The 50,482-nt window shown below is 29.4% G+C and overlaps 3 protein-coding genes across 4 annotated transcripts; all 3 read left to right on the top strand.

Moving 5' to 3' along the window:
- Positions 1-13,991: 13,991 nt before the first annotated feature.
- On the top strand, positions 13,992-15,240 carry LOC118031351 (transcription factor bHLH162). 2 transcript variants are annotated; one of them, XM_035035732.2, is made up of 3 exons: positions 13,992-14,273; positions 14,415-14,779; positions 14,918-15,240. In XM_035035732.2, exons 1-3 carry the CDS (start codon positions 14,154-14,156, stop codon positions 14,967-14,969), a joined length of 537 nt encoding a protein of 178 aa, XP_034891623.1. In that variant the 5' UTR covers positions 13,992-14,153; the 3' UTR covers positions 14,970-15,240. The 2 variants fall into 2 exon arrangements, with proteins under 2 accessions (XP_034891623.1, XP_034891622.1); XM_035035731.2 differs by having other exon boundaries at positions 13,996-14,273; positions 14,415-14,762.
- Positions 15,241-24,398: 9,158 nt separating this feature from the next.
- Positions 24,399-28,171, top strand: LOC118031352 (eukaryotic translation initiation factor 3 subunit D). Its single transcript, XM_035035734.2, has 2 exons — positions 24,399-26,267; positions 26,874-28,171. Exon 1 carries the CDS (start codon positions 24,553-24,555, stop codon positions 26,263-26,265), a length of 1,713 nt encoding a protein of 570 aa, XP_034891625.1. The 5' UTR covers positions 24,399-24,552; the 3' UTR covers positions 26,266-26,267; positions 26,874-28,171.
- A 6,166-nt stretch (positions 28,172-34,337) lies between these two features.
- Positions 34,338-36,311, top strand: LOC118031353 (non-classical arabinogalactan protein 30). Its single transcript, XM_035035735.2, has 2 exons — positions 34,338-34,840; positions 35,854-36,311. The coding sequence occupies exons 1-2, from the start codon at positions 34,405-34,407 to the stop codon at positions 36,156-36,158; spliced, it is 741 nt and encodes a 246-aa protein (XP_034891626.1). The 5' UTR covers positions 34,338-34,404; the 3' UTR covers positions 36,159-36,311.
- Positions 36,312-50,482: the final 14,171 nt, after the last annotated feature.

Below are 50,482 nucleotides of genomic sequence, written 5' to 3' on the forward strand. Positions count from 1 at the left end.
ATAAATTGATTAAAAAAAACAAAATCCAACTGCAAAACCTTTCCTAACCTCAATCTACTTTTTCTAGTGTCATTAATGCTTTAAAACACTTCATTGACACTTACTTTATCAAAAGGAACACATTAAAACCAAATTTGGCATTTTTTTAACAAAATATTGGCAACTATAATAACCTAATTTTGACTTTTTTTTTCAAAATATTTTCCAAAAATTCAAAAAACAATTAAAAAAAAAGGTGTTTTAATTCATTTCATTCATTCACATGCCCATTTTGTAATTGTCAACTATTTTTCTCTAGTTGAATCTAATTCAAAGAAATATGTTTTTGATGCATTCACGTGCATTTTATAATTCTTAGTTTCTTATTGAATTGGCGTCCACATTTAAAAAAAAAAAGAAAATATATATAAAACAAAAGAAAATAAAATATCAAAATAGAGAGTAAAAAAAAAGGGGGGGTTAACATGCAAAACAAGAAAAATTAGGGTCAAAGTAAGATTAAGTTGCTTGTGGACTAACTAAAATGAAGATGACAAGATTTATGAGTTATAAATAGTTAAGTAAAAGAGATAATAAAATGAAGTTGAAATCTGGGAGGCTACTATACAAAAAAAAAAAAAAATTATTCATTATCTCTTCCACCAAAATACTAACAAAAACCTTAGCCATCATAGGACAAAGCCACCATGAATTGCTTTGAGAGAATATAAACTGAAATGTGAAGAGATAAACCCTAGAAGAACATTATTCATACTTTCATATCTTTGTCTTATAAAAAAAACCCTAGCCTTATCTTTCTCTCTAAAACCAAAATTTCCCCCACTTGATTTCTCTCACCTCCAACCTCTATTTCCAACTAAACCACCATCATTATCTTTATCTCAAAGCCTTATACAAAAGCTCTAGATTAATTAAACCCAACAACCTCTGCATCATAATCAATCAAAAGAGAGAGAAAATATCCTTCAAACTTCTCTCTTCGATTTCTCAACTACTTCTAAAGGTCCTTTTCAAACACTAAACATATTATAAATGATTTTTTTATTATTATTATTATTTATGGTTGGTTTGGATGTGTAATGTGATGAAATTTATAAGATTGAACAAACCTTGAGATTGATTGCATATATGTGTGAACACTTGAATTTGTTGGTGAATTTTTTGCAAGATGTGTTTTATGGATCAATGTACATTGTGAATGTATTCAATGTGTTTACAAGTCCTTTTGTTTTTATGCGTCTAGGACAAATCTTTCAAAGTTTATATCTTGCTAATATTTAATATTCTTGGTCATTCCTCTATGTTTTTTATACATGAGTTTGCTTTAAAAGGATAATGTTCACTATATGTGTGTGTCTGTGTGTGTGTTTTCATTAGATTTTATAACTTTTTATAAAACCCATGTTAAAGGTACAACACATATTAAAAGGCTAGTTGGGCTAACATTCTAAACCTAAAAAAAACTAATCCTTGTTTTCTTACAAATCATGTAAAAAATGTCTTGTTATCCACTCTTAGTATTTAGGGTAAATGGACTCAACATGGGTGATTATCTTATATATTAAAAGGAATAACACATTCTTTTGATTTTAAATGGAAAACAAGTCTTAGAAATATCTAAGTCCAATATTCACCAAATAATTGAAAGTATTGACCCTTTTAATAAGTTCTCACATATGTATGTTGATAATCGGTTACTCACTTGCTATGAATGTACATACACGAGTCATAGCATAGGTATGTACAAGCATTAATGAAGGGCAACACCTGAAAAGATGAATCATAAGAAAATAATTGTTAAATAACATACATTATAGACAAATAAACCTCGAAATGTTATTTATCAAAAACTTATTCCTTAGAGGACCTTTATGTCACCAAATCTTATTCCTAGGATTCAGGCTAGGTTCAATGAACCTAACTTAAGCTCAATGGTTATTCATTTACATGACTTAATATGTTACTAGTCACATGTCATGATGAAGAGTAACTAGTTATACCAACCCATATAATGATTAGGCTTAGACTAATCGTTTAGGTTTAAGTCATTGCATTAGACCTATTATCATCTATAAATAGACTATTGGTAGATTAAGCAAATTGATTGTTAGGATAGAAGACAAGAGTACAACGCAACTTACCTCATGTTAAATGTTTTAAGGTGATAATATTTTCTCTTTAGCATAACTAGTCCCTTAGCTTAAGAAATCTACAGAACAATTAGGGTTTTTGAGTGATCATAATACTAGATGATAACTTTCTTTTAGCATAAAACTTCCCTCCTTAAAACAAAAAAGGTTTAGGAAAGATGGCATGGTTGACATGATTTTGGGAAAGACAACAACCATTTCTTTCTCTCGCCTTCACTATTTTCTAATGAATTTCTCTCTCTTCTCTCAAACTCAGGGACTAAGATGTAAAAAAAAAGTCCGATCAAAACACAAAAGTTTCAAACCAAAAGGAATGAGAATGAAATTTGCAAAATGCTAGAGAAAAATACTATTTAAATAGTTTCCTATAAACAGTTTTTGAAAAGAAAATCTTTGTTTTTACCTCATTGTAAATTTTAACCCCCATGTTTTTATTTTTAGTAAGCAATAAAATTGAATTTTTTCTTGCAAAATTGAGCATCACCCCAATATCAAGATATTTTTCTAATGTCGTGATAATCCTATTAAAATAAATTATCGAGTCCAGGTCCCAATCAACAAAATATAAAAAGATGAAATTGAAAAAAAATCAATGACTAGAGTTGAGAAAAATAAAAGGAAAAAAAGTGGAAATACAATTAAAATCCATAATATTTCCTCTCACAGTGATACAATAAAAACACCACAACATTTGTTTTTTGTTTGTAATTTCTCCATGTGGTTGATAAACATTAGAACTTTTAATAATTCATTCACAACATTATATTATATACTATTAACCTACACTTACAGTCATTGTAAACCACACTATAATGAAATGGTGATTTTTAACAAACGTAGTCTATGAAGTTTTTGATTTTCACAGATTTTATCCTTGTAGTTTTATATATTTTTTTATTTTAGTCCTTAAACTTCATTTCATCATGTTTTAGTTTTTACGTTTTAGACATGAGAGAGAAAATCATAAAAAAAAATAAAAAAGAAAGAAGAGAGAGATTTGGATTTGCCACATTTCGTTTATAAAAAAAACCAAGCTTGGTATTAGTGAGTTTGTCTATAAAAAGAAAGTTTTATGAAAGTATTTTGGAATTTTAGTCTTGCCAACAAAAAAAAGTAAATTGTGCCTGAAAAAAGTTTATTTTAAAAACTTTATATTAAAAAACCATGCTACTGATTAAAACAATCATTTTCAAATAAAAATTGTATAAATAAGAGGGCAGACTTTTACCTTAATAAATGCATTATTTAGAAATTTAAATAATTAAAATTCTTTCAAATATTTTTTAATAGATGCGAGATTAAATAAAAATTGATTTTGACAAGGGACCTAGTGGGCATAAAAATCTACTGTTATCTATTTTTATTTTATCAAAAGGTAACTTAATAATTTTTAATTGATTTTTATCATGACCTGGAGTAATTTATATGTATTTCTTCGACGATACCCTAGACTGGGTATTTCAACTTCTGACAGTTACAGCTAAGAAAGTATATTAATATACGAGGAGCCAACACAGACAGCATTATTTTGGAAGAGACCTCTTTACAGAAGGACTCCGCTGCTGCAAGATGAGACGACTCAAGCTTGGGTTTTTGGCAGAAAGAAGATGGAGCTTTGCGAGCGTGTCAGATTATTCCTCATAGTTATCCTCTGGCTTATAAAGATATCATTTTCATCATTATTGGGAGTCAGTTGTATCACCAATTATAGAAAAAAACTGCTTTTTTTTTTTTGTTTTTGATAACTATAAGTATTCAAACCATTATAAGTAACTCAGTTAATTTTTTAGAGTTTCGAAGTTAACCATTATAAGAATGCGTTTGGGAACACCGCGTTCCCACTAAATTTAAAATAATTTTGTTTTAAAAAATTAAGTGTGGTTTTTACTTTTTAGATCGTTTTGATGTGCTGATGTTAAAAATAATTTTTAAAAAATAAAAAAATATCATTGACATGCATTTCGGTACGAAAAAACTATTTAAAAAACAACTGCTTATCACACTGTCAAACACATTTAAGTAAATTTTTAATAATTTTAAAATTTATAATAATTTAAAATAGTAATATTTTATAGCGACAAACTAGAGAATCTCACATGTTAAACTATATTTTTTAAAATTAATTAAAAAAAAATTAAAAAAGCTAGGACAGGTTCATGTTCGTGTAGAGTGTGATGTGCAATTATGAATTCTGACTGTCTCAGGGTCCAATGACCGACAATTTTTTCAATTTTTTGTCAAAACTGCTCGTTAAATGACAGGCTTAAATGGGTCTTAGTTTTTACTTTTTACACTTCAGCATCGACTGACACCCACCCTTGGAGCAAGCTTTCTCCTCCACTGAATTGGAATAAGAAAAAGTGAAATCTGTTCTCAAAAGATTACAAGTCCTTGTCTCAGTATATTGCGAGTCCAGGCTTTTATCAAAACGCCCAAATTATAGCAGGGAGAAGAAGAGAGGCAGGGATTGGCCTCAGCATAGGAAAAGGACACCAAAAAAAAAAAAAAAAAAAAAAAATTCACATTATGCCCACCAAGTTTGAACAGTAAAAGTCTCATCTATAGTTCAATCTTAACGAGCGATCGACTCTGCATTTCAACACGTATTTGAAGCCTGGTTCTCAAGTTTTTTGCTGTCTTTTTCACCTATAATTGGGTTTTTTTGGAAGCCTTTTCTCTCTCTCGATAATAACGTACCTTAATTTGCTTTGAAACTCGAATATTGAGCCATAGCATTGAGTTCCTGCCGCAGTTATTGGCGCTATTTGTTTTTATATTTTATAATTATTTTTTAAAAAATTAAATTTTACTTTGTAAAGCAAAAAAAAAAAAAGATTTACTTGGTAGGACACATCAATTTTCGCTGCTCAACCGCAAGATTGAAAAGGCAATATTTTGCTACTTCTCATGAGTATTTTTAAAAAACAGGAGAGCATGGGTTCACTGTTCAATGAACAGTGAAATCATGTTCTATTGTCGCACTATTCACTAAAGCCTTTTTTCTCTCCGTAATAATGTACCTTAATTTGCTTAAAGTGAAACTCGAATATAGAGCCATAGCATTGAGTTCCTGCTGAAGTTATTGGCACTATTTGTTATAAAATATTTTTTTAAAAAAAAAATTAATGTTTTTAGATATTTTGATGCATTAATATTAAAAATAATTTTTTAAAAATAAAAAAAATATTATTTTAATATATTTTTAAATAAAAACAAATTAAAAGACAATGAGAATTATATTTTCAATCCCAGTAATCGTATGGTTACAGAAAAACACGCCTGGGAGTTTGATACACCAAATTTAATGCCGTACTGAGAAGCCTGGGAGCCCAAGAGCCATTTGGTTTGTTGAAGATAAAAAAAAACTGTTTTAAAATAGCATCCACCATCCAGGGACTCCGTATGTCAATATATATTAAAAGAAAATAAAAATGGTAGGAAAATTATTGTACCTCCATACTTATTATAATATACTCTAGTGGGATTTTTACTGTGTATTTATCACTGTGTAATTTTTTTTTTATTTGGTCCTCCAACTTTGTTTTTAAACAATTAAGTTCTATTTTGGTCCCACGTGATTTCGATTCCTCAAAATGGTTTTAATTCCATCTATGTTTTGTTTTTATTTTTTATATAGATAAACTATATTTTTGTCCTCATTCTTCTTTTCCTAAACTTTTTTTGTTATTACCATATTAAACTTTTTAGATGATATTTTTAATATGTATAACCTAAAGAATGATAAACTATATTTTTGTCCTAAAAAATATTCAAATTAGAGTCAAGTGATGTTTTTTTCTTTTCCTAAACTTTTTTTGTTATTACCATGTTGGAGCAAGGTCAAATTGATATTTAACTAAATAAAAAAAATAACAAAAAAGACGTGCATATGTTGTGCACCTAAAAGCACGTGCGAAGGCTGTCGTGCCTGTTGGGCAAGGCATGCAGCACCTCCCAACATTTGACCGTATTGGTTATTGATATTTCAACTTCAGTTCTTATTCTTTTGATTTCTCATTTTTTATCTTGGTTTTTTTGTAGAACTTTTATTTGTTTTCAATTTCATTTTCCAATATCACTTTATCAAATATTAGATTCTTCAATTTAGTCCTCATTCTTTAGGTTTTAAATTTTTCTCCTTGGCCTTTTTGTAAACGTTTTATTAATTTTCAATTTCACTCAACAAAAAAAAAAGACAATGAAAAAAAGGTTAAAAGAACTTGATCTGAGCTATCCCAAATTGTGAAACAACTTAATACTAAAAAAACAAAACTGAAAAAAATTTAAAAAATACCCCTGGTTAAACCAGGTTAAATTGCAAACTTCAAATCATGGATATAAGATTGGAATAATCTCATAAAAAAAAACGTTGAAAGAAAAATTCTTAATAAATCAAATGAGAACATGATAAGTAAGAAAAAAAAAAGTGAAGCTTAATATCTAGAAAATAAAATGTTGAAGGTTGAAAATTAAGATAAAAATTTAGTTTTAGAAATGTAAAAAAAAAACATGATCCAAGCACACCCAGTTCAAAATGCAAAATCTATGATCTAGTTCTGATACCAGAGCGACCACGTTCAAAAGATAATTGAATAAAATCATGAAGATTAATTATTGAACAACTTAATGATGAAGGATGAAAATAAAATAAAAATCAAATTTAATTTAAAAAAGCAAAGGAAAAAAATATGAGTACACCCGCAAACCATGTGACCATGAAAATCATGAAATCCCATGTGACCATGAAAATCATGAAATCTTTGAACCATGTTTAGTCAATAAGTTTAATTTCCAGCAAATTTAATTTTGAATGATGAAATCATGAAAAAAAATTATCAATTTCAAAAACTTGTCAAAGGAGAAAAGATAGTATTAAAAAAATAAGGATAAAATTTAATAAAAATAAAAATTAACGAAGGATAAAATTGTAAAAAAAAAAACAAAACTAAAGAATAATTGAGATAACCCAATAGAAAAGAAAGGGGGGGGGGGAGTAAGAAGATCAATTTCCAATAAATCAAATGTTGAATAATGAAATTGAAATAATTTAATTTTTTTTAAAAAAGGACAAATACAGTTAATTCACATTAACCTTTGAAACCAATGACTCTTATCATGAACCTGGAACTAACTTTATAGCAACAACAAAAAATATGAGTTAACCCGCAAATCACATAATCATATGCACATGATCTAGATAACCTAATAGAAATTAAAGAAAAAAAAAGATAAAAAGACTAATTTCAGATAATTTAAATGTTGACAAATGAAATTGAAATAAATAAATTTAAAAAGGACCCGAGCCAAAAAAAAAAAAGTAACCCACGTTAACCTTTTAAATTGGTAACTTCGACCATAAACACGAGACTACTTTCATAAAAGGAAAATGTTAAAAAATATTAAAGCAAAACTCTAAAAAAAAGGGTTAAAAATTAAAAAAAAAATTCTTTTAAAAAAAAAAACTAAATCAACTCATAAAAACCTTCTAAACCTGGTTTCATCTCTAAAACTTGTAACTTGTGAGATCTTAAATCAAGTTCAATCAAGAAGGTTAATACCTAACTAATTTAATCTTAAGGATAAAATTGTAAAAAAAAAATATCAATTTAAAAAACATTCCAAAAGAAAAAAATATAAATAAAAAGATTAGGAATCAATTTTGATCACAAACAACTTTTTATATCAATCTTATTCTCAAATAATTTGATTTTTTTTAATGAATTTCTTTTTTTCAGAATTACATGATAGAAAAAATTAATTTTCTTATAAAACATTGTCATTTATTGTTAAAAAAAAAAGAATATATTTTGATGGAGCAATAATGAAAAACCTTAATTAAAAGCTTTTGAATATTAAAAATAAAATTGATATTAAAATTATATGGAGTTACATTTAAAACTACTTGTAAAATTAAAAGTTAGGAGGAATATGTTTGAGGTTTCCAATAGTTAGTAATGATTAAAAAAAATGAACAACAAATTAGTAAAAATTTTATGCAAATTAACATATCTAGTCTCGAGTCATGTGTAAAGTTATTTTTTTTAATTTAATTAGATGCAAATATATTTTTAACCAAAATGATATTTATACTCTATTAGAAAAAATTCCAACTATTTCAAATAAGAAGAAAAATATATTTCTTCAATCTAAACTCTATTTTCTTATTAATGATTCTCTTGATTGTTTTAAGAAAAAAAAATATTTTTAAAGTGCAAGCTCCCTTTCAAAAAAATAAAATCCATCATGGTCTTAAGAGTAAATTAAACAAATATTAAAATAAAGTCTTAGTATTTTGTATATGATTAAAGAAAAAAGTAAAATGATAAAGATGATAAAATTATATAAGAGATTTATTAAAAATCTTAAAAAAAAACATAAATTTTTATGTTAATTGAATATTCATGAGCCTTTTTTTTCATATCAAGTACATAATAATTTATAAAATAAAAGTTAACTTTCCCATAAAAATCTGTAATTTTATTTAAAAAAACATGACAAAATTGAATTTGCTCAAGGCCTAGCACCAATTTAACAAATAAAGGGTCGGATGTGCATGGGCCTACAAGACAAGGCCCACACGGATGATCTTTTTTTTTTTTTTTGAAGGATAGACAACATTTTATTTGCCCTTTTTAATTGCAAAATAAATAAATAAACTATGCATTGTCTAATAACCATATTCGACCATTGAAAAGGTGTAAAAAATTGGGCCAACGTTTTTTTAACTTTAAAGATCTATTTTTTAACTCATTTTAATCCAAAAACACATAATAAATATCCTTAGCACCTAAATAAATCAATTCATTAACTCAAAATACCCCTAAATTTATCCAAAAATACAAAATTCAACCAAGAAAAATACTTCTAAAACCCGATTTGTTTTTTTAGGCAAAATGACCAACTAAAAACATTTCAATAGAACTTTTCTTAACTAATGAAACTCTTGCACAATAAGGTTGGTCTTTTTTTTTTTTTTTATCAAATATGGTCAACTAATAAATTTAATCATGACAATAATTATGTATCCTACTAGCAGTAAAATACAATAAAAATTATAAAATAGCTAAATTTTGAAAAAAAGTAAATAATTTGTATGAAAAATACATTTTTTTTTTCTAATTATGTATTTTTAAAAAAACATTTGAGAAATTGGAGCTAAAAAATAAATTATGACAAAGAAAAATCAAACTAACAAGACCATTAAATATCCCACAAGGAGCTTAAAAATTTTAAAAATCATGTACAATTATATATGTGGATCTTTTAATATTTCTTGTCCAAATAATCATTGATACTTCATCTTATTTATTGATGACCATTTATATTTATGCATCTCTATCCTCGAGAGTAAGGAAACAAATAATGTTTTATGATTATGTTGTACCTTTAAAGGTTGAATTTAATGTTGTACTTATAAATGATTTAAATTCAATTATACAAGCCATGATGTCAAAAATTTTACTTTATGGAATAATACCATGCATGAAGAAAGAAATGGAATTTATATATAAAAACTTAGTTTAGAACCTTATTAAATTATTAAAAGGATTTGGAGCCATTGACGGCTAATAGGTTTACAAAATCAAGAAATATGCTTCTGGTAATATTAAGTGATATAAAGCTAGAATTATAACTCTGGGTTATCATGAAACCTTCTCTTCATTCTCTAACAATGATTCAATTAAAATCATAATGGCATTAATAGTTTGTTTTAATTTATAGTTACATCACATAGATGAGAAAAAAAATATTTTTAAATGAAGATTTATATAAAGAGATATACATAAATCAACTTAAAAATTCTTATGGTGAAAATAGTTATCTAGTTTTTAAACTAAAGAAATTCATTTATAGACTAGAACAAGTCTTTTGATAATAATATATTGATGTATCATATGATTTTATTGAGAACATTCTTTATCAATGTATATATGCTTTAAGATTAGTAAGAGTAAATATATTTTTCTTGTTCTATATGTTGATGACATTTCACTTGCAAGTAGTTATTTGAGTTTACTATATGAGACAAAACAATTTCTTTCTTAAAACTTTGATAGGAAAGATTTGGGTGAAGCCTATTGTGTAATTGATATGGATATTCATAAAGACATGTCTTAATGAATATTAGGATTGTCTTAAAAGTCCTATATAAAAAAGGATTAAGAAAAATTTGGGATGAAAAACTATATATCTTTAACAATATAAATTTAATTAGAATCAATGTATAATAATATACATTAAAAAAAGAGCATGCGAATAACATTCTTTATTCATCTGTACTAAGAACTCTAATTGGCTACACATTTTGATATTATTCCCAAGTATTAGTGTGGTGTTTTGTGCATATAAAATATTATTTATTATATCTATAAGATATATAAAGTTATACCCAAATGACTTATTAGAAGTTTATTTTCTTATAAATTTTTTATTTTGAAGATTTAATATTTATAATACATGAAAGAAAGTACTTGATTATTAGGTATAATTTATGATTTATATATTATATTCTTGGTTTAAGTATGAGTATTTTCACTCACTAGCATTTTGAACTTTATAAAGGAATTATCACTTTTTAGATGATATCATATAGGTCAAAAGGAAGAATATAAAAAATATTTTTTAAAGTGGTTTAAAGTGGTCTATATGCCTAGTCATGTTTTACATCTAATACTATGTGTAATTATATATTTTATTTTGTATAAAATTCATTAGTGACTTTTAAAAACTTAGAGCTCATTTGAATCTAGTGGTGGGCTACACACACAATTATATATATACACACTCTTTATATATATAAATAGTTGAGAAGATGTAACCTTTATTTAAAAAATAAAATAAAATAGAGACATGCTAGTTTATTGGCCTGCATTATGCTTCGAGTCAAATTAAATTTTTCTTAAATGTAAAAGAAATATTTAGGTATTGCTAATGTATTTTCTAGTTGAAAAAACTTTTAAACCACTTAAGAATTAACTTAATATGACTTCATCGACTTGGCATATTCAAAAACAATCTTGATGACTAGTAAAAACATAGTTAGACTAAAAAATTCAAGATGATACTTTTAAAAAATTAAGACGACAACACATTAGTGATTTAGGTTAACTCAAATTAACCTGTCAAATTCATGATCTATATTATAAAATTATGATAACCCCATAGAAAATAAATCAAAATAAATTATGAAATCTAATTCACAATCAACTCAGCATTAAATAATAAAATTGAAAAAATAAATCAATTAAAAATATAATAATAAATGATAAAAAAAAATAACTAAATAAAAGATGTAAAGTAGAAAACTCTAAACAGAACGTTGAATTGCGGATTCATCTGATTTCAGTTTTTTTAATTTTTTCTATAAATTCAATAGTTAATAGAAGAAAAGGTATTTTCATCATTAGTTTGTTTTTGTCCCAATGGAAGAACAAATATCGGGCATTCAGCAACAACATGGGAGCTTACCTCCCTCATCTATAAACTTCATCTATAGCGTCAAGTACCAAAAAGACTACTCTTTTTATATATTTTTGTTTCATTGGGAGGTACAAATATACTTCATTAAACTCTGGTGGGGGATGGCATCTCAAACTTTGAAATCTTTTATTTTTATTTTAAAATTCCCAAGGTTTTGGATAAAAAAAATAATTATTTATATATTTTATTCCCCTCCCCAATCCTAAACTAGGAGGTAAACCCTATGAAACTTGAATCTAATTTTAATAAAATAAAATCGTGAGGACAGGTAAGCAGTCTTGCTTATATGTACGGGACCACTCCCCCTTTAATTATTGTCGTGAAACATGTCTGAACATGCAATGCACTGGTGCAATCTTTAGAGGCTTGACCCTCGTCAATCACGTGTTTCGTATCATAAAATCGGCCAAATATCAACAAGAACTAGCAAAATAGTTGGTCTCCTATATATGGATGCAAATTAATTTACTCTTTAAGCCTTGATTACATAATAATTCTCATTAATTTTAAGGGAGAGGATGTGGAAAAAAAACTAAAAATATATGATCAAACCTTTTTTTTAATTGTTTTTAGTTTTGATACTCAATTTACAATCAGAAACATCTCTTGACCATTAAAATCAATAATAATTATAATAATAATAATGTGTGTACATTATAATAATAATAATGTCTTGACCATCTTGAAATGATTTTGTATAGCCAACCTAATTTGATCCATGAAGTTATTTAGCTTCATTACACTAACCAGATTTTAATAACATTGTATTTGAAGTGTTTATTTAGTATTGTAGTTGTGGTTGTTATTCAAAGTGTTTTTCGCTTAAAAATACATTAAAATAAATTTTTTATTTTTTAAAAATTATTTTTAAAATCAGCACATCAAATAATCCAAAAACATAAAAAAATTAATTTTTAATTAATTATTTTTAAATACAGATTGGCACGAGTTTTCAAACAGGACATAAATCTGTCCACTACTTTATTTTCTCCTTTTTGGGCTTTCTTCTTTGTTATTATCTGCTGATATTTCGTGATAGAATAAACTAATGATTAAAGCAAGAAGCTTGCATTAATTAGTAAACAATTGTTCGGCAATTTTATTTTTATTTTTTTCAGAAAACAATTGGGCCATGCTCCTGTTCATGTTTTTCTTCCTCTTAAGATAGAGTACAAAGGGAATGGATCAATATGATCCATGATGATATGGGAGAGTGGGAGAGAAAAATTAACTTAACATCCCCTACAAAAGGTAAAGATTTAAATAAAATAAAAAAAGAGAGTGGGGAGGTATTAACTTATAAGAAAATTGTGAAAGGAGAGAACAAAGTTTGGAGGTTTTTACAAAAGAATTTTGCATTCAAAAGAAAAGAAAAGCAAAAACTCTTTCAAACTCTCAAAGAGATTAAACACTGAAATTAAGGTATATTTAAGGTGTGAATTATGAGTATAGTTCATGCTCTAATAAAATATGATTATGTTTAAAGTAATATTACAAGTTTCACGGAATACGTGTTTTGCATGGAATGGGTTTTGACCAATAGCGTTCCAACGTTTTAAATTGAATTTTGATAACTCTCTTATTTATATATAAAAAAAATTAATTTTAGCATAAGATAGTAGGAATTAGTATGTGTTTATTCATAAATCATGTAAGGGTAAATATTACAAGCTTCACGCGCGCGCGTGTGAAAGGAGAGTTTATAGTTATTATTAACATAAATGAGAATTTAACCTCAAAGTGCGTTAGAAGAGAAGAAAACACATGTCATTAAAACCTAGATAAAAAAGAAAATTATCAAAATACTTACCAAATTTAATTTTAGGTATTGGTTAGGTAGCTGATCAATTAAAGGGTATTTAAAATATGATAATAATTATTTTTTAAAATGTTTTTTCTTAAAAATATATCAAAATAATATTTTTTTTAAAAAAATTACTTTTAATATTAATACATTAAAACATCTAGAATTATAAAAAAATAATAATTTTTTTAAAAAATAATCAATCCCTGTTTGAAACAAAATAGCACCAAACTGAAACATATTCAATGAACACGGACGGTTCTAGAGGAATCCATGAAAATTCAGAGTCAGAGGTTTCACACCAAGCCATGACAGAACTAATGTCACAGCACCAAATGTTAATCAAAGAGACTAAATTTATTAAAATGTGTTATAATATGGTTGTATATATATAGCCGGAATTGATACAGGGTGAAAAGACGTCGCGTCATTCATGGAGACCCCCGTATGTATGGAAATCAAAGCAGCCCCACCATTTCTATCTCTGAATTCACTAAACTTTTCAGAATAGCCCCACCATCATATTGCTATATATTTTGCTTTTTTACCTTTGCTTTCTAGTATGTATCATAAAAGCCTGCTTGATCCAATTAAACAACGACAAGCTAGCATCTCTAATTACATGGTAGAGAGATCCATATCTGTATAGTAGTGCAGTCTTCTTCTTTTTTTTTTTTTTTTGGAGGTGGGTACTAGCTACTGCCGCTGCAAGTACATTAATGGAGAACAACCCTAGCTCATCAAGAACTGACAGAAAAACCATAGAAAGAAATAGAAGAATTCAAATGAAGGCACTCTACTCCCAGCTCAATTCTCTTGTACCCCATCAAAGCTCAAGGGTTTCCATCCCTCCCTCAATATTGCTCTCACGTTATTGCTGTACATTGCCTAACATGAAAGCCCTTTTTGTGACGATCTTTCTCTGATCTTTGCTTCTGTTTTGTGTTTTTCTCTCTTCTCTCTTTTTATGGTGGTCGCAGGAACCAGTACTGTCACTGCCTGATCAACTAGATGAGGCTGCAAGTTACATAAAAAGGTTGCAGACTAACTTGGAGAGGATGAAGGAAAAGAAAGACAATTTAATGGGAACGGAAAGGACAAATTATGCAAGCATGAGTAGCTGTAATGGAACAACTACTGGGCTAAGATCACCACAAATTGAGGTTCGCGAAACGGGTTCCACTTTAGAGGTTGTTTTGATAACTGGCCTGGATAGTCAGTTCATGTTCAATGAGACCATTCGTGTGCTTCATGAAGAAGGAGCTGAGATTATTAATGCCAGTTTCTCTGTTGTGGAAGATACTGTATTCCATACAATACATTCTAAGGTGGTAGTAGCAGATAGGTGATAGCTTCTAATTAATTTTACTGGAAATTTATGTTAATTCTGTGATTATTGAAGAATATTATTGTGAGTTTATATTATCTTTAAATTCTGGAGTTTTTCTTGAACCTTATCATTCCCTTTAAATGAATTGTTCAGGTTGGAGATTCTGCCCCCAGTAATGGAGTTGCAAGGATATCCCAGAGGCTAAACAAGTTTGTCCAAGATGATAATGCGTTTTAAAGTGTAGCGTGAGATTTGCTGGCTTAAGTTGAAGAACACAGGGAGACCTCATTACTTGTACAACAGAAGTAATATTACCAATTATGTTTACATGTATGTGTGTGTGTGTGTGTGTGAGAGAGAGAGAGAGTGTGTGTGTTTTCCTAGCCAGAAGACTTGCTTATGCATGTCCAAACGCATCTTAGCAATATATTTAAGATTTATAGTTCTTGTTCCTAGCTATCAATCTGGGCTTTTCATGCTAATTCATGTTGGATAGAACTAATTGATATATAGATTAGATACATCTACACTGTATATTAATCTAGTACACCATCGAAACTCAAGCAGATCGACTGCTAGAAAAAAATTGATCAATCTAGAGTCATGGTGCAGATACAAAATCCCACGAGCAATCCCTGGGATAATATCAAAGCGTCTGTTCCAATCCAATACTGATCTTCTTCTTGTATCTAGGCAGATTTTGGAGCATCTTTGTGACGTTGTGTCATTCATAGAGTGGTATATATATGTATTTTCAACTCAATGGTGAAAAGGCAGGATAAAGCCTTGCAGGAGGAAAGTATTTATAAACCAACTCTTGTTCTTCTCCCTCAACACAAAATCCAAGAAGTTTCACAAGATTAATTCCTGTGTTGAAGCCTTGTATTCCTTGTCCTGAACTATTCGATAATCTTTTGACAGCAATATCAGGTAGCTGGCCCAGAAATCATCACATAATATTAATCCATAGTAATACTTAAAAGAATGCAACTGCTAGCAGCTAAAGATTTAATATACTTTGGGATGTTCGTAATATTTCCACGAGTGTTGGACCCTATAAACTGAGCCAAAACCACCTTAGCTGGGCTGAGATTACTAGTTGCAGCAGATATAATTAATGGCTAGATCAAAAAATGGGTAATTCTGCAGATTGCCGGCCTTTCTTCATGCTCATTCGCCTTCAAAGTGTCAAAAACCATCTCAATCCAATAGCTTTTGTTAAATGAATTATAGAATATAGTTTATATTATTCTCTAACACACCTCCTCACATAAAAAAGTTTTTGGGCTTGAAATTTGCACAGATTTATTTTGTCATATACTTAATTTTTATCAAATAAATGAGAGATAATGTGAGATTTAAACTCATGATCCACTTGGTCAGCAAAGCTCTAATACCATGTCAAAGAATCATCTCAATTCAATAGCTTAAACTATTAGATAAAATTATAGGATATGATTTATATTATTTTCTAACTTAGAAGCCATTTATGTGTTAGTGTTGCTCAAAGACTCGGTACTAACAATGAAAACTTCTTGCAAGAAGTTATACACCAGTCATTCTATTGCAGCAGCAGGCATACAAAATATTCAAACGATGAGAGCTTAATTTCCAAACCCTTAGTTTTTATCTTCTTCCTTCTCCATGAGCAAGCAAACATGAGAATGAGAATGGTTGTTCCATAAGATCTGATGTCAACTCTGTGTTAATAAGAAACCCGACTTATATTCTGAACAGTAACCTCGCAAACCTCACGAGGACGATGAGAATTCTGTCATTATATTTCAAGTCAATATTATGGAATAAATTAATTATTGAAACCCTTCCAGGAAGGGAACAAATCAGAGGAATCTCAGTGTTTTAATAAATAAAGGGGTGGCAGGTAGCTTGGATTGTTTTCTTCGCAAACATAATATTCTCAGTCTTCTGGTAAATAAAGTGGGGTAGCTAGCTTGGATTCTTTTCTTAGCAAATATAATATTTTCTGGGGCGTTTGTTGAATAGAAACAGCATTTGCAATAATTATTTAGGTCGTGAAAAACATGTCTCTCCTAAAAAGACACTTAGCGGAAGACCAATTGATTCAATGTTTTACGTCATCAGGGTGACGATTGAGATGTCTATGTTATAGCATCATCTATGTCATATAAATGGTCATGTTCGTAACTTTAACGGTATAGTTTAATTGGTTATATTTTAGATTTAATTTTTAAAAATTATTAGTTTGAGTTTTATAAATTTTAGTAATACTGAAACTTATATAATCATTAATTTCAGAATCTAATAAAATTAATTAAAATATACACAAGTTAATTCAAATATTTATATTAATAAATAAATAAATAATGCTCGGTCGCTTTAACTTCAAAATTCTCAATAGGAAGCTCTGAATTTTCTACGTTCACACAGAAAACCATCTCTCTAGACTGGCTGACTGGCTGGCCACCTATTAATTAAGAACAGCTTAACGTTTTATTTTGTTTTGGATTCAGAACTGCTGTCTTGCCATCTACATGGAGATCTTGAGCCTCATTGCTTGGTATATCTGTGCCAAAAAACAAAAAAAAAAAAAACAAAAAAACTGTACATATTGGATCAAATATTATGAGTATTGAAATCTTAACCTCGAAACTAATTGAGCTGTTTGTGGGCTTCGGTAGAGAAAAAAACTTACAATCCCACCTATCAATGTTCGGCTTTCTTAACCCGAGCCTGTTTTTTATTTATGTTTTTTATTGTGTTTAAGTGTATTTTTTAAAAATATTTTTTTAATATATTAATATTACAAAAAAAATCTAATATATTTTCTAATAAAAATAATTTTTAAAAAACATATCGGAACACATGATCAGTCTTTCATGTTTGTCCAATTCTACCACGTATCGTTTTGTCCTTATTATATGATTGCATTCTTATCCTACCTCATATAGTTCCATTTGTAAATAGCCTTTTTTTCCATTTTCTCTCTGTATCTCTCTCTCTCTCTCTCTCTCTCTGTTTTTTTCCTTCTTCGATTTTCTGTGCTATATTTTTATGTTCATCGGGAAGGATGATTCAAACAATGAACCCTATAGCCCTCTCCAATTTAGAATTAGCATTATCCGACCTTACTCTGCCCTCTTCTTCACACTCTTCCTTTAGGAATCTAAGTTTCCTTTCATTCCTTTGAACGTGGATTTGATTTTGTCTGATCTGATCGCTGCCAATCTTGAGAGGTTTATCGGGAACCCAAATGTTCCGTTCGTCTCCTTCACCTTCCAAGCTCTCTTCCTCGAAATTCGAGACTAGTGCAAGCATCAGTTCTTCCTTTATAGAGTCTCCTGGGCTTTCCTATGAACAGCTTGTTAAAAACTTTGAGTCCGTCCTTGATTGCTTAATGATGCCTTTGAATGCTTCCATAATCGTTGTAAAAGAAATAAGTCCAACTCTAAATGTTATCTGCGCCCGATTAATAAAAAAAAAAATCGAGATTAAACTTATAATTACTTATTTATTAAAACTCTAAAATCATATAAAAAAAATCAATTTAATTCTTTGCTTTTTAAATTCAAATGCATGTTTTCCAATCCGATCTTTCTGCCATTGTTGTGCAAGTTTTAAGAGCTTTGTTTTCATGTCTCATCAAATATCACTCAATCGCCTCAAACTCGAAATGTTATCTGCCCAATAATTCTTAGAGTGGTGTGATTACTCCATGCAAAGAAGCCCTTGAAGGTGTTCTTTGATTCCCTTAACATCTATTATTGATCGATTTCTTGAAAACCTACCATTTCACCATCGCTCAACTCTCTCCGAACTTTTCACGTTCATTTCTTTGGGTTGCCTTCTTTTGACACCATATTGATCGACCATATTCCCTTTAGATTATTGACCATTTTTACTTCCAGACTTGGTCAATTTTACATTCATCACCTGGAAGGTCGATGGCCCTATAGCCCTATGGTTATTGTGTAAACTCGAGTCTTAGTTGATAACGCATGTCGAATTCACTCGACTCAATGGACCACCTGGCTAATTTCTTCACATAAATTGATTTTACACACAGAATACACTAGTTTTTGTTATCCCTCTTCTTCCCTGATTAATACTACACTTATAGCTTAACCTTTTATTTTTAACCCAAACCAAACAAAACCTAAAATACAAAAAATATTATATAAAATTATGTTCTCTTCTTTTCCTCTATTTAACTTGGTCAACGAGCCCAAACTTATTACAAAGAAAACTGAAAAGAGCAAGCAAAATTGCCGTATATATATAATCGTGCCCTCAGCTTTTACTATAAATTATAATATTTATTTTTTTTTTAATTTGGACATGCATTGAACTTTTTTTTCTTTAATTGTATCCTTTTGCGAGTTGTTTAGGATGTTTTTGTGGGTTGTTAGTATCTTATCTTCTTGTTTCTAGAGATTTAAAGCTTTTATTATATTTTAAAACTTGATTAAGATCAATGAGATGTAGTTTTAAATTGTAGTAAAAAAATACAATTAAAAGATAAATGACCAATTAAAAAAGAAAACAACTACTTGGCCAATTTTAAATTTGCTCAAAAGCACACTTTTTGGTCCACCTATTTTCTTTTTGCTTTTTTTTATAGTCCCTTTAAATTTTAAAATTCTAGTTTTGACTCAAAACTTTATTTTATTCATTTTCAGTCTTCGAGTTTGAGAGATAAAAAGAATGTTGTCGAAAAATAGCTAAAGAAAGAGAAAGTTATTAGTGGTGTCAATGACTTTTATTTGATGAGATAAGTTTTATTAAGGTGTTTTTGAGCCTTCATCTCGCTGGAAAAATAGATAAAGTTGTGAAATGATTGTTTTTGCTTTAATTTTGTATTTTTTGGATCAATTTAAAGGTGTTTTAAGTTGATAAATTGGTTTATTGAGATTTTAAGAATATTTATTAGATTTTTTTAGTTGAAAATAAATTAACAAATGATTTTTTGGTCCAAAAAAGTTAGCCATCTGGTCAAGCAAATGATGTGTCGCTACTTGAACCATCTCCATTATTGTTTAAGGAAAAAAAAAAAGATAGGGTGAATGACATTGAAAGTCTTAAAAGCACTTAAAATGACTAAATTAAGTGCTAAGTTAAACATATAATACTTTAAGAAATTTAATCATTTAACACTTTAAATTGTCGAAGTTGCACAAAGTAAATAAAATAGAGATTAAAAGAGAGACACCAAATTTATAGCAATTCATAAAATTATCTACTCCACTCCTTAAACCACTATTCAAGTATTCATTAATATCTCAAGTTCTTTTGTGGGTGAGATGTTACTAATACAATAATCTATTTTGTGAGTTAAAGAATCTTTCACTCATAATTTTTTCAAGGATAAGAACTTAATCTCATAACCAAATCTTTCCCTAATTAGTTTAACTGTCACTTACATTTTCACAATATATATATCTTTCACATGGATTTTTTCACACCTTACAATAAAAAAAAATTACAATAAATTAAACTGAAGTCTTTATGAAAATGTAACTTAGTTCAAGAATGTGGAAGAGAGGTTCGATGCAAATAAAGTTTAAAGCTTTAAAATGATTATAAGAAAAATAAAAGTACTTTAAATTAAAAAATTTGCAACAATCAAGTTAGTTTCACATAAAGTGAATAAGTGGTATTTATAGAAAAACAAAATAAGCATTTAGTCGTTACTCACCCATTTAAAATTGGAGTACAATATTTTGAATTTTTAATATATCCTTTCATTATATTAGAAACATATAAATGCATTGTTTTGAGTGTAAAACAAGTTAAACATTAAATTTAAAATAAGTTAATTTTTTAGTATAAAATAAATTAAGTACAACTCTTTTTAAATTACTATTTTATCACTTGTTAAAAATGAACAAAAAATTTAGTGTAATCAAAATACAAGAAATCATTTGATCAAGTTTATGATATTCATTTAAAAAGAATTTGAATAATAATACCCCTATATTGATAAAATATTTTCTCATGGATTTTTTTTCACTATGTATAATTTGACAATAAAATTATTTTTTGATGAAAAATTATTTTTATGATGCCAAATTAAATTTTATAAAGACTTGATTACTTAATAATTAACTTAGAAATCTTCAAGTTAAATTTGCATCCAAATGTTAATTTTGCTCCATTTGATATAATAGGAAAATCCTCCCAATAAACTATTGTTCTCATCAAAATTATTAAATCATAGGTGTTAGAAACTTTTGAGCTAACAAACATCTTGTCAACCCCTTGAGTATTAATAATAAAAAATAGGATTAGGCACGTAGACCTGGCCTTACAAGCACATACACTAGGTCATCTTTCTACTAAGGGTGTGTTTGGTATTACGGTAGCTTTTGTGGTTGTGGTTTGAAAAAAGTTGTTTTATAAAAAGTATTTTTAGTTGAGGTTGGTTTGAAAAAATAGGTGTTTGGTTAAAACTGTGGTTGAAGAGATCGAAGAAAAAGTAGTTTAATGTGTTTGGTTAAAAAAAAATGCTTTTCAAATTGAGGTTATAAAATAATTAAAATATATATATATATTAATATTAATAATTTTAATTTAAATATTGTAAATTTAACTACTGTTATTACATCATGAAATTAATATTGATATCAAATATTTTTTATTATTTTATTACACTATGTGCAATGTCATCACATACGAAATCTATCCAACAAGGACTATATTTTTCATGGTTTCTTAAGCGCGCAACAACAAAAATTGAATCTTTTGTTACGTCATCAAGTGATCTCCTTTTAATTTTTGAATAGAACACAATTAAAATAAAAATAAAAACTGAATTTTTTTTAACTTGGCAATTAATTGAATTGCGATCAAATTTCACAAATGCTACGTCATTATAATTTTTAAAAAAACAAAAAAAATTTAAACTCATTTTCATGGTTTTTCAAAAAAAAAAAAAAAATTGTTCACGTGAACAGTGCGCAGTGGAGCAATGAATAACTTGTCAGAACTTAGCCATCAAATTATGAGTTCTACCAGCAAAACACATCTTTTTTCCTTTAACCAAAACACCTGGTAGTGTGGTTGCGGGGAACCTGCCAAGCGCATAAGCCTCATCTACTTTCTTGGTTTTTTTTTATGTTTTTTTTTTAATTATTTTTTTTAGTTTTGATTGAAATGTACTATAAAGAAATACTTCAGATGATATTTCAATTATTATTTAATTTTATCATGGTTTTTAAATAATATTATATGTTTTTATAGGAATGTTAAGAATTTCATTTTCAATTATTATGCACGGAATATACAATAAATAAATAAATAATTTTCTCATGAATATTCAATAAAAATGAAATTTTTGTTTTTAATAGATTTTTTTACATGATTTTATTGCATTTCTTAATATATTTTATTTCCTTCAATCACATAGAAAATATAGACATATATTTTAATATTTTTTAAAACTTATTATTAAGTTCATGATAGTTTTTTTTGTTTTTAAAAAATAATATTTACAATTAAAAAATATGCTTTCGTTGAAACTACCGGAGATATATTAATAAAGAAATGAAGTTTAGATTGAAGAGATGTTTTTTCTGCTTTATTTCGAATGGTTGAAATTTTTAATAAATTTTTATTTTAATTATAGTTTCCTTTTATTAAATATATGCTCTTGGTGAAAAAAAATACGGCTGTTTTTAAAAATATTTGGAATTTGTTATGATGATATTATGGATCTCTTTATGAATAATTATGTATTGGTCTAATAAGAAAAAAAATTTAAAAATAAGTTTTTTTTATTAATATTGAATGATAATAATTTTATTTTCTTGATTTTTTAATAGTTTATTTTATATAATTTTTTAAAATATATTGTTCATAATGTTTTCATATAGTTGATGAGAAATGATTCATTCATATTTTTTTTTATTTTGTAATTGAAGCTTGATTTTATGATCATAATGAGCTTTTGCTTAAGAAAAACTCTTCATTAAAAAAAAATGTTTTCATTGAAAAATAAAGTGTGTGAATAAAGAAAACTTAGATTTTTATTAAAATATATGTTTTTTTCTTTTTATTTCAAATTATTATAGTTTTTCTGATTTGTTTTTATTGTTGTTGCTTTTTATTCAATTAGTTATGTTACTAATAAAAATAATTATTGTTAAAACAAAAACAAATCAAATGGATTAGAAAAGATAATTTCCACAAAAAATACATGTTTTTTATATGATATTATTCATTATCTTTCTTGTAAATATCTATTTTTATAATAATTTAATTAAATAAAAAAATAAATTTCAAAAAATAAAATTATTAAACACGATCAAAGTATTGAACTAGGTTATAGGTTAGGCAAATTTACCAAATTTAAAAGAAAAGATAGATGATTTGTTAAAAAATAAAATTATATCAATAAACTTATTTTCTCAAGAATTCATTAAATATAAATTTTCCCTTTAAACATAGTACAAATCAGGTTTAGTTTTGGTTTTTTAAATTCAATTAGTTTTATATTTTTTTAGTGATTTTAAGTGTATGGGGTTGTGGGAGATTTATATGGGTTTTTATACTATTTTTTTAAATAAAAATAATTTAAAAATCAATTGTTATGGTAATTTGCCCTTCCTTGACTTTCCAACAACTACATGACCAAATTTGGAGCAATAGGCAATAGCCCAATAGAAAATAAATAGTCTACCATTATAGGCATCAGGTCATGTAACTTTATGCAATCTTTTCATGTAAAAATATTAAAATAATATTTTTTTTAAAAAAAATATTTATTTTTAATATCAATACAATAAAATAATCTAAAAACACCAAAAACATATTAATTTAAAATAAAAAAATTTATTTTTTTTTAAAAAAATACTTTTAAAATATAAAAACAAATAAAATATAATTATTTATTAATAATTATAATACCACATCAATTGTGAAAAATACCCTTCCATGATTTTAGATACCCCTAGCGATACTATAGCCAATTCTTCTTTAGGATTCAATTTCTTATTTTGTATAAATCTTGTTTATAATTCCTCTTTAGACTAAACTGATTTTTTTTTTTTTTTTTAAACTATATTCTCACTCTAAGGGAGCTTACTATAATTATTTGAAGTAATTGTAATTTTAGTACTTTAAAATTTATAAAATAAATAAAATAATATTTATGATGTAATAAGTATACATATTTATGAGTTCATAATCAATTAAAGATGATTTATTTATGATTTTAAATAATACCTTTCGCTTCTCTAAGGTAACAAAGAAATTTATTTACTAAAAGTATAATTAACTAATTATATAGTAATTGTCAAAATTAAGAAGAGATTATATATTGTTTTACAATATACTAAATGAATCATCTTAATATTTCATAATATCTTATTTATTATTAAGTGAATGATATTTATTTTTATTTTAAAGGGAATATCATACTTTTTATATTGTAATTATATCCTAAATACTAATAAAAAATAAAATTGTAGGATGATTAGTTAGTTTACTTGGTGATAAAATAAATGAAATTATTGTGATATAATAAATAATTTTTTTTATAGTTCGTAACTTAAAAGCACTATAATCATAATTATAATATTTGAAAACTTTTTTTAATTAAAACTTATATATATATATTATAGCATACATTAAAAATTCCATATTATACTCACTCAACAGCCCAGGCCAAGTATCCTAATTCGCAGTTAACCTTCACTCAAAAGGTCAAAACCTTACAACCAGGGTTTCTTCAACCTCCAATAAAAAACCCATCGTCTGGGGTCCGCTTTCAGATCACTCAAATCAACCTCATAACCTCCAATTCCATTCCAATGGTAGACGGCTTCGAAGTAGGTGCCGTGCATTTCAATCCCGAAGGCTGGGGTCCGCCGGACGCCACTGTCACCCCAACCACCACCTCCACACTCCCTCTCAACGTCCCCTACGATCCCTTCTCTCGCACCGAAAAGATCGGCCGAATTGCTGATTTCACTCGCATGATTAACCCAGGCTCCGGTCAAGGCGGTGGTGGTGGTCGCAAAAGAGCTGCATCCGACTCCGTCTTCGACTTCACTGCCGATGATTCCTTCCCCTCTGCCGCTGACAACGACTCCACTTTTCGTCTCGTTGACAGGAAGCCACCTCCAAGGCCGAAGTTTGGACCTAAGTGGCGGTTTGACCAGCAGCTCCCGCAACGTCGCGATGAGGAAGTAGAGGCAAAGAAGCGGGAGGCGGAGAAAGAGAGGGCACGTAGGGATCGACTTTATTATCTTAACCGGCCCAACCAGAATCAGCAACGTAGGGAAGCCGCTGTGTTTAAGAATTCTGTGGAAATCCAGCCGGAATGGAATATGCTTGATCGGATTCCGTTTAGCACACTTACGAAACTGTCCTTCTCAGTCTCAGAACCGGAGGATATAATTTTATGTGGCGGGCTAGAGTTTTACGATAAGAGTTTTGATAGAATTACCCCGAAGGCGGAACGGAGATTGGAAAGGTTTAAGAATAGGAATTTCTTTAAGGTAACTACTACTGATGATCCTGTTATTAGAAGATTAGCTAATGAAGATAAAGCTACTGTTTTTGCTACTGACAATATTTTAGCTACATTAATGTGTGCAACCCGGTCTGTTTATTCGTGGGATATCGTGGTTCAAAGGGTAGGAAATAAGTTGTTTTTTGATAAAAGAGATGGGTCTCAGCTTGATTTGTTGTCAGTTCATAAGACGTCACAGGAGCCTTTACCGGAGGCCAAGGATGATATAAATTCGGCATATTCATTGAGTGTGGAGGCTGCTTATATTAATCAGAACTTCTCGCAGCAAGTTTTGTTTAGGGATGGGAATAAGGTTTCGTTTGATGAGCCTAACCCCTTTGCCAATGAAGGGGAGGAGGTTGCATCTGTGGCTTATAGGTATAGGAGGTGGAAGTTGGATGATGACATGTATCTTGTTGCAAGGTGTGAGGTGCAGAGTGTTGTTGAGGTTAATAAGCAAAGGTCGTTTTTGACGTTGAATGCTCTTAATGAGTTTAATCCTAAGTATTCTGGTATTGATTGGAGGCAGAAGTTGGAGACTCAAAGGGGTGCTGTTTTGGCTACCGAATTGAAGAATAATGCGAATAAATTGGCTAAATGGACTGCTCAAGCTTTGTTGGCTAATGCAGATGTGATGAAGTTAGGATATGTTTCTAGGGTTCATCCAAGGGATCATTTCAATCATGTGATTTTGGCTGTTGTTGGATATAAGCCTAGGGACTTTGCTTCTCAGATTAATTTGAATACCTCCAATATGTGGGGTATTGTGAAGAGTATTGTTGACTTGTTTATGAAATTGAATGAGGGTAAGTATGTGCTGGTGAAAGACCCATCTAAACCACAAGTGAGGATTTATGAGATTCCAGCTGATGCTTTTGAGAATGATTATGTGGAGGAGCCTTTGCCTGAGGAGGAACAAGCTCAGCCTCCTGAGGAGAATGCTGAGAATACAGAGGCAAATGGGGTGACAAATGATGTGGAAGATAAAGAGATTGGTGCTCAAGCTTGAGGGTAATGGTCTACTTTTTCTTAATTCAGTGAAATGATCTTTTTCTGTGAATAGTTCATTGTAACTGCATTTGACATTCAACATATAAATATGATGATGATGATGACTTCATTGACTTGTGAAAATTCTACTGAAACTTCTAGGTGATAATCAAATGTTATCATGTCTTCTATTGTGTGATGGCCAGTTTGTTAAGTGGTCTCTGATGTCCCTTTGCATGAGAGGCTGAATTAGAATTCAGCATTACAGTAGATTAAGTCATGGTTGGAGTCAAGGTCTGATGTACTCATAGGCATGCAGCAAGAAATGGAAATTCTATATATTGATTCGATCAACATATCTGAAACTATGACAGTTTCCCCTTAAATATTGTATCTTTTGGTTGCAATTTTGAGAAGATATGAAATGTTTTTTTTATAAACGCTAACTGCTATCATAGTTTCCATTCTGTTAAGAGAATTTGTCCCTATCATTTCATTTTCCTTTCTGCACAAAGTGAATGGTTTTCTTGCAAGGGTAAGCTTTTATTTTTCATGATCATCTTTATTCCCTGTTAACATCTTTCCTTGTAGCCTTCTTCCAATTTTTTTATAACTTGCAATTCATAGGTTATCCGAGTCATTAGTCAGCCCTTGGAGATCTGTAATTGAATGGATAACGATTTGGCCATAATTGTGTCATCTTGAAGTCTGCAGTTTGGGGCTGAACAAATGGTGACCTTCGAAGTTTAATGTCACTATGATGTTTTACTCTACACATTTACAACATTCTTGCCATCATTTATTTCATGATATCGAGGGAGACATTTTGTAATTTATCCTGGTGTGAAAATCAATGTCCTACTCAAAATTCTTCATCAAACTACTGGTGGAAATAACATTTTTGAAATGTTGGTTTGAGCTAACATTTATATTCTACAATCTATCTTAATCTCACCCCGCTACTAATTTGAGTTTCCATTCCAATATATAGTTTTAGGTCTGTTATTATGCCTCCATGCATATATTGTGTTCATTTCTTTTAATTGAGTTTTCTACTTTGGTATATTGTTGTACTTTGATAATGGTTATGTAATTGCATCCTTTTCTTTTCTATTAATGTTTGCCTTCTTTTTGAGAAACCAAGTAAGAGGAAATAAAATGATGACAGGTTAACTTGTCACAAGTCAAGATCACTTTCTGATGTCCATAGACTTTGTCTTTTTTTATGATGTGTTCCTGATTTCAATCAAAGGAAGACTGGAAATGATACGAGTGTGTTTTATTCCTTAGAAAATTTTTACGACATATCTCTAGCCTCGTCTTTGTTGGTCTTTTGGATGGTAGACATTGGAGAATATATTCAAGTAAGAAGTTTGCTGTTTAACTTGCATTTCATCTCGAGTCATCATCTGTGCACCTTATCCTTCCATGTTTGGCAAGATGTATACATGTTTGGTGATAGTACCAGTGTTTCTGTGGAAGAGAAAGGTCATCTTATATACAGTATTGTCTTTGGTTAACTTCATTACCCTTGTTTATGAAAGAAGCCTAAGCCAAACATTTGTCAGTATTGTCCATTAGCAAGGCGTGATACATGTGATCAGAAGCAGCCATAATACTCACCAGCCAATACTTCTGGTCGTTTTTTCATATAGGTTTTTTATTTTGGTTTCTATCTTTTAATTCCAGTTTTAGAAAGGGTCTATCTTTAGTGTTTTATATTAAACTTTCACATTTTTCATACCAACCATTTTACGACTGTTGGCCTGGCTCTTGCTAATGGCTCCTTCATTGGATCGTGCATATCAATCTTGGTTTTGCTGCGAACAAAGTCCCTTGTCACAGTGGCATTTGCATTTCAAAGCATATACACCAGGAATGTGCTCTTGGCAGCACTCTTTTCGTCATTTATTTTTTGTTCTTTTCAACTTGCACACAACTGTTGCAATTTGATTAGCGGGTTGTTTGTTTTTTTTTTTAAAAAAAGTGTTTTTAAAAAATTTAAATTTTTTTATTAACTTTAAATTAATATATTTCTAATATTTTTCAAATTATTTTGATTTGATAATCTTAAAAATAATTTTTTTTAAAAAAAATATTAACATATATTTTAATATAAAATATTATTTAAAAAATAACTATTATGATACGTAAAAAAAATTATTAACATATATTTTAATATAAAATATTATTTAAAAAACAATATTATACGGTCAAACAAGCTCAAGAAAGATTTTTAGCGTTTGGGGACTGCTGCTCTTTCTTGAGACGTAGCTGTACCGAATTTGCAGTAGCGCTGGAGATTTGTTTGCCTGGAAAAAAAAATAAAAACTATTTGCCTATTTAGGAACTTGGAGTTTGAATCTAAAGGAAGGCAAAAAAAACTGTTGTCTGGTTTGAGTCTCTATTTGCGACTGTTTAAGGCAAAGATATATTAAATTATGCTGGAAGTTCGCAAATTACTTGGCTCGGGATTCCAAGATTGCTTGCAAATGCAAACCTTAGTCTATGTTTTTGTTCTTTTTTTCTCAAGCCACGTAACAATAGATCAAAATGGCCACACTGATTCTTAGCCTGTACTATGGGAAACTTTAGTCTGGCAGGCAGCACAACATAAGAGATGCCTTGCTAGTTTTGAATATGAGATGCATGTTGTTCTTAGAGTAGGGTGTTTTATAGGTTGTTTTTGTGGTTGTAGTTTTAAAAAAGTAAGTTTTAAAAAAGTATGATTAGAGTGGGGTGATTTAGATATGTATTTGTTAAAAATTATGGTTGAAGTTTATGTGTAATAAAAAACATGTATAAAATGTTTGGTGAAAGTGTGGTTGAGATTGTTTTTTATAGTGCTTTTTTTATTTGAAAATACATTAAAATAATTTAAAAAAATATTTTTGATATCAGCGCATCAAAATGATATGAAAACACTAAAAATATATTAATTTGAAGCAAATAAAAAAATTAAAATTTTTAAATTTTTTCAAAAGCATTTTTGAAACACAAAAACAAATAGAGTTTTACGAAATTCAATTAAAAATGTATGTAAACAATTATGCATAAAAATTACATTTCAAACTTAATTTTTTAATGGGCCCCTTAGTACATTTGGTTTTTTAATGGGCCCCCGATGACATTGTTAAAAATGGTTTCATTCTTCCAAGTGACTTACTCGTTTGTGAAAAAATCAAAGATTTTTAAAATTATCTCATTTTTCTAGGTGACCTACCTATTTGTGAAAAACTTTCATTTTTTTTTTTAAGATATTGTTATTCTACCAAGTGACCCATCTATTTATGAAAAACATGGAGTTTTTTTTCAAGATGTCTAAACATCCTTTCATTTAAAGGTGACTTGCCTCTTAGCTCTGAAAATGTTGAAACATTATCTTGAGATATCTATGCTCTCAAAGCTGGATTTTTGTATTGAATCAGTATGGTCCTTGTTGAATTCTTGTTTACCCTATTAGGGATTTTTTATTTGTGAGAGTTTTACAAAAGCATTTATACAGAGATTTAGGGGTAGATAATATGTATGCATTCTTTCCTAGTTTGAAATAGAAGCCATTTTTTTACTTTACAATATCTCTCATGCTTGATGAATAAGGTTTGTAACTTTCAAGATAAGTATTTTTGGTCAGTTGACTTTTCAACCCATTCAAATTTTGCCCATGTGATTAATATGTCTAATCACCATTTTTTCGAGCAACTTGGATCTTATGCCATGGATCGTTCCCTTCTTTTTTTTTTTAACGGTGCCCTCAAGTATGGTGCTTGTTGTTTGCCTTAATAGGAATCAAAGCTCTATTTTCTCATTTTCTAAAGGAGTTCATCAAGTCCTTATTGCCAAGAATTATTTTGAATCGCCTCCAACTACTCTGGCTCTGCAAACCCTTTCAGTAATTATAAAAAAAATCACTCATGTAACATCATTTTTTTTTCTGGTATCATGATCATCTTTCAAAAAGGAAAATTATCCATTCATAAAGATGCCCTCTAATTGAACTATGTTCCTTAAGTGTGGTGTTACTCTCAAAAGTTGAGAGAGTTCACCAAATCATCCACTATTATAGATTATTTTAAGTCATATTGCCACCATCTGATTTCAATACACTTATTCTTCTTATAGAATTGCTCTTTAGCTGATTTGGCTATAAATAGCATCCCTTCTAGTTGAAGTAGCTCAATATTTATCACTATTATTCAACCTTTTAGATAATCATGTTGTTGTCATTATTAACCAAAATGCCCTCGAGATAAATTTGACCACTTGTTTCCCTGATGAACCACTTAAGATTCTCATGCATCATTATCATCTTTGTAAATAATTTTGTAAATCACTTATTCTTTAGGGTTATGAATGGTTGACACCTAAGATATGCCTTTATATAAAAGATAAATGGTGGTTTTTTTTATATAAAAGATATTGTGATGTCTGTTAAGGTGTTGTAATTTTTCTCAGAAGGTGTTTAAGTTTGGTAGCCTACTTTAGCATGCTTTGATGCGTGTTGAATTTTTTTTTTTTTTAAAAGAATATGCATCGAAGGGTTTGCCACCCATTTTAGCATTATGATAAAATCTTAAGAAATCATGATTTACTTTTAAGAAATTCTCTATATTGTTTGAGATCATTGCTTATCCTTCCTAGAATTATGGTTTTTTATTATAAATGATTTTTAAAGGCATGTAATGCTAGTTGTGGTTTAGGCTTGTGAAAAAAATGATTGTTTAAGCTTAAATGATGTTTAAAGGGTTTAGATGACCTACACACCAAGATTTATCTTCAAAGGTTTTAAAAGAAAATGCTTAATATGGAAAGCCTCATTGAACCCATCGCCACAGAAGTTCTGATTAGTAGAGTATACAACTACTTCTTATAGAAAATGTTGTGCATTGTCACTAATTTAAATCTTTTTAGTATTAAATAGGCAATAAAAAATTATATTAGGGTAGAAGAAGCGAGTATAACTAGATAAGAACACCATTGTTTTCACTCATAAGAAAAATCTCCCTAACATTATCAGTCTCCAACTAAAGCATCTAAAAAAAACACCAAGAGAAACATCAGTCATCATCTTATGTTTTTCAAGCTCTTGACTACCATTTTGACCACCACACAAACTTAGGTGATAGTTGTTATAAAAAAAAAAAAAATTATGTAATATTCTTATCCCACGAAAGTAGCATGAATACAAGAAGCCCTAATAAGTTCTATCTTTTTCACTACAAGCATGGACATGCCATGTTCTAAAAAAAAAAAGATCAAGAGAATAATAACCTAGAGGTAAACTTTATCAGTTTTTGATAAAAAAAAAAAAATCTAAGTATTAAAGGAAGAAAGTCTACACACTAAATGATCCATCTGAGATCATGTAATCTTTAAATTGTCTCCAATAATTGTATATCTATATTTTAAAATTTTATTTTAAAAGCAATAATTTTTCTCTATATATCCATTGTCTCTAACAAAAATCTCCACTAAAATCTTCTTGATGTATCTTTATGAAAATATACACGATGAGATCTTCATATCTCCAAACATGTCTACATTAAAGTTGTCATGCTAGGTCTTTATATCTCTATGAAAACCTCCGAGGTGAGATCTCTATATCTCCAAATATGTATCTATTTAATCTCCATATGTGTCTTTAATGTCTCTGAGAAGATTGCAAATCCTTCTTCAAGTCGCTATAAATATTTATCTCTAAAACGATCAAAGATCATTCTTTATGTCTTCATGACCAACATTGACAAAGTTACGAGGAGAACCCCCATGCAAACATGCTCACAACACACAAAAAGGTAACATTTTAACACATACAAAGCCACAGCAATATTTGTACTATAAGTGTTTTATTTCTTCATTTTTACTAGTTAAGTCTTTCAGACACATGTGCTTAAAAGACTGGGGGCAATTGATTATGCACGATATTTTTCATGAAAAAAAATAGCCTCAAGTTGTTTGGGCTCGGGCGAAATAATATGGTCTTCACCCCATGTTATTTAGGTCAGGGTTACACTATACAGTTTTCATGATGTGTCGTCCTTTTTCTTTTAATTTCATTCTGAAAGTACTCGGCCCAACACAATGCAAAATCCTCAATTATTGGCACACACCTTAATGTTATTTTTTTTTTTCAATTTATAAGAAGTTAGAACGCGACATTGTACACCGTCCACACACACAAACTTTTTTATGCTTTTACTAACAGATTCTTTGCAAGCACCAACTTTTATATAGGTTGGCACTAAATTTTCTAGCTAATGGTTGATGGTGCAAATACACATTATATTCTATGCAATCAAGTACCTCATTTCTTAACCGATGACTATTTCTAGATAATGAGTTATTAATATTCACCATTCTCTTCATCAATGACAATATAAGGCATTACAATCAATGGAAACCAAAGTTTATATCAATCAACTATTATACAGATCTCTTTACCTTGAGGTGAGCTGAGGTGAGCTGATATCACCAAGGTTTATAAATATATTTGCCTCAATTCTCTTGCACATTATTTCTTTAATACATCTACTGATTTAAGTATTAGAGAATTTATTGTTTCATAAAAGTTAATTTTTTAGGAACAATCAAAGGAGGATCCACCATTCTTTCACCTTATTTTTATTCTTTCCCTTGCATTTGAGTACATGTTTGTATTCATAAAACTTCGTGGTGTATATATTGATTTGTTATTTTTTAAAGTATTTTATTATTTAAAAATATATTAAAATATATTTTTTTATTTTTTAAAAATTATTTTTGATATTATTAAATCAAAATCATCTAAAAACATCATAAAATTATTAATTTCAAGTTAAAAAATAAAAAAATTAATTTTTTTAAAAAAACAATTTTAAAATATAAAAAAGCAAGTTTTTAGTATTTTTTAAAAAAATACCGAAAGTTAATGTCGGATTATTTTTATGTATTCGACACTAAATTTACTTTATCTGTTCAATTAAAAAAATAAATTTTCTATTCGTGACTCCCAAAGCAGCCATCTTTATTCTCTAATGTCGAGCCCTTGTTCCTCTTTTTCCTGAATTACTGTAACACGAGGCACTACCATGCAATTATCTTCAAGGCATCCTCATTTTTCTATCTTATTCGAATTGATCCTTATAAAAACATTAAAAAAAAAAAAAGAAAAAAAGATGAGAGCCTTGATAATTTTACTCAAAGTTCGAAGAGAAAAGGTTACAAGGAGAACAGACCGAGTCTGGGCCAACTCAGAGATTTGTCAGCTTGTCCAGGTCTTTTTTCTACCAGGAGCAATGCCAGTGTACGTTCAAAAGCAAGAGATTCAAAAAACTAGTGTCTGATAAATGCATGGTCTTCTCCACAGTACTTGAATCCTCTGGCTTTTCTATTTTTTGAGGACTCAAGAACTCGGGCAGTTTTATCCAATTTTATGAAAGTATAATGGGATTACCCTAAGCGATGAACTGAAGAATTACTATTAAAACAGTAAAAGAGGTTCCGAAAATCGAAGCTCATTGGAAACTTCTACTTTGCCTTTCATTAACTGAACAATTCCGAGCCTGTAGAGTGTAGACTATTATTCGTTTTAATGTATTTTAAAAATATTTTTTTTAAAAAAATTATTTTAAAACATTGAAACCATTAAATTATTAAATTATAAGAGGTATAACTCAACTGATTAGGTTTTGAGTTTGTTCTTTAAAAATCACCAGTTTAAAATTCATGAAATTAGTTAATATTATATAAATTGATCTAAATATCACTATATTAATAAAAAATAATATATATATATATATATATATATATTGTTTTTGCTATTGTAATCTTTTTTTAAAAAAAAAACTATGAATTACATTTTTTTTATATTCAAGATTTTAAAAGTTTTTTTTTAGTAAAATTATCTAAAATTAGAATATATATTAATTAATTAAATATTTTTTAAAATGATAATTAGACTAAAATATAATTTTAATACAACTCATCATCATGCTAAACGTACCGATAAGATTGTTGACTAAGAATGCCCCACTAGTGTTGAAAAAAACAGAGATTTTTATCGGCAAAATCGCAGCGAATCACAGCTAAAAAGTCCTATAAAATCCCTCCACCGAGAACGTATTTTTCACCATCCTCTCTTTCATTCTCTAGGTTCTAAGAGAAAATACAGATAGAGTCCATGGGTTTTGTTACAGCTAAAGCTCTTCTGACACTCCTCCTTTCTATGCAATGCTTCACTGTTTTTAGTGAAAAAGTTGAGCCAGCTGATCAGCCTCTGCACCATGGCTCTCACGGTCACTACCCAACAGCAGCGCCAGTAAGTGAGCCACCGAGTCATGCACCTAGCCTAGCACCAGCCCCACACCACCACCATCACCGCCATCACGGTCACTCACCAGCTCCTGCACCTGTCAACACTCCAACACACGCACCAGTGCACCCGCCGAAGCCTCACTCTCCCCCATCAGTACCAGCTCACCCTCCCATGCACTCTCACCCACACCCACGGAGTTATCACTTCCCTAGAAAGCTTGTAGCAGTCCAAGGTGTTGTTTACTGCAAATCTTGCAACTATTCTGGGGTTGATACCTTCTTGGGAGCAAAGCCAGTTCCTGGTAACTTCACACTTTCTTATCCCTCTTGCTTAACATTTTCTGCAATAATGAGTTAATCTAACAATAATCTTACGAAACAATTTTTACTTCTCCTTTTGAGCTACTCAACCAGTTTTATGTTCAAAATCAAGTATGAGCTAGCTAACTAGATAGTTTATCCATGGAAATGTTGCTTGCCTTTTGTGTTAATCTTGGAAGTCTGTGTAGTGTGTGAACATGCATAGGAGAGCATATATTGCACTTTGTTCAAGTATCCAAGCATATATACACGTAGGATATACAGAAACAACGACAATGTAGATGCTGGGGCTAGTTTAGTTCATAAAGTTTTAACTCTTTCTTGTTTCCAATGATCCAAGATCATATGTGTTGCGGTTGACAATACCAAACAGGCATCTTGTGATTTTCTGATACATTTGCTTGTATGTAGACTCACGTATGTAGACAATAACAAACATTCTCTTTTCTGATACATCTTGCGATTTTCTGATACATTTGCTTGTATGTAGACTCACGTATATTTGTGTATTAATACGGTTTGTGCTTTACTTGTACATTTGCACGCGCACTGTGTCAGCTTTCCTGATCTCTCTGCAACATGCATGATATTTCTATCCGTTGTGCGTTTTATTCAAGATATGAATTGACGGGGGAGGGGCACTTTTTTCCATGCCCGGTAACGTCAATTAAGTAAAAAAGTTATGGGCTGAAGCAGCAGCCTTGCTTTTTTCGAGAGTTGAGAGAATGCCAGAGGTTATTTTTAAAATGTATTAAATATAAAAAACTATAAAAATAATACTAATTTAACGTTTTTTTAAAATAAAAATTGTAAACAATGCCAAGTTCTTTACACTAGGCACTCAAGTGACATCGAATGCCTATATCATTGTATACGGTATCCCATAGCAACTTTGTGAAAGCATTTGTTTATATAAAAAAAAAAGGCAAAAAAGAAAAGCAATGTTATTGTCCCTTTGACCAATAAAGTAAGCAAGCATTCATTGCTATGGCAGGTGCTACAGTGAAACTACAGTGCAACAATACCAAGTACCCACTGGAGGTGAAGGCCACAACCGACAAAAATGGCTACTTCCTCGTCAAAGCACCGGGGACGATCACCAACTATGGATTTCACAAGTGCAAGGTGTGGCTAGTCGCAGCACCAAATACTGCATGCAGCAAGATCACTGATACCCACGGCGGGCTGGCCGGTGCGATCTTAAGGCCTGAGAAGAAGCCTTTCGTTGATGAAAAGAAGCGCGGATATGCTCTCTTCAGTGTTGGCCCTTTTGCTTTTGAGTCTAAATGCCCTCGTTGATGCCCCCAAATTTGTACTCCTTGCTACTGATTCTCCTAGCTTTGTGTCTCCATTTTAAGTAGTGTTTCGAGCTTTTCCGGCCTGTGTCTGTAATGGCAGTTCCTTACTATTGTTGAACCATCAGATAATTGATACTGCAGGGGCTTGTTTGAATTGTTTGGAAGTATAGTAGTTTGTTTCGAAGTATTTTAAAGATTTTAGCTTAGAAAAATATTAATTATTTTTTAAAAAATTATTTTTAATAAAAGTACAAATTTAAAAATAAAAAAATTATTAATTAAAAAAAATGAATGTACTTTTTTATAAATGAGGTTCTATAAATCCATAGATTAGCACTAAAAAAGTTTACCTTGCATTTGCCTTTGCCCTTGCATTCTTGTCCCTTTAGTGCAATTAGGGGTCTCGTTAAGGACAAAGTCTTTGCACACATGATATAATTATTAGCTGTGATTATTTTGATTTGATTTTTGAAAAACGAAATTAAAATTTTGTTAACTATAAAAAATAAAACTGAAGCTGGATTAAAATTAATTTCAACCAATATTATATTGTTTGACATGAGTTTTATGATAAGCTTGATTTCAGTTTTTTTTTTTTTTTTTTTCTGGTTATTTTATATCAGTTTGGTTGAGGTTTTTTTTATTTTAGATTTAAGGAACCAAATTGAATATTTTTTTAAATATTCAAATCAATTTAATCGAGTTTTTTTTTTTTATTAGATTTTTTTAATTTTTTTGATTTAATTAATTTTTTTTCTCACCACTCATCAGTATAATTATCTTGGGCTTGTTAGCCCTGGTTTCAACCCAAAAAAAGAGTCTCAGCAAGCGAAGTTCTAATACGACTTCATGGCAGGTGTGGAGCCGCGGAGCTAGGATCCTCGGAGAAAAAGAGAAGCAAAGAGGCAGTGAATGCACTATTTCAGGTGGCATATTTTGTTTCATTAAGCAACAAAGTAAATAAAACAATCCATTTGACTCTGTAAAATGCCTAACAGCAATAAAATTCTTCGAAGATACAATACTCTCGAAGAAAAAAAGTACAAAAAAGAAAAAGGCCTTGGAAGATTTACTTTAACATAGATGTTTTGGAAAAATGTGTTTATACTCTGATTAAGTGATTAAGGGTGTTTGAGAGTGTGGTAGCGGTTGCTTTTCAAATAGCTTTTCGTGTCGAAAAGCATGCCAATAATGTTTTTTTATTTTTAAAAAATCATTTTTGATATCAGCACATCAAAACGATCCAGAAAGTACAAACCGTATTTAATTTTAATAAAAAAAATTAAAATTTTGCAAAAAACAGATTGAACCGCAGTCCCAAACAGCCTCAAAGACACACGAAGTAGTTATTTCCTAAAAGAAATCCAGTGAGTGGTGAGTACAATAATTTTTTTTTCTGCAGAACCCAAAGACTACCTGATGAAAGATCAACTTAGGATTTGGCTGTTCTTCCAATGGATTCTTCTTGTTTTTTTTTTTTTTTAAAGGTATTTTTATTCATGATTTTATAATTTTTTAATTAACATGAATATTTAGACTAGTTTATATATATCTCGATTAATTTTTTAAATTTTAAAATTAATAACGATATAAACCTTTAATAATTTTAAAAAAACTTGAAATCATAACTATTAAACAACAAATCAAAATCCTCATAACCTAAACGTAGGAAATCATATTATTTGTTATTTCATCAGATGAAGTGGTAACAGGTAAATCGTCTAGGAACCTTAACCATATAAACTGCATATAGCAAGTGATGAAAGTTTAAAATACACATACGAATTTTAAAACCATTTTTTTTTTGGTTGTTGAAACCAGGGTTTACAACCCTAAAAACATTTAATTAAACGAGAAACAGTAAACATAATCAGATCATAATACAATATTAAATATAAATCCGCATGAGTCTCTAATAATCAGCTGTTGCTGAATTTGCTTCTCGAAATTCATGTTGCACTTTACCTTCTCATCCTCTCGCCAACAAATCTCTAGCCCTGATGATCAACATGTGGTTCACATCAATTTTTATGGATTTTTGGGAAATAAAATCTGCTACCAGAGATGAACCTGATTCTACCGCGTAACCACTGCTCAATTAAATGTAATTATTTTTGATTTGGTTCGGTTTTTATTAAAAAAAATAATTAAATATAAATTATTATTTTTTAAAAAAAAATCAAAAACGAACCAAAACAAGTTCGAATTGCCTGGTTTTAGTTTAGTTCGGTTTGGTTTTTTAAGATAAAAACCAGTTTAAATCGGTTTGGCTTAGTTTTTCTTGGTTTGGCTTGGTTTTTTTTTTGTTTTGGCTTGATTTTTTTGGTTTTGATTTTGGTTTTTCTGGTTTTGGCTCAGTTTGACTTGTTTTTTTCCGGTTTGAGTTTGGTTCAGTTCGGTTCGGTTTTTTTGGTTTTAAGTTTATAAAACCGAACTAGTCAATTTTTTCAAAATATAATTGGTTTAATTAATTTTTTTAATTCTTCTTTTAGTTTAATCAATTTTTTAGTTTTGTTGCTCTCATAATTCAGCCATGAAGGATGAACAAATTCCAGTGTGGATAGCAAACAAGCAATCCAATACCCGAAGCTATCTCAAAGAAATTCTCCCGCCATTAGCAGAATTGCCATAGGATACCTTCTCTCTTGTATTCACTTGACGATAGATTACTTAAATCTGCTCCAAAGAAAAGCGATCTTCCACTGGGCTAGAATATAGGGTTCCATATCATATGAGTTGTAGGGCAATTTCTCAAATCATGCATGACAGATTCTACCTCCAATGGGCAATGATGACAACGTGGATCTCCAGCCATGATCCTGTGTCCTCGGGTCTCCTTCGTCAACAGGCTATTATGAGCTACAGTCCATTAAAAAACCCTTGATTCTCTCCGGTCCATTCCATTTCGACATCAACTTCCAGACCAAATCCCTTTTACGTTGTTGATTAACAGTTCCCGCCTGTGATTCATATAGAAAAAGCTCCACTGAGAGATTTGCACCAGAAGGCTGCATCATTCTTCATCGTGTTTAACAGGGGAGCAGCTAGCTAATACAACAACGACCTGCAGAGGAAGTACGAGGATCTTCATCTCTTCCATTGGATTCCTTTTGTTTTGTTTATTTTTTTTACTTTATACTATTTTCTTTTTTGGTTAAAAGGTACCTTTATTCGTGATTTTGTACTGTTTTCTTCTCTTTTTATTTATGTTAATGTCGCTCCTCTGCTTTTTAAACCATGTTCTTTCTTATTCGGGTGAAGGGTAACTGGTAAACCTTCCAATAATCTCAATCATATAAAGGATATATAGCAGATGATTAAAGTTCAAACATAGAAATACACAGGAAATTCAAAACCATATAAAAGTAAAAGAGAGCGACATGTCATTCAAATTAAAGCCAGAAACCTTCTTTATCCACCCTCATTTGCCCCTTTACGTTTTTTACTTGCCTTTATCTTGCCACTCTCTCTTTCTCTTGTTTTTTCATGGACTCTGCTACAACTTAATGGTTTGAAGGTGTCGATTCTGCGAGAAGAATCATTTGGGAATTATTTAGGACTTGACCACTGATATCGATTTTGACAAGTAATGCCTCTGGATTTTGAGTTGGTGATATTTTCATGTCCATGTTGATTCATTATCTATATTGTGGTCTATATGTGTTCTTAAAAAATTTAATCAAATAGATAATTTCTGGTTGGTTTTTATCTTAGACAGATGGATAAAGTTGTAAAATTCCAAATTGGTGGAGTATTGGGAGGTTTAAGATTGGTTGTAGGGTAAGCAATTTAGTTATTTTTTATTTTATTTTAAAATTATATTTAAATCTTGGATCAAAATAATTTTATAATTTGAATAAAAAGCCATGCTACCCTCATATATAATATATATTAGAAATAGTTTTTCTATCACATTACCACTTTTATAGCTAAATCTACATTTTCTTCTTTGTTTTCTTTATGTTTAACTAGTTAAAACCCTAAAAACGGTGAAAGTGGACAAAAACCATAACCCCAACTAGTTTCTTGAGGGCTTTTTCTCTTACACTTCATCATATTCAAAGAAATAACCTAATTTTTGCAAATCATGAGGTCAAGATTTGGAATTATCGGGATTTTTTGTGCTGCCAACAAAAGGAAAGTAGGAGATCTTGGGATGGTTGATGGGGCTGCTATGTTGATCAGAACTACTGGTGTAGGTGGTGGCTGTTGTGGTGTTTGATGTGGTTGTTTGGGTTAGTGTCAATGGTAGCAACAGAGTTGGCTTTTAATGTTGAAAAAACATGATGAATCCATGGGGGAAGGTTCCCTAAATTAAAACTCTGCTCAGGCTTTAGTTCTTTTTGAAAATTAGACGTGTGCTAAATGTTTTATACGAGGTAATTATTTCATTGTTTATTTATTCTCTATCAAAAAATTAAAAATACCAACAAAATATTCTATTGGTGTATAAGAAAGATTCTTTTAGTGACGGTGATGAAATATTACTGTAAAAAATTAACTCATTAGTTTTATCTTTCCATCTTTTACTCCATCATCATTTTAAACACAACGAAATCTGTGGCATAATATTCATCTCTAAAATCATCTTTAACCACTCATTTTCTATTGGTGTTTAAAATCCTAATGGAATAGATGAGTTTTCAATTTTTTGGTTGTTGTTGTTGTTTGTTTTTTGATTTTTTTGACTCAATAAAACCTATTAATTCAACCTTGTTCTTCCAAAATTTGTAAAACTTATTAATTTAAACCTCAAATTGTAATGAAGTTAAATTCTAACAAATAACATAACATATAATTAATTTTTAAAAATTACAATATTTTAAATCAGTACGTCATATTAGAGATAGTAATTCTTCAAATGATCTTAAATTTTTTCCATCAAGTATCTACAACATATATCCATTTAAAATGATCATTAAGCCAACTTCATATTAAACAGACTCCATTAAAATATTTATTTTTTAAATGACCATTTCTTCTAAATATGATAAAACGAGAAACTTTAATATTGGTAAATTTTAAAATCAATTTAAGGAAGCTATTTGAGTTTTCTAATTGCAAAACTTAAAACAACTTGATAAAGATAAATAACATTAGGAGACAAAATAATTATATTGAGATATCATTCTTCCATTATGTTATATATTTGCATAAAAATAGGATCTATCAATGAAGGGATACCTAATCTATCCTTCTCGTTGTTGAGCCTTGGTTGATACCTTTTTCATTAGGTGTGTCTTCATAATCTTTTTTTTAGATTTATAGCACAATCGCCAACATTACTACTTGATAAAACAAGAGTGCTTATGTTGGACTTAGACTTGGACTTGATGTTTCTTGTAAACATGGCACCTAAAAGAAAATAATGAACACAAATTAAAAAAACTTACAACAAAATTATCCAACACGTATAAATATAATGCATTATATAGTAACATATAAATATCTTAAGCATTTTTAATTTATTACACAATTATACATGACATAAAATAATAATAAAACATATCAATAACAAATTCAACTATTTATTAAAACTTAATCACAATAAACCTACACAAATTGACTAATAATTCACAATAACAACTTAATAACCCATCATTTCTTAAATTTTAAAGTAATTCAATTACCCTAAGTTAGAAAAATATAATTCAAAATTCAATAAATATTAATCACTTCATAAGCTGAAACATTCTTAACTTTAAGTATTATCAATTCCACACAAATTAAATTTCTCCTAAAATTTTAAATAAACCAAAAAATTAAAAGAAAAAAAATAAAACATAATTGGTAGCCGACTAACCACCTATTATTTATTCAGTTCAAGAATAAATAACATTAATTAACACCTGATTATTATCAATGACACATTAATTTAATTTTTAAAAATTTCAACAGAACCTTAAAATGACTAAAATAAGTAGACCTAACCAATTATCTATCATTTTATCAATACAAGCTTATTTGACCTAAATTAATACCTTTAATTATTATCAATTTTACATAAATTTATTGTCCCTTAAATTCTCAACTTAACTATAAAATTAATAAAAAATAATTAGTACCCATTAATTACCCATGATTTTTTCAATTATAACACACCCAAGTTATAAAATTATACTCAATTTTATCAAGTAAGAAATTAAATTCATTTTACTCAAATCTCAAGCAAACCATAAAATACAAATCCTATATTAATACTATAAAACTATCATTATAAAACAAGTAAAGCACTTAAATATACAATCAAATTATAAATATTTGATCAAATTTCAATAGATTAACTCAAAACTTTCAAATTGGTTGAATGACTTTTCTTCATGAGAATCCCTTTCATTAAATAGAACTAATTCTCATTTACATTCCACAAAGTCAATTATTATTAACTATAATATTACCCTAATTATAGAAAGTTGTTTACATTATAATTATATAAATATTGAAAACTATTTTCTAAACATAAATAGCTAATATTTATATGAAAACTATTGATTCAAATGAGATGCTCTAAATTAACATTCATTTTGAAATTGATGCTGAGTGATTATGATACCTTAATTTGCCAACTATAAACTAATGGCATTAGCCAGTAATTGATGTGGCAAACATTTAATTGATTTGAAGGTCAATGAAGATATGTGGAAGAGAAATAACTTTAGTAACCATAGCTTATCGAATAGAATGGTAATTCACTTTAATATGCTTGGTATGCTAATGGAAACATGATTATGATCAATTTAAATAGCACTTGTATTGTCAACATGGAGAGAAGTAATAGTACTTTGGGGAAATCCAATTAATACATGTAACCTGCGAAACCAAACAATTTCTAAGTAAGCAGCTGACATGGTTTTATATTCAGATTCAATCAAAAAATTAGAAACTTGATCTTATTTTTTTTTTTTACCTTTTCAAGATATTAAGGAATCACCAAGAAAGATATATCAGCCCGTGAAAAAACAACATGTAATCCATATAAAATAAGAAAAAAAAAATCTAGTAGATGACTTGTAAAGAAATAATGAGGAATCATATTTGCTTTGCACAAAAGATAAGCGAAGAAAAGTAGATTAGAACTTGTTAAACCACATTATAGGAGTATGTTTCAAACCATATAAAGACATCTTCAACTTACACACAATTGATGTATTGAAGAAGAACAAACCAAGTCGAGGTTCTTTATAAATATCTTTTTTGTTATAAACTGATGTAAAAGAAGCATTCTTAATGTCCATTTGATGAAGGGGTCAACCCTAAGAAGTAGCAATGATAATAATGGTATGCACTATAATCATTTTTTTCTATAGGAGAAAAAATCCTCCTCATGGTCCACTCCATACTTCTGTTTTTTTTCAAGAGCAACCAATTATATTTTATATTAAGTTAGAGTTCTATTATAATAAAACTTAATTGAGTACACCCATTTATATCCAATGAGCTCAATAGCTGGAGAATAAGAAATAATTTCTCATGTATTATTATCCTAAAAAGCCTCAAGTTCCTCTTGCATTACTTATATTTGAAAACTTGTGAGTAACATGATGGAACATTAATAATGGACACGGTAGTAGAAAAACTAAATCTATCAGGGGATGAAATACTCTCATGGAGTGCCAAAGAGTAAACTCATAAGGATGCGTAGAAACAATCTTGCAAGTATTCTTAAGTAGTGAAGCAATCTTGAATAATTTAGTTGATATCCTTTATACATAATTTTTTGCTCTAATTGATAAAAAGATGACAAATCTTGAAGAGTAGGAAGAATTTGATCAACAAAGGAAAGTTCAGCATGAGTAGGGAAAAAATGGTAATTTTTAAAGAAAATAACATTTTTAAAAATATAAATTTTGTTATAGCTCATATCATTATAAACAAACTCTTTTTGAGAAATATTATAAAAAAATAAATATTTTATAGATTGAACAAAAAGTTTGTATTATTAATGAGAAGATAAATGAATAAAGTAAACAAAACTAAAAGTATGCAAATTATTATAGCTAAAAAACTTATTATATATATAATAGTAAAAGGAATCAAAATTTAGCATTTAAGATAATCATCATTCTCGCTCAACTTCGGTTGAAAATGAATTGTATTCTTTTTTTATTTTAAAAAAATTTCTTCGAAAACCTTGGTCAATAGGTTTTTAATTTTGGTCCACTAGCTATCATCATCATTTATTTTCTTATCTAATTAAAGTAAAACTCATTTATTTAATGTAATCAAATCTGAATAATTAATATTTTTTATATATAAAAAAAAAAACCGCGATTCACTGCACATAAACATATATTTTTTTTTGGCCCACTGGACAGCACATGCCCACGTCTACTTAACACGAATATGGAATACATTTGTCTAAAAACTAAACTATAAAAAAAGACGAAGAATCGGTATTATGAAATTGGGTCATAAGTCCCCTGATGATTGAAAGGAAAAAAAAAAAAAACAATATTAAAAAAAACTGCTAACAACTTGAAAAGGAAACCATTAATGCATAAATATGACATTGAAATGCAATTTCTAGCTCACGCCACCTTTTCTGACCTTTATTTAATAATAGCCGAAACTTTTGACCTTTCCTCTGCCACATTTTCTTGTCGGGCACGAGCAATGTGGTTCGTTATCTAAATCGAACGAAGACCCGTATGGACGAAGGAAAGATTAGTCATGAAATATTTATATATCTTCAATCCACAGCCCTGTTAAGGCATCAGGTTTTTTTTTTTTAAATTAATATAAATATTTAGACTAGCTTACTTGTATCTTAATTAATTTCACGAATTCTAAAATTAACAATCATATAAATTTTCAATAGTCATTATATAAATCACCACAAGATTTAAACATGAAATTACATAAAAAAACAAATCTCTTAACTTCAAGCTCGTATTTCTAGTTGGTTGGCACCAGATTTTAATCCCATCACATTGTGTGTAATATTCACCCGAAGCATCTGGTAAGGAGATATCTTTGCTGTTCATGTTTCTCGCGATGTGGTTGAGACATCAAAGTCAAAGTTTTCAACTCAAATTATCTAGCAATATATGGTAGTACGTACCACAACCACCAGGTTTCTATAGTTTGATTAGTATGAATGCATGAACTGGGTTATGGCAAGAATATTTCTTCCTTTCGCCCTTTGTTTCCCTTTATGGCGGTGAGACGGAGCTTGAATCAAACTTTATTTTTTTCCAGTTTGCTTTACAAGGAAAGATCACTAACGTCTATCAAAAGCATTTTCGGTTTGGCTTTTATATGCTTATTAAAGCAAGTTAGATTTTCTCCTTGGTTCATCGGAGCTTAATTTAGTATTAAGCTACAAGATAGCGGGAGCTCTTTCTTTTACATCGTATATAAATTTATTTAAACCTCTATGATTTGAACCTGGTCATCAAAGAAAGCTATCAGATAAACAATAGCTTGGTTAAATCTGCTAGTTTAATTAAGTTAAATTACCAATTGAAAGATAATCGATCCATAAAAGTCTTGGGTTGGGATTTGAAAGTTGGAACTATGTTTAAACATCTGAGTAAAATTTTAATTTGTAAGTCAAAACCCAACGATGCTGAAGCTCTTTCTGATGCTGATCAAAGAGATGAAAAGTTGAGAAAGAATTTGAGAAGCAGGAGCATCTATAAAACAAGTCTTTTGTTAGGTTTAAAGCACCCTCCAATGCTCAAGTGGAAAGGAGCCTTAAAGGCTTTGTCGTGGGTGTGTCCACAAAGTAAAGCTTAAAGAGTCATTTTCCTCTCTCTCTCTCTCGGAGAAGGTTTTTACGAGGGTGTTCATATAAAAGTGGGATGGTTAATATGCTTGTCATTTATAATTTTAAACTACTTGAGACAAATGCTCATAATAACTATAAGCCATTGCAAAAAATGCCATGGTTTTGAGTTTTATGGTTATATATTGATGACGACAAAAACAAGACCAAACTCTAGAGGGGATACGTTGTCAAGAGACATGCCTTCATTTTATACATGTATATTTGTCTCTATAATTGATGGTGAGTAGACTTGGTAAGGATGGTATATTTTGGCGTAGTAGTTGGATTTGAAAGGTATAAGCTATGTCCAAATATAAACTCCGTCAAGTTATAAGCCTTTTTTTCGAGGTAAGCCATGTCAAGGTTATAAGCTCTTTTCGAGAGTATAAGTTTCATGTAGGGCTATAAGCTATAGTTGGGGTATAAGCCATGTTTGAGGGTATAAGATTTGCTCGGAAGTAAACCATATCGGAAAGTTATAAGTCATGTTTATAGGTATAAGCTCTATCTAGAGGAGAGGTATATAATCTTTGTTCGGAGTATAAGTCTTGTTCGGGAGAATAAGCTCTATCTTAGCTAGTCCTTCGAGGGAGATGTGAGGTCAAGGCTCGCGTGTCGAGAGAAAACATAAGGTCAATTTGAAGGGCACCCGATTAGTCTTTGGTATTGTCTTGTTGGACCGTGTAAACACATGAGGTTCAATCTAGTGTTTTGTGAAGGAATATAAATTTTATCCCTCATCTTAGTTTAATTAGAATTAATGTTCTTGGACATCGAGTTTGAACATTTTTTTAACTAAAAAATAATTGTATATTTTGATTTTTTTTTTATATCAAGTAAGAGTTAAAATTACTGATTTTAATTCAAGTTCATTGAAACAATAGAATATAATAAAATATGGGACTTGAAGGTTACTATAATTTTTGTGACATAACTAATATTAAATATATTATGCAATTTTTCTAAATAAAGAGCAAAAGAGTTAATAAGAATTACTAGAAGAAATTATAACTTTTGCTAAAAGTTTTTTGAGGATCAAGGACTTGGTAACATTTTAGTTGCCACCCCTGATAGCTACAAAACACTGGAAAACTGGTAATATCACTCCTCTAACATCGTTTGTATGTCACCAACTCCACAAAATTTGTAGCTACACAATCGAGTGATGTCTCAAAAGATTTCTTCTAAGTAAAACACTTAACAGATTTTAAATCATATCAAAATCATTCTGAAAATGTTTTTAAAATACCACTTTGGACAATAAACTATTTGAAGATATACGTGAACAAGAAGATATATCAGCCACTAATAATAGACGATTGAGTTTGACAGCCAAAATGGTTTTCAATTCGACTCTCTTTGCTTATTAATTTTAATGGTCACAAACTGCAGGATTTACATCCTGTTCCATAAATTTTAGGATATAAAAATCTTATTTTGTCCGAGGTTCGGTAAAGTATTTTTGATCGTTTATGCTGGTATCAAAATAAATATTAAAAAATAAAAAATTATTTTAAATATTTTTACAAATAAAATTTAATTTGGAAAAGAACCTAACTAAAGAGAACCTCTTAATGAAGAACATATTCCTTCACTGTTTGTAGTTGAAATACCACAAGATGCATTTATAGTTTCAAGACCATTGCTGCAGGTCAATTTATGAAGGAACCCAAATCTTGGCAAACGTGTCAAGTGGGTGCATCTGCATCCAGCATTGTGTCTCATCTCCTCCATGACATAACTTCACAGCAGCAGCTCAAGACAACAGAGAGAGAGAGAGAGTCTGTACAAGTGCTGCACTTAAAAAGAGAATTGTGGCCCCTTTCACTTCATAAAACAGTGTGGCATTTGCTTTCTTTCAACTCATCGAAAATGAGAATTGGATTCACCTCTTTCCTTCACTTTTCTCACTTTGCTGTAGCTTTGGGTACTGGCAGATGCGTATCCACTTCAATGTGCGCATGCGTAACAGGTTCGAGTCTCTCTCTCATCACCTTCCATGAAATTCACTGTGACGAGCTCTCTTTTCCTCCGGATTTTGACTGTTTAACCAATATTACTTTACCGAACCTCGGACTGTGACTTGATTAAAATGTGGAGCTACCGAGTCTTTGGTTCCACAACGAGATCATTTGGTCGGAGAGCTAGTTTCTCTGTACTACGACTTTGACGTATTTTTGTTTTGCTCAGTAAAATAATACATGTAAAGCATAAATTATATGTTATATAAGGATAAGTGCATAATCTTAATTTGTAAAGATACCAAGTTAAAACCTCACAATCTATATCGGTTTTGATCCAAACAATCAAAGTCAAGATTCATTGGGTTTAATATATTTTTTTTATCTTAAATAGAACCGGTTAGATTTTTTATTGGATTGGCTGATCCATTTAATAACATCTAATTAATATAATTTTTTATGTATTTTTTATTTTTTAAAAAACAAATCTCTCTGTTGTAAATTAATGTATTGATGAGAAATTGTTTGATTTAGATTTTACAAACATCAATTGTAGCTTCTTATCATTGTTCTGAGAAAATCATGCTGTTTCATATTGCCAATTCTCCGAACGAAGACTTGAACTCGAGCTTATGTCCCTCGTTCCTTTGTTTCCAAGGAGGGCATGGAGTAGTAACAAGACCGAGTCCTCTATTATTTGTCCAATGTCTTCAATACAGCCTGTAATAATCCTAACAAGAATAATTTTCTCTCAATCTTAACTTCAAAAAATATAATTCAACCGGTTAAATTTTAAATTTATTTTTTAAAAATTATTAATTCGAGTTTCATAAATTTTAAAATTTATGAGATTAATTAAAAAATGCACAAAATAATTCAAATATCCAAATTAATTAAAAAAAAATATTTCTCTCTCTAAATTTCCGGGGGATTAAATGGTCAAGTGCACATTTTGCCTAACTTGCTCGGTGGATCGACATCGACGGAGGCGTGGGGACCTAAACTCTCACAAGGGTCTGACTGATCTGTACTTGAATAATTTGTACATGACAAAACACACATGATTTCTTCGTTTACCTTTGTTGACTTAATCTAATGGGTCCATTAATCCATGCCCCATGGGGACCCGTGCAAGAGGCAAAATTGGAATTACGTAATTTTATGGTAAAAAATATTATGCTCTCAATTTGTATGTTTCAAGACTAAATTTATTTATTTATTTATATGATTAAAAATATAATGATGATCTATAAGTTTTTTTAAACTAATTAAGAAGAAAAGGCATCCTAATGTAAATTAGGCCAACCTATTGGTTATGACTCAGACCTAGAAATCATCTACTTATGACCAGAGATAAACCATGAATGCTTCATCAAGAGTGGGACCATTAAATTATCCTACACCCTAAAGGTATGATTCACCTCCTTTACCGCTCATAGGTTTTTTTTTTGGTTTTTTTCTAATTTTATTTTTAGATATATTAATTAATTTTAAATTTATTTATTTTTTCAGCCTGTTTTTAATAAAGTTACTATAATTTTAAATGAGCTTTTTAATTTTTATTGTTTATACTTGATTTTACAATTATTTATTTTTATTATTATATAATTAAATATAAAATAATTTTAAAAAATATAATTATTAAATTTAATGCATTTCATGATATGAAGAGTTGGCTTGAGGGGTTACGCTGTAAATTTAAGTTAATCTAATATGGTGTCATGTTTTAATATTAAGTTTTATAATTTTTTTAAAAAAACTAAATCATATTTGTTATTTATTTTTCCAATTGTTTTAGAACCTATCAATTTTACGTCTGAATAACTTAGGTAGGTAGATAGATTTTAAAATTAATTTACAGAATCAAATTTAATAAAAATTATAAATAATTCCCTCTACGTAGCGAAGGCCAATAAACTTGTTTATGCTAATTTCGCTTCCCATAATTAGACTCGAGGGAATCTTCAAGTCAATGCGAAATATTAAACTCTTTTTTGACCATTTCTCTCGGGCTCGGTCACAGCTAGGCCCCACCCATTTTTGTCCGAAATTCTTGTCACCGCCAATGGCATATTACCAGCTGGAATTCACATCAAAACAGAGCCACCTCCTACCTAAGCGCGTGTGCTCTATTTCCATGGTCTAAATTATTATTATATTGTCTCATGGATGGAGAAAAACAAAAGGAAAAACATCATGATGACATATAATAGCTTTACATTCTTAAATTTCTTTTCAAGAATTAGGTTTCTTGTATCTTAATCATGCTTGACGAACAGGTGCAGAGCCTGTTTTCTCTCTTGATTTTTTTTTTGTTGTATTTTAAAATTTGGATAAACAATTTTATATTTCATTTTTTAATTTAAGATAATTTGAAGTAATTTCACTCGTATGTCGATTAAATTTTATTTCAAGAAGTATAGGAAGGTATGGTTTTTAAAAATGAAAAAACTATGTATTTTTTCAAGAAAAAATAGCTTTAGAATCTTTTTCTACCATATTTTTACCTTGATATCTAGAAATTAAGATTCTTGATGCTAAACTAATATAGATATTATAATTCTTTTAATTGAAGGGAATTAATATATATCTTTA

This window comes from Populus alba, chromosome 11 (genome assembly GCF_005239225.2).
Source record: "Populus alba chromosome 11, ASM523922v2, whole genome shotgun sequence".
Classification (NCBI taxonomy): domain Eukaryota; kingdom Viridiplantae; phylum Streptophyta; class Magnoliopsida; order Malpighiales; family Salicaceae; genus Populus; species Populus alba.

What these genes read in the sequence shown, in the direction of transcription:
- LOC118031351 (XM_035035731.2), top strand. Translation starts at nt 14,154, where the DNA reads ATGGAGAACAACCCTAGCTCATCAAGAACTGACAGAAAAACCATAGAA. An exon ending in TACCCCATCAAAGCTCAAGG is followed by an intron (nt 14,274 to 14,414) that starts GTTTCCATCCCT and finishes TGGTGGTCGCAG; the next exon opens with GAACCAGTACTGTCACTGCC. An exon ending in TCCATACAATACATTCTAAG is followed by an intron (nt 14,763 to 14,917) that starts GTGGTAGTAGCA and finishes TGAATTGTTCAG; the next exon opens with GTTGGAGATTCTGCCCCCAG.
- LOC118031352 (XM_035035734.2), top strand. Translation starts at nt 24,553, where the DNA reads ATGGTAGACGGCTTCGAAGTAGGTGCCGTGCATTTCAATCCCGAAGGC.
- LOC118031353 (XM_035035735.2), top strand. Translation starts at nt 34,405, where the DNA reads ATGGGTTTTGTTACAGCTAAAGCTCTTCTGACACTCCTCCTTTCTATG. An exon ending in GGGAGCAAAGCCAGTTCCTG is followed by an intron (nt 34,841 to 35,853) that starts GTAACTTCACAC and finishes TTGCTATGGCAG; the next exon opens with GTGCTACAGTGAAACTACAG.